This window comes from Sitophilus oryzae, unplaced genomic scaffold, assembly GCF_002938485.1.
Source record: "Sitophilus oryzae breed Bouriz unplaced genomic scaffold, Soryzae_2.0 scaffold_1000_pilon_pilon, whole genome shotgun sequence".
NCBI lineage: Eukaryota > Metazoa > Arthropoda > Insecta > Coleoptera > Curculionidae > Sitophilus > Sitophilus oryzae.
This window is the reverse complement of record NW_022145617.1, coordinates 2,756,206-2,817,153: the sequence shown is the minus strand read 5'-3', so window position 1 is coordinate 2,817,153 and position 60,948 is coordinate 2,756,206. Positions and strand designations below refer to the sequence as shown.

The window sequence follows — 60,948 nt, the reverse complement described above, 5'->3', positions numbered from 1 at the left end:
TCAAATAGGGTTAGAAAGTAATCTTCTTTTCAATTTTCTGACATTCAGTACACCATTACTTCTTTACAATTTGTTTTTAGCTTAATTAATTAAATTGTCCGTAGATTCAAAAGATTAAAAAAGTACTAGCTGCGGGCTGTAAATGCAAGTGGCCAGTGGCCATATTACGGAACAAGAAGAATAATTAGAGGACAATCGTAGGTAGTTAATTCTACCATCCGGCTGGATAGCCATGGCAGCTGTGGCCATTAAACTAATATACTACTACTACTATAACCTTAGAAAAAAATGAAAACATTTTTAGAAAAAAAAAAATTAAAGGTAAATAAAAAGTAGAATGATTTTTTATTAAAAGACAATATAGACATTTTATTCTGACTTACAATGAGCTCCCTGGTTAGTAGTTCAGGTGTGGTACTGTTTAGCGCCGGTACTCTAGTTGGTGCCATGTCAACCTATTTTATATTAAGGCTTCGAAGTAAACCGAAACATAAAACTGAGCCAGTTTGGTCTAACGGCATGGAAGAAAGATATGAGGTGAAGCACTGCTACTATTCATTGTATCTCATCTTATTTTTGATATGTTTTTTATTTTAATAGTTTGAAGAAACGAATGATGAAGTTAGATTAATATTAGGTGTCCGAAACGACTTAAAAATGCAAAAAGGAAAGGTGGCAGCTCAATGTGGGCACGGTGCGATGGCAGCTTACGCTAAAACCTTAAGTACTTCACCAAAACTCTTAAAGGAATGGTTAAAAAATGGTAAATCTAGTATGAAATATATTAATCTCTAGTTAATAGGTTCTTATAACAATATAACATTGAAGGTGGGACAAAAATTGCCCTCAGAGTAGAATCAGAGGAACAATTGTTAGATTTGGATAGAGAAGCAAGTAAATATAATGTTTTAAGTTGTATTATCAGAGATGCTGGACAAACTCAAGTTGCTCCAGGTATATTTTTTATTTAAACATTTCTTTATTATAAATCTGTATATATTTTAGGTACTAGAACTGTGATAGCCATCGGACCTGCACCTAAAAGTATTCTAGATAAAATTACAGGACATTTAAAACTTTATTAATAAATTATTATTTAATAAATTATTTTTAAGAGCAACTGATATCTGTTAATATATGTTAATCAATTATTTCTAGATCCCTTAAGAAACTTTCATAAAAAAAATCTAGGATATATTATTAGTACTGGCACAAAGTGCTATTGTTAACTGTAGAATTTAACGTACAGGATGGTCCATTAGTGCAAAAATACAAACAAATACCGTACAATTGAAAAAAAAACACCTATCAAAGAACTATTACCACAGAGTCTTCGGTTTTTGCACTTTCTAGGTAGTTTTAGGATTTAGATTAGCTCACACTTGATAACGGTCAGTTATACTTCTGACCGAAACGTTGTCTAAGCAAAAACAAATAAATACAATGGTAAATAAATAAATGACAAGTAAATAAAGATCGATAAATAAAAAGTCCGAAATTCTTTTAGTTTCAGTAAAACGTTATGTGTAGATGAGGCTTTAGTTGATATTGTTTCATTTAGTTTAAATATACTGCTGGTTCTTTCTAGGGTTATACGAATTAAAACACTTTATTACAAATAAACTGTAGATAATTTTTATTTGTAACAAAAAAAATACGATTTTTTTAATTTCACTTTTTTCTTCATTTTCCCATATATACTTTTTTCAGCAAAAAGTAAACTGATTTCAAATGAGATATAAACAACAATTTGTTTGGATTTACATAAATTAACAATAATGACGAATTTACAAGGGAAAATGTGTCTGGTTTCTTTGATATTAGCACACGTATTTAAAAAAATATTGTAAAAAGTTTTTTTAAACATTTTTAAAGAATCTGAATTGAAAATATTGTTTGGGTGCCGAAAGTCCATTGAATTAATACAAAAACAATTATTTACCATTTATATTTTAAAAGAAATACAGGGTGTTTTTTTAAATATAATTTCCCTTTTCATTTAATACTTTTTACATTATAATGTAGTAATTTGTGTCCGATAATAAGTCCGTGATTTTAAAAAAAGAAAAATTATACCCATTATTATAAATCACCCTGTATTACTAAGGCACCTGTATCAATCAAATATTTCGCGCCAATTTTTCGATATTAAATATGGCGCACTGTCATTTGATATATTTCTTTCAAATCATATACTGGCGTTAAAAACGGACAGCTCAAAAGTTTCATCTGTTTTAAACTTCAATATATTTTGTTCTAGTGATGCGATTTTGATTATTTTTTAAGCAATTTGTAGCTAAATTATTAACTATTGAAATTGCTTAAGAATCATCAAAATCGGCCCACTAGATCAAAATATATTTAACTTTAAAATCCATGAAAATTTTAAGGTGTCTGTTTTTCGTGTCGCTCAGTATTCTATTCACGTATAAGAAAGAAACAAAATATATACTGGGTGATAGTTTTATGAGCGGTCAAAATATGAGACATAATATTTTTAACATTCAACTGACAACGTATGGAATGAACTGAAATTATCCATATCTTTTTACTGGTATCTTTTTTCTCAAACATTTTTACTATAAAGATACCTATTATTTCAACAAAATAATCATGAAATGAGATGAAAATGAAAATGTATCGAGTGTATATAAAGAAAACGTTTAGAAGTCGAAAAAATTAAGGGTTTAACAAAAAAGTATAACAAAAATAATATAACTATCAAAAAAGTAACATAACAAGGAGAGTTTTGGACGATAAAAAAGATAATATTTATGTTTTGTAAATGTCAATGTGTGAGTGTTTTTTTCCTGAACTTATACCGGGTGATGCATCGGCTCAGGACATTATAGGAAATCCCATGTAAATTTTAAGGGTGTCGTTTATTGGCTCCCCTATCGATTTTAGAAGAAACTTTTAATGGAACTTCTTAAAGTACTGGATTAGATCAGGCAACCTAACAACTTTTTTTAAATTATTTGCAAAATTAGGTCTTAAAGAATTGTACAACGGTAAAACACTCTGATCACCGATTAACAATAAAAAAGTCTATATTATTTCACATTTTAGAAGAAATAATTTTGAGCTTGAATAACGTTACCGTTTTAGTTAGCGTTAATAAGTAACGGAACGCTAAAATTGTTCAGCCAAAATTCTCCAGTATCCAGCATCAACAGGTGGTTCTAAATGGCGGACTTATTTAAGGCATGTTTTAGCGAGATCTCATCTTAAGACTTGTCTTTAAGCGCCTTAAAGAACTACGTCATTAATTTTCCAAACGCAAAAATGTACGTCTTTTAAGCGTGACGTTTTTATAAATCAGTTGTAAAATATTCCCTCAATTTCCAAATTCATTGACAGATGAAGGTTAGTTACCGCTTAAAGACGCTTTAAGTGTGACGTCATTACTTATTCGCTCGAATGTGGAAATGTCACCAGCTTACAGCGTCTTATGCGCAAAAATTCGCCTTAAATTTTATATCAGTGTCCCATATATCTCTAGCACATGACATTATTCTATGACTTCAATGCCTCAAAAATTTATAAATGTCATAAGCTTCATTCAGAACCTAGCAATTAGTGGAATAAATTAGTGGTTTCAATTACACTTTTTTTAGTTTACAATCATTCATAATTTCTAAAAACACAATTAAAATTAATAGAATATCCTAGCAACTATTTGCAGTAGTCAGTTGTATGCATAGAGAAAGCCTAATCTCTCCACAAAAAAATCCTAATATTTAGAAAAAAAAAATAGAAAGAAATAAAAAAAAGAAAAAGAAAAAAAAAACAAAAAAAAAGAAAGAAAGAAAGAAAGCCTAATATTTAGCTTATAAAAAAACAATCAACTTTTGGTTTCTAATCACAATTTTTCTTGGCGGATGATAATCAAAGGCCAAAATGACATTCCTCGCAGATTTTGAAGTATAATTAGTGGAAAAGTTGGTGATGGTACATTTTAGGTACGTCGTCAATCTTGAAGTTATTGATGCAAATTTGATATTAATATATTCTACAATAATGTTTTAACGTTTTAAGTACGGATCGTACGCGGATACTCGGCTAAATGTTTGAGATCACTGCAATAAAATTATTTATTTTTTGAGGTTAGAATATAACTTTCTTTATTAAGTTTAATAAGAGTGACAAAGAAGACGCAGATTTAGGTTTATTTGTCTTTTGCTCGCGTCTGCGCATATCGCTGGCGGTAACAATGAAATATTGAAAATCGGGATTTTGTTTTATTTATACTTTCCTATTAATTTTGAAAAATAGCCGTAGCGATATTAAGCTGATAAGAATAGATATTATATTTTGATCTGAGTTTTTGGTGTTATTTATGGACGATCCGTACTTTTATCATTTATATGTGTCCCTCTTCTCAATTCTGTATAGAAAATTTTAAAAATTCAACGTTCCTAAAATGTACCAGACTCGAAAAATTTTTTAACTTTTTTTAATAATTGAAAATGACTACCACTAATTTTGACGTTTGAATGCCTACATTGAAATTAAAGGAACAAACTTCTACGCTAATTGAAACCACTAATTTATTCCACTAATTGCGAGGTACTGAATGAAGCTATAAAGTTTAATAAATTACTGGTGATCAGAGTGTTTTACAGTTGTACAAATTACTTTTTTTAAGGAACTAATTTTACAAATAATTTTAAAACGGCTTAGAGGAAGATCTTCAAAGTTGACAGGTAACCTGATCTAATCCGGCACTTTAAAAAACTCCATTAAAGTTTTTTTCTAAAATCAACAGGGAAAGCAATAAAATTTACATAGGATATTATGTCCTCACTTGATGCATAACCCTGTATAGACAAAAATATGAATTACATTGCTGTTGATTTAAAACAATTCTTGAACAAATAAGAAATAGGTAAGAAATTTCGAAAAATTCCAAAATATATTTTTTGAAAGAACCACAACAATTGAAATAAACAGTTGGCAATACATTTTTAGGGGATTTTAGTATAACGGATTGGTACTGACGCTAAAACTAAATTATGCCAATCGATTGATGTCAATTTTCTGGCTTAAAAATAAACAAAATATATTTTTATTTAACCTTTCGAGGGGGCTGTAACTTGTTCGAGAAGCATTTTAGGACATACGTTTATAGGAACTTTTTGTTTTATTTTTATCTGTAGAATCACTCACCAAAGTTAGATACACTATTTTTTTGACACCCTGTATATTTTAACATATATTTAAGTATTTCATAAAAATATTAATATACCTACTTGAAAAAAAAAACGATAAACGAAAGTAGCATTGAAATTACTTACATATTTCTTATTTTTCTTTTTGTCGTCAACAACTGTTTTTATTAAATTTTTCCGAAAGTCTCTAGAGCAGAGTAGAAATTACGACAGAAAAACGTTATTTTATTATTTTTACTATCGTTTTTCAAATAAAGTAACATTTTAGTATGGCAGATTCTTACTTTACTCCAGAAATTATACAATGAGAGAGATAGAGAGAGATGATACCTTAAAATCTAGAGAAATTTACTAAAATTTAAACCGAAATACATTTTGTTAAAAAATACCTATCTCAACGTTAAGGATTGGGGCCATGCGGATTACCACCCTGTGTACCTGGGTGTTGGTGTTGGACTAAAACCTGCATAGAAAAAGAAACAAAACTAAAATGTACAGTCTGTTTAACTAAAGGTGACGAATCAAGATCAAGAACATTTACTTTATTTTTTTTTTTTATGTTTTTATTTTTTTTTTCATTTTTTTTATTATTTGTATATTTGTTTTTGTGCTTTTTTGTATTGTATGACATTTTTTTTTATTATTTGTATATTTGTTTTTGTGCTTTTTTGTTTTGTGAATGCTTTGTCGATGAAGCTGTTTTGGCTTTTTGTACAATAAAGCGTTTTTTTTAAAGACATAACATAGGAAATCCCATGGAAGTTTTGAACTACCCAAATATTGGCTCTCCTGGATTTTACAGCGAAGTCGTAAATAGGTTTTTTTAAAGGTCTCCTTATACTGAATAGACATGCCAAGTTTACACAATTTTGAACAAGCCTATTTTAAGTAATTTAAGAAAAACTGCATCTTATTTTTAAATTGACACTGAACAGGTAATAATGCAAAATCAGGCAAATGACAAAATACCTTAAGTTAAAAAAGTAATATTAAATATTAAAAGTAAAGTTGAGACAAATTAAAAACCATTGCACGTCATCGAGCACGTGCGTACATTTTAGGCAGCATTGTTGCCAGATTGTAATAGAAAGAGAAATATTTTTGAAAAATGTACGATATCAAAGATCTATTAAAAATTCTAAAATAGATTTTAAATTGTTAACAGTTTTAAATAGTTTCAGGCAGTGCTGGAAAAAAATATTTTTAAGCAAAACATTTTTTTACTGTTTAAAACAATTTTTAGGTTACTTTTTACCAAACAAAAAAATCTACAGTGAATAAAATTATTTTAAGTATTTTTTTATGTCAAAATTTAAAAATATGAACTTATAACTTACAAACATACAGAACGTGGACAACTTAGGAGGTGGCAACATTGCATTCTCTGCAAGCCCTAGAACAAATTTCCCGAAACTGAACAATCGATACTCAAAAGTTTTTCAATAATATCCGGAAAATGTCAAGAAAAATATAAAATTTTCAAATTTTTTTTTCAAAAAACCCTCATGGATGTGTTTCTGGTTAAAATACTTGCACTTACTTCTGGGACACTCTGTATAGTCGATTTTTTTTGAAGCAGTCTAGTAAATAGTATTAATCTTGATTCGTCAACTTTAATGAAATTAACTGTAGTAATAATAATAATAACAAAAAAAAATAATAAATATAACATAGTAGTAGATATTTTACTAACTTTGACTGACCTGTACGTGCTGGTGGGGTGGTGGAGGGGGAGGAGCTTGTTGAAGATAAGCCGGTACACTTGGCAACATGTGAGCATTTGTAGGAATGCAGAACATCGGCATTTGTGGAGGTCCTTGAGGCGGAGGCGCCGCCTATAAAAAATTAAATAAATTAAAATAATCCTAAAATAAATATCTGTAAATTTAGAGAAAAAAACTCACTTGATAACCTTGCTGTGGACCTTGTTGCTGCTGAACAGCAGCGGGATTATATGGCTGAGCTGGAGACCCGCTCCCACTTTGCTGAGGTGGTAAATACTGTATCTAAAAATAATACGTAATATATAAAATAATACGTAAATAAATAAATAAACTCTCTCTTTACCTGTGGTGGTGCGGCCGCCGCGACAGTGGCGTCGTTATACATGCGCAGGGTGGCGTGCATGGCGGCCATACCTGCCTGCTGGTAAGCCGCCTGGTTCATCCCGTGCGCCGCCGCGGCCGCCGAAGGGTTGTATATGAACTGAGGTAATGGAGCCGGAGCTAACAAGGGCTGTCCAGTGACAGCTGCGGCGTGTTGCATCTGGGACGCCATGTCCGTCCTTATTTGGCCCATTGGAACTAAAAAGAAACACAAATGTATAATTTAAGTGTGAGGACATAATCTAATAAAAATAAAATAAAATATTGAAACAGAAATTTAAACAACTGTTTATGTTACATATTCATCATTAGTTGATAAAATAATCAGAAAACGTAGGAATAAGTTTGTGATTCCTACAAATTCGACTTTTACAAGTAGAGAAAGGTACGTCAAAATATATTTCAATACCGTTTGATAGAGAGTTACCCTGTGGTTTAAAAAGAATTTTTTCAAAAATGTCAATTATAAACTTGTGTATAGTGCTAATAATAAATTACAACTATTAGGTAATCCTAAAGATAAAACTCTTCCACTGGAAAGGTCGGGTATTTATGAAATTTCAAGTAAAAAATGTAATCAGAAATATGTCGGGTAAACTAGAAGATCATAATTAACTAGATTTAAAGAACATATGGTTCAGATACAATAGGGTAGACCAGATAAATCTTGAGTTGCTCAACTTATTGTTGACAAAGATCATTGTATTATTACAAAAATCAACAGTAGGCGGGTAAAACCCACCTAATATAATATAGTATAGATACTAATAATTTAAAATTAATTAAAAAAGTCTCAAATTACAGGCAAGAAGATGCATGAGAGTGTCAAAATTAATAAATGTAAAGATAGTAGGAACAGAGACAAAGATCAAATTCTTTCTAGTTATCTGTTCCTATTGCTCTAGTTTCGGTAATTGTTACGCTCAGTTGGTTTTGACTCGCTTGGCTAGTTTAGTCAAGCCTACTCAGTGCCAGCTGAGTGCCTATAAATAAACGCTCAATTTTCAGATTTTTGTTTAGTTTTAATCATCTGCCGATGATGCAAACATGGTTAGCAAAACGCGCGTCCAGTGCAAAAATAAAGTGTTTTTGTGGTGAATTAGTCTTATTTTGCAGTACGTCATTAATAATGTTTGAATCATAGAACATACTTTTTCTTATCCTATTTGTCTGAGGTGGAGGGGGTTGGTACTGCGCCTGACTGATCCCGATGTAAGGCATGTGCATCATGACTGCAGGCATCTGAGGTGCCCCTGGTCCACTCACCGTTTGAGGCATATATGGGCTATGAGATGGGGTCTGTGGAGTGTGTGGACGGCTAGCTGAAGGAGTGCTAGGAGATCTAACAAAATAATAATACAAAATAAAATAGCAGGAATAAGTAAATCGTCAAAAAATACATCAAAGTAAGTCATCAAAATATTTGACGAATGCACGTCGCAACGTTGCCACTATTACTTTTTTTACTTTGACTTTTGACAAGTAGTGTCAAATAAAATTTGTAATTTTGTCATCGATTTTTCACCTCAATTTTTGACACAATACATATACAAATATATTTTTTTACCTACATTGTTAGTTCGTTTATTACTATTTTTTATACAAAAAAATTCAAAGTTATTAGCAAGTTTTCTGAATGAAAGCTGAAAAATGTAAAGTTCTAATTGGTTAACATTAGTAAAAATTGACAAGTTTCAAGAATGTCGGGTACAAGGTATTTTGTATAATTTACAACAAAAAACGATTTTTTTAACATCCTGTGTATTTAAAACTACACAATCTTCATATTTTTTGATGGGAAATCATGGCATGAAATTTGACGGTACATTTTCAAGCAGCTGTATATCAAAATAAAACACTATCAAAATATAGTAAACAAAAATATGTTGAGAAAACTAGAAGATCATTATTAATTAGATTTAAAGAACAAATGGCTCAGATAACATGCAGTAGACCCTGATAAATCTTACGTAGCTCAGTATATAGAGATCATTGTATAGTTATTAATAATTTAAAATTAATCAAACGAGCCTGAAATAGCAGAAATTAGATGCATATCAGAGGGTCAAAATAAATAAATGTAAAGATAATATGAACAGATAATGTGGTTATATTATAGTTTTGTAGATATTAGTTTAGCTTTAATCAACTGCTGTTGATGCTAACATGGTTAGTGAAACGCGCGTCCAGTATAAAACGTCCGATCCAGTATTTAAAAGTAAAGTGTTTGGTGGATTGTGGTGATTTAGTGTTTTATTTTGCTGTTGTTCACCAAAGGTTTGAACTGTAATCACCCTTTATATATAGTAAATTGACAATAACTAGTAATACAATTGATAAAATAATATTTACCTTGGTTGAAAAGGTTTAGCTGTGGGATTTAGTACAAACTCCTTGGCGTTAGGGTTCAGTTTCGATTTTGCAATGGTGTTTTGTAATTTCTCCGACTCTATACTAGCTGGGCTCTGCGCTGGACTAGGTTGCTTGTTATTTGGTCCACCCGGCTGGTTTTGTTCTATAGGATTTATCATGTTCAGACTACTGTTACTATTGCTCGACGACCCACTGCTGTTTGGTCCAGAAGCGGCCATATTTGGCGATCCTCCGGTGCCTATGTGTTGGGGTGGAGGTATTTGAGGTGATTCAGCGCCCCCTGGAATTTGTAATGTTAACTAGAGTTTCATACAGGGTGGAACACCTCATATGACGCGGAGGCTCCGAGGAAAACGGCACTTTGTATTGAAAAGACATTTTGTTAGTTTGTAGGTTAATTTAGAGCATTTTTTAAAAATATACAGAGTTGTACAGAGTGTCCCCAAAAAAAGTTACACATCAAAATTGTGTTTTTTTTGTAATGGACAATATTAATTAATTTTGGGATTCTAGAGAAAAAATTAAGGTGATTTTTATTAGAGAAGGATATTCTACCTACCAAAAGCTGCCTAAATAATAATTTACCCTGTATTGTCAGATATTTAGTTAAAATAATCATTGTATGTTAAACCAAATTAAAATTTGCACGGAAAAGTTATACAGGGCGAAACAAAATTAGTATTGAATATTGGTCATTTTTAAAAGCAAGTTACTCTTTAATTTTAAATGGAACATATATCCAGTATATTATTCCGATATTCAATGGAGCAGTAATATCTCTTCAAAATTCTATTAAGGTTGCTTACCGCTTAGACAAAGACTTTCCTAGATATTTTCATTTTTATGATGTAGTGTCAGTAGATCTTTATTATATATTTGATAAAATCTAGGTGGCTGTGATATTCCTGACGTTACTTCAACATAACTGTCAAATTAGTTCAACTTAACAGTAACTAGTTAAAAAAGTGACCAAGCGACTAATGATCAAGATTACTTTTGCCTCACCCTGTATAACTTTTCGGGACAAGTTTTAATTTTATTTTAAAGTACAATGATTATTTTAACTACATATTAGGCTATACCGGATAAATTCCAATTTAGGTAGCTATTATTGAAATTTAAAATTTATTGTTCATTTTTAGAAAATGTTAAATATGTCAAAAACCTTACATTTTAGTCATATGCTTCTCTAATAAAACTCACCTTTATTTTTTTCCTAGAATCTGAAAATCTATTAAAATACAGAGTGTTCCATTACAAATACACAACTTTAATGTGTAACTTTTTGGGGGACAACCTGTAGAACTATATATTTAAAAAAAATGCTCTAACGTACCTACATATGCTCACATAATTTAATTTCGCTTCATATGAGAGGCGCCACCATGTATATTGATAGGTATCAATATATCAATGTTTCAATATATCAATAATTTAAATAAAATAATAAAAAATCCATTCCTAATGCTAACTACAAGATATTGCTGAACTATCAATACACTCGTAGGTATCGATATCGATAATTTGTATCATCTGCCCATCCCTACCTGGAATATGCTGAGCTTGTGGCCCCAAATTCGGCGGACCTCCCCCTTGAGGGGGCGCATGCGGTGACGTAATAGGAATAATATTACTATTTTGCTGTGGTATAGGCGCCAACTTGAAATCTTGCGAAAATGTCTGAAAATCTTTAATCGTTTCCTGATTTTGTGGGTGACTCGGCGGAGGTTCGTGCCTGGCGGGGGGTGCCGATTGTCGAGGGGGAGGGGGATGATTCAAGGGTTGCTGTGTCGGGACTTGATGTACTACCGGCGGTGAATCCTATATAAAAAAAGTAATTTAAATATACAAGAATAATAATCAGCAATAATAATCAGCAATAATCTAATATCTGTTAATAAAATTTAGATCTTAGCTTCTCAAAAACTTACATGGTCTTTTGTACATAAGATATCTTATGTACAAAACTTAGCAGTGTGTATGTACTTCTTAATTAGAATACTATGGTAATCGCAAAACATTTTCCGGTGCACTTACTTCTTCAATCATATCGAAATTGGCACTAAAGCCTATAAACCTGATTAAATGAAATTTTGGCAAAAAATGTTAAAATTTGTTGTATAATTAAAGATACCGAGCGCTCTTCATTTTACTTTATAGAGCAAATAAGTAACAGATATTTTATTTAGATTAAAGCTGCAAAAATTAGTTTAAACCGAATTTTATTATCGCAATGTTGGTCACATTGCGCCGTTTCAGCAAGGTTGTCGTTTATTATTTGACAATTATCCTAGTGTCAGTCATTATTTTGTATAATATCGTGTTGTTGAATCTTTGTAATTCACGTTTTTTGCCTATTTCCATAGCATTTTTTTTTAAATTGTACTTTTAAGCACAAACAGTTCTTATAAGAACTAAATTATCGAGTTTTTGTATTGCATTTCTTGAAATTATGTGTTGAAAATATGCCGAAGCATTTAAACATTCGTAACATTTACTTCATAATGGACTAGTTTTTACTAATATGTAATAAGTAAAATAAACTATAAAACAAATAAATCAATTAATTAATAATAATAAAATCTTCAAAAAATGATATAATAAATATACTGTTTCCCAAGTTTATATTAAGATTCATCCCATAAATCTATCACAATCTGGTAGAGCTGTCGCCATCGCTTGTCAATCAAAGTTTATCACGTGCATCGGAAATTGTTTTGCGATTACCGTATGTATAGAATGTTCATCATCGTTCAACGTCACGTCACATATTGTCGAACTCTTTCAATCACTTGCCAACCAGATGAAAGAGATTGGTGACGTCATTACAATACTTCGTAAATTACTGCAAATTCTTTTTTGTAATTGTGATTGTCATTTGATTTGGGCCTTGTGTGTTGTGTGTGTATTTGGGATTATAATAATTTTATTGATGGATATCGGTCAATGTCAAAATTAAAATTTGATTGTTGCTGTAAAACAAAATTTAATTTTTTTATTGCGAAAATAATTCGAAGATTTAACCAAAATGAACCAGAGCTCATTGCTAAGCGTATAAATTATTTTTCTCGAGAAAGAGACGCTGGTAGAACACTCTTGCCCGTGGACGCCGTATATGAAGTAAGTACAATAAGAAGGTGTAATATTTCTATGTAAAATACAAATTGATAGCTTTTTTAAATAATATAGCGAGTTGCTGATGTTTTAGAAATGGGAATTTCAACAGTCGAAAGGATTGGAATTAAAGGGATCGTAACTGACGAAGACTTCAAGAAAAAATGAATAAATGCTGAAAAAACGGAAGTCGCTCAATCAATGATATATAGAAACGCACTTAAAATGTTCTAAACAATATGAACTAATCTCAGACACACCCTAAAACTCATATTTGACAAATAATAATGACGTCACGGTGAACGATGGCTGAACAGTTTTTAGGTAGGGGGGTCTTCCCCAAAAACAGAGAGCGACAGAGGAAAAGACAGCTATATTCCGATTCATGAGGTCTTTTTACATAAGACTCGGCAAGAATGGTGCCAGGACCACTGTAATTCTTTCCTATTTGTTGTGATTTTTTTGTCAAAAACTCTGTACATTACCTGCGGCTTAATATCTTGGTAATTAGACTGTAGAGGGCTCGGACTCTGGATCGGCGGCGCAATTCTCTCATGTTGCTGAGCTTGGTACTGCTGGTGCCTTTGTTGGCGTTGCTGAGGACCAGATTTAGGCTCGTTGTTCAACTGAGGTTTGTTATGGGGCGGACCGTTGTGGGGCATACCGTGCGATCCACCGGGGGGCTGCCTGGGTGGTGGTCCCTGTTGGTACTGGTGGGGAGGCGTGTGTGAATTTGGACGGCCCGGTTGGCTTTGTGGAGGTGGTGGATGTGATTGTATGCTCTAAAGTTAATTAAAAAGAAAAATATCATACAGGGTGTCGCAATATCCCATGGGCATATTTTTTGATCACAGTTTTCCCATAATGGTTAGGTTAGGTTAGGTCATCGTTAAATGAAACCAAACACATCGAAATTAATTAAATTGAATTGTTTAAGTGATATTTTCAACAGTCAATATCTCGAAAAGGGTTGGTTTGAGGTACATTGTGTGTATCTCTATTTTTGCTTAGAATTGAAGAATGAATTGAAATATGCAATAATGTACAGAGGGTTCTATTTAAAAATATTAAGCTTTGATGTGCCACAACTTTAAGACCTACCCTGGATACTTAAATTTATTACTCGAACAGACATTTAAAAACCTTATAACTTTTATATTTAACTTTTTGGGCTACCTCGTATATCTACCGTTTTCATACATATCAGCGACCCTGTATAAACATTTCAATGTGTTTCAGCTGTGGTCAATATCAGTTACAGACTGAGTACAATCTCACAGAAAGTGAAGACTAATGTGTGTAAATAACCAATTAGAACTTTACATTTTTCAACTTTCATTCAGAAAACTAGCTAATAACTTCATTTAATTAGAGTTTTGTGTAATAATCATAGACAAAGTAATAATGTAGGTATAAAAAAAACATTTCTATATGTGTATTGTGTCTAAAATTGAAGTCAAAAATCTGTGACAAAATTATAAAATCTATTTGACAAGCGCCACAATAAAAAAACTCATAATTCAAAAAAAGTCAAAATAAAAAAATAACTGTGTCTTAAAAATTCAGAAACATTTTACAACACTAGGTATATCCCAAACAAAAAAAAACAATCATTAGTGTAGAATAAAATATCTAATAATCTGAATGACTAAAACGAATGAATTAAACCGTCAATGAATATATACAAATTAAAACAAAAATCTAACTGGATATATGTAATTATAGACCGAAAATAAGAATTAATCATCTTTAATTATTACCACAATAGTATCTTTGCTCTGTCCTGTACATCTAAGTCAGTATCAAGTTGTAGTTTGAAAAAAGAAATAAATGACTGAGATACAATGAGTTTTTTAACCTGCAAGTAAAAAATGAGTCAAAGTACGAAAACAGGTACAATACAAACCATATTTTGTTGATGTTGGGGTCCTAAAGATTGTTGTATCTGTGGTGGTACTCCTTGCGGTACTACGTTGTGGATATGTTGAGAGGGAGATACGTGAGGCATTTGATTTTGAGGCTGAGGAGTATGACCTGGAAAGAAATACGATTATAAATATATATTCTTGTTTTTCATAAATAATATAGAAAGTTTAATTCAAGTATTTTTTTTAGGTGAATAAAATTATTTAAGAAAGGGGTATACAAACTTGACAAAACGACAGTGTGTTCTGTTAAAAACCTCGTGATAATCAGAAGATTGTTCTTACTAAAATTAGGGACAATTTAACTCCTTACGCAAAAGAAAAAGTATTCATAAAAAAAAGACAAAAAATTCATAGAAAATTAAATACTGAATACATCAAAGAGATATTTAGAAAAAAAAACACAAGCACACACAATTATACTAAAAGGGACATATATCTAAATAATGCACATATAGTAATTGCAAAACATTTTCCGATGCATGTCATCAATCATATCGATATTGACACTAGTATTGACAAGTCTATAAACCTGACTATGTAAAAACGTTTAAATTTGTTGTATAATTTAAGATACCGAGCAGCTCTTCGTTTTACTTTATAGAGCAAATGACTGTAACAGATATTTTATTTAGATTAATGCTGCAAAAATTAGTTTAAACCGAATTTTATTATCGCTATGTTGGTCACATTGCGCCGCGCCGTTTTCAGCAAGGTTGTAGTTTATTATTTGACAATTATCCTAATGTCAGTCATTATTTTGTATAATATCGTGTTGTTCTTGAATATTTGTGAGTAATTCTTTTTTTATGCGTATTTTCATAGTCTTTTTTAAAAAATTGTACTTTTAAGCACAAACAGTTCTTTTAAGAACTAAATTTTCGAGTTTTTGTATTGCCCTTCTTGAAATTATGCGTTGAAAAGATGCCAAAGCATTTAAACAGTCGAAGCAAAGAGCTTGTAGCTTCCCTGATAAACTATTTTGAACGAGAATGTGACAATAAAGGTCTTTTATTACCCTTGGCTGCAGTCAGAGAAGTAAGTTTGAATAAGCACATTACACCACTTTCAAAGTTATTTCTACGTTGGATTTTATTAAATTCTGTGATTATTAATTTGTGCATTAATAGCACTCTCTTACTTGTTATTACAACTTATGGCGTTGTAAAATGTACATCAATAAATAAATAAATAATCCACAATAACGCTTAGAATAATCTTCATAATAGACTAGTTTTTGCCAATATGTAATAAGTAAAATAAGCTATAAAACAAATAAATCAATTAATTACTAAAATATTAGTTATTAAATTAAAAATAAAACGTAAAAATCTTTAAAAAATAATATAATAAATATATTGTTTGTCACTTTTAAATTAAGATTCATCTCGTAAATCCATCACAATCTGGCAGCGCTGTCGCCATCGTTTATCACTCAAAGTTGATGACGTGCATAGAAAATTGTTTTGCGATTACCATATAAGGTTTATTGAAGTATTTTGAGTAAAATAAAAAAATGAGGTTATATTCTTACTTGGTAAATTGTGAACGCTATTCTGATGAGACGGATGAGGGTTGTTATGAGTGGGGTAACTAACTGGAGGCCTAGTTTCCTTGGGAGATGGAGAATTTTGACTACTAGACCCGCTAGATGGCGGTGGCGTACTTCGAACCAATTTTCCATTGTTCTGTCCCTTTCTTTTGGCGGGAGGAATATATTTACCTTAAAGTAAATAAAAAGAAAATAATTAAAAATAACAATATAACTAAATAAATGATTTATACCATTAGATTCTTGTTGATTTGGTCTGACAACAGCGGCAAAAGCTTCTTCCTCGTCGCCATTTTCTAGGTCTAGCCTTGCCTTATGAGTAGGTTGATTTTCTAAAAATTAAAAATCGTTGCCATAAATCTCGATTGTGTATAATAATAGGCTGTACTTAAACTGCCGTTAAACGGTAGCTTGGCGGCTTTATGAAATATAGGAATTTTATAAGGACTAACCAAAGCTATCCCACCAAATAACCAACTTAACCTACGCAACTAACCTCGACACTGATAAAAAATATAAAAAACAAATATAAATTAGTAAAATCAACCAAAAGCTGAAATAACCAGGGCTAACCAATGAATTAACACCCTCCGAATAACCACGCTAACCAACCCGCCAAATAACTAAACCAATCCAACTAAAAAGAGTGAAACCAATGCAATAAGATCACGCTATAAGCAAAAAAAATATAAAAAAGTCTTGGTCGGCGTGAGAATTGAACCACGGACCATTCGCTTACGAAGCGATAGCCTCAGCCACTGACCCACAGGTGCTCTTGCAGAATGCTTCAGGCTAGGCATTACTTTCCGCCGACATGAACGACGTCACAATATCTATTAACGGCATTTTAGTAGGCTACCGTTTAACGGCTGTTTAAGTACATCGTTTTTTTAATTTATTACTTTTTCAACATTTCAAACTACACTTTTTCAAACATGTCCTTCAAAGGCACACACCATTTTTTTTATTATTATCTTACCAATTTCGTTAGCAATTTGGTCAGCCTTCGCTTGTGCTTCTCTATAATCCTGGGAATCCCCCGTTTGAAGAGGCACAGTATAACCTCTTAAAGAATGATCAAACGTTGATTGCACCTAAAGAAATATAGAACCCCATATTAAGTATAAAGAAATTAAATAAATTTAAGTACGTACTCCATAGTCTTGTTCGTTTTTTCTAAACATATCGTTGACGTCCCATCCATTAGAACCATCTAAATCTAAACTAAGATTATCAGTTCCGTTTATTTGCCCGGCATCCCAAGGTTCTAACTGTTTTTCTTCATTTTTATTACCGTTTAATCTTGCTGCTATTGCTGTATCAGTCTAAAATAATATTTTATATTGATCAATTTCGCGCTACAAACGCAATGAATGGAAGGGTTCGAAAATATCATGAATATACAGGGTGTTTCAAAAAACATGTGCCATCTCACGTGGGGAGATTAATTGCGTAAAAATAAGATATATTTTCTATATCACATAGGTCCGATTCTACTTTGTTTCGTAGATGTCTTATTTTTTTAGATTTATTATAATTTTTTTCATTGTACTTTTAGCGATTTGAACGAATTTTTAGGGTAAAAGTAGAGTTGGGATTTTGACCGTCAAAATCTTTTGTGGTCAATTGTCCAGTCAATTGACAAAGCACCAGTCAAATTCTTTCGTGATTCTAAAAAAATAAAAGTAGGAGGAATTACATTTATACGTATATTAGTGATTAAAAAACAGTAAATAAAAACTAAGGAATACAACAAAACGAAACATTACATTAAATGATAATTAAATTTAAAAGTTTTATATAAAATTTTATATTAATTTAAATGTAAAGCGTGGTCCACACGCGGCAACTTATCGTACGATTTGTTTGCATTTGCATTACATTAAATGATACAAAAAAGACAGGAACCGAACAAGACTAATAATTTTTAAACAAATATAAAGCCATTCTGAGGTAGCGAAAAAAAAAATGCATAATAGCAATAAAAAATACTAATGAGTGGTGGTAGCACAGGCTAATCTAGAACAGAATCTCATCTTCATCACAGTCATCATTGAACTCATTGAGTCAACATTAAAACAGCAACTAACAATTATTCTTTCGCGTCGCGAGTGCTTTAGGCAAGTCAGTACCTGTTATTCGGTTTCCGCCAATTAAAAGATTTTGACCTGACCTGGTCAAAATCTTGCCGGTCAAAATCTGTCAAAATCTCGGTCAATTGACCGCGGTCAATTGACCAAGCACAAATCTAGGTAAAAGTAACTATAAGTATTACATATTTTAGTACTAAATAAAATTGGTCAAGTGCGAATCGGACTCGCGCACGACGGGTTCCGTACCATTCATTATCTATACAACATTAGTCACTATATTATTATAAACTTTTTTCCGATTTAGTTGAAATTTTGAATGCGCGTATAAGTAATTTAAAAAAAAATGAAGAAACACATTACTAAAAATTGTATTAATCAATAATAAATATGTAAAAATTCAAAAAAAAAACGATTAAAAAAAGTCGCCTTGGCTAGGATTCGAACCTGCCTTACTACGGCTCCAACTTCATAGCAGCGTAAAGTCCTAACGATTTAACCACGCGGCCACCGAGGACTTGAAAGATTCTATGTAAAATTCTTACTTAAAAGATAATGTTTAGTGAAAGTACTTTTCTATTTATAAACATTTATTTAATTCTGTTTTTAGTATTTGTTCTTATAGCGGCAACATAGATACATTATCTGTAAAAATTTCAACTGTCTAGCTATAACGGTTCATAAGATAAACATTTGTGACAGACGGACAGCGAAGTCTTAGTAACAGGGTTTCCGTTTTTTACCCTTTGAGTACGGAACCCTAAAAAGTGTCGACAAATTTAACAGGGACGTGCATATGGGTTATCGCTGAAATATTTTTCGACAAAAAAATATGTGCGCCACTGACTTTTATTCCAAACCAAGGACGTCCATATGAGTTATCACTGGAATATTAAAAAAAAACATGTGCGCCACTGACTTTTTTAGCAAACTTGTATAGGCCGTTTAATGCCAATTAAAAGTTGTATCTAAAGATTTTGTCAATTTCTATCCCCTTGATGAGATAAACGCAATTTTATTAATCGCAATTAATAAAATTAAAATAAAAAAATTATTTATGTAATCTATTTTATTATTAAATTTTATTAAAATTGCGTGAGACCAACACTGATATAGTGCTACCTACAGCAAAGTCAAGGAAAAAATAATGGTATTTAAGATAATTACAAAAACCAATTTTTAAGTTTTAACATCCTGTAACTTTAAAACCGCATTTTCGCTCCTTCCTTCATAGGAATTTTTTTTCATATTTTTTGATGAGGAATCAATGTTTTTTAAAGATGGCTAGACTGGGATTAAGGCAAATTAATATAGTCTATTAAGACCTTTAAATAAGAAGACTAAGGAAGGAGCATAATGCTATCCATGTATTCATGCATGGTGGGCGGAAAAGGCACCATAAAAGCTCTCTAGGGTGGGGATCCTTGACAGTTCTGTTTGACGATTCATTTGACACATTTGAATTTGATTTGAAATTTTGTGGATTTGTCAGTCTTTACGGAGTTTATTTTAGTTATTTATTATTTATTCTACTACTGATAGTTGTATAAAGGTAGTAAATCTAGATGGAAATTGTGGTAGCACTTAAATTAACAGTGACACTATCGCGATTTATCGAAAAAGACTCTAAAATAGTTGGTTGTGTAGCGTGCGGTAGATCTCGGCAAAAATTGAGTGAAATAATGGAACAACTTTTCGCTAGTAAGTGACTATATAATATACCTACGTGTAGTAAACCGATCATTTATGAAATTCACTTAAATTAACTAAATTATATATTTTTCTTGCATTTTAGCTTTTATTTATTACTTGTCAAAGATTAGATGTCAAAGAATTTAGATACGTTAATTTGACTTACCAGCTTCAGTAGCGTATCGGATGTTTGTGGTAATAAATACTTATTATAACTTATCTATTTTTATTAGAATTATATATTTTTATACGTCTACCCTACATCATAGTTTTATATTTTTTAAATAAAATTAGAACGACACTGATAAACCGGAATTTAAGTCGGCCATATTTGAGGCCCATCGCGGTGTACCTAAGATTTTTGATATGCTCCTTCCTTAGTCTTCTTATTCAAAGATTAAGACAAATTAATAAAATGTGTTAATGTGTTTACCAAGGAAACCGAAATCAACAAAATATCAAGAGACAACTTTTAATCGGCATTAAACGGCCTATACAATTTTGCTAATAAGGGAAAAAAAGTCAGTGGCGCACATACCTTTTAGAAAAATATTCCAGTGGCAATATGCACTGGTGAATATGTGGACACTTTTTTAGCATTAAAATATGTCGCATTTACTTTTACCCTAAAAATTTCATTCGAATCACTAAAAGCACTTGGTAGATAATTATAATAAATCGAAAAAAGAAAAAGACTTTAACACCATGTAGCTACGAAACAAAGCAGAATCGGGCCTATGTTAATATGAAAAATAAACCTTATTTTTTCTATTCTCTCAGGAATCTCCCCACAAAAGACGGCACATGTTGTGGGGCTAAATAAAGTGATTATTATTATTTCTCCAAAAAATCCTATATGGGTATTTCGCCACTGCAAGAAAATCTACAAAATAAAATAGTTATTTTTTGTAAACACTTCTACGTTAAACCCAAACGGAAACTACTCAGAAGTTATGTTTACAGTTATACAAATTTGTCTAACAAAGAAAAAAATGCTTAACGTTTCGGAAAGTTTATTTCTTTCCGTCGTCGGAAGCAAAAAAAAATACAAAGAATAAAGGAAACAGTTATTTAAAATATATAAATTCAACTATTCGAGAACACTTTAGTTACACTTTAGACGACGGAAAGAGATAAACTTTCCGAAACGTTAAGCATTTTTTTCTTTGTTAGGCAAATATGTATAACTGTAAACATAACTTTTGACAAGTATTTTCCGTTTGGGTTTAACGCAAAAGTGTTTACAAAAAATAACTATTTTATTTTGTAGATTTTCTTGCTGTGCAGTGGCGAAATACCCATATAGGATTTTTTGGAGAGTTGAATCCGCCACATAGGTATAGACATTTTTTATTATTATTATTATTACTTACTTGGAAAGTGTCTTTGACTGGATATTCTAAATCAACATTTCTAAAGCAAATATTCAAAATGTCGCTAGATTTGAACACGAGTTTCTCCACAAACGTTTCAGTGAGTAAATGCGAATCAGGAGAGTCCGGATTTCCCACTCTTACAGCCACTTCCAGTACAACATCAAAATTTGTAGAATATGTTTTATAAATACCTAAAAAATATAAGATAGAAAACAAATTTCTTGCAGTATAGGTATATAATAAAATTATATAAGGATTCCTGCCACTTAACTGCTGATATAGTTGTCATTTTGTGGATCTGCCCAAGCTCACCTTATGATGGAGTAGGGCCACAGATTATACAGATTATAATCTTTGTTTTTTCTTTATTGTTTTTCGTGGTTCCAATTTTCGGAATCGGGCACTAGTTTGCGCACATAGCACGCCCACTTACGGCCTCTAAAATTGTGCACAGCGCCTGACCAGCACAGTTATTAGAGAGATATCGGAAAACCGAATAGCGTCATCCAGTATTTACGCGTACCTTATCATGGTTACGATATGCGCGAGTCAATTTTTAACGCAACACCCGCTAATAACGTTACCGCCTGACGTAATTTGCGGATCAATTGACAACCGGAGCCGGCCGGCGAGATCTTTTATTTTAGGTTATGTTTGAATAGTTTTGAATTATTGCTTTAGTTTTATTAGGTAATTTGATATTTAAGTAGCTGGGATTAGTTTTAATTAAATAAATATGGCCCAAAATATCGATTCCACCTCTTCCAATACTAAAGAACCTATAAAGAGTCTTAGGTTTACAGCAGATGACGACTTAGCCCTTCTAAGAGAATTTGTTGCTTATTGCCCTAAACCCATTGGCAGACGTTGAACAATAAAGCACTGGAAATAAGCACTTTAGCCCTTTAGTTTTAAAATACCTAAAACAAAACAATTTCAAAGTTTTAAATTCAAAGTTAGGTTAAGTTTAAATAGCGGACGCGACGCGATCAGAATTCTTTCCGATCCGATAACTATAAATGAAGAGAGTTAATACCACCTCACGTAAAGGAAATAACACCTGGCCTTATTAACGTCCATGCACGCTATTCGGTTTAGCGATATCTCTCTATTACGCTGTTTATTGTTATTTTACGCGAGTTTATTTTTGCGCACAGGAAATCTGACTCGTTTGCACATCGTCATAAAAAACAATTTTCGTACCACGAATTAGGGACAAGATTTTTATCTGTATACTTATAGGATACCTAATCTGTGGTAGGGCTCCGAAACCGGTAGTGAGAGCAGGTTGATCCACATTATGACAAACACAGCGTAGAATTAAATTTCTATATCAGCAGTTAAGTGGCAAGAATCCTTATATAAAAAATATAAGTATATATTTTCAAAAAAAAATGAAAAAAAATAGATAAAATGTAGAATCCATACACTTCGGTTTTTATTTTCGGTAGGTAGTTATATTCAAAATACATATTTTGAAAGAACTCGCGTGAGATTAGGGGAGGGGCGATACTCGCGATACCCCTATATACCTATATCGAGTCAATACCGGGCAAAATAACCGTAAGAGTATGGGATGCTTTAAATTAGAGCTATACCTTCCCAAACTTGTCCGGAAGCAGTTGTAATTCTTGCGGGATTGCCAACTTGGGAAGCAGCGGCGTGCATAAAAGCCGGATTATTGTACACCCCATCGGTCACAATAGATCTTTGTCTTTGGGCTCTAACAATTATTCAAATAGTAAATTAATTATAATATAATACTAGTTATAAGAATCCAAGTTTATTTAATAATATCTACAGTTACAGAACCTCGAAGAAGTTTGTTTTTCTAATTTCAATGTAAGTATTTAGAACAGGACGATTTTTCAAGTAGTATTTTTAATACAAAATAAACCTGTGTTCTAAAATGCTTCGTTTTCGAGACACAGGGTGTGAAAGTTTTGAGAAAAAAATCGTTTTTTCCTAATATCTCCGAGCCATTCCAGATATTTCTATAAAATTTCGTACAAGTCTTTTCACCATTAAGGGGCATTTTTCGATGAAAAATATTTTCTCAAATTTTCCCCAGTGGCGTTCGTACGAAAAAAGACTATTTATTAAAGAAATTTTACTTATCAGATCTTCGCAATTTCGCCATGCATTAAAATGGTTTTTATTTATTTATGCAAAAACCGTGCGGTCTGATAAAAGCCAAGAGACATAATTTGTTCTAAATTGAATAAGTACTCTAAAGATAATTTCTTTTTAAGAAAAATCATGGCGTACCATTTTTTTTCTTCAAAAATATTCAGTCGATAGCCCCTACGAACGCCACTGGGAAAAATTTTAGAAAATCTTTTTCATCGAAAAATGCTCCTTAATGGTGAAAACACGTGTACCAAATTTCATAAAAATATCGAGTTGGGCTCCAAAGATATAGAAAAAATATTTTTTTCTTAAAACTTTGACATCCTGTATCTCAAAAAGAAAGCAATTTGGAACACATGTTTATATGAACTTTTTGCTTTAAAAATACTTGTAAAATCACCTTATGAGATATCGGACACTTATTCAGAAACACCCTATATACAGGGTGGTCCGAATTGTATTCGGGAAACTTCACCAGCATATTCTGCAGATTAAAATAGATATAAAAGTTGGTATAAATATATGCCCTAAAACTCTTCGTTTCAAAGATACAGGGTGTAGAAGTTTCATTTTTATTTCAATTTTTTCCAAATAATGTATGAAGTAACGTCAATATAAACATTTAGGTGGCGCCTCCTACAAGTAGGAGTCATATTGACGTCGAAATGAAATTTCTCATGTCAAAATACACCCAGACACCCATTTTTATCGAAATATCAAAGGTAGTTAAGAAATTATTTGGAAAAACCCGAAATAAAAATGAAACATTTACACCCTGTATCTCTGAAACAAAGTATTTTAGGACATACATTTATACGAACTTTTTAACTTATTTTTATCTGCAGAATATGCTGCCGAAGTTTTCCGAATACAATTCGGACCACCCTGTATTCTAAAAAGAGTTTCAAGATATTTTCAGTAGAATATTCAATATAAAGTACCACCTATATTCTGTCCAACGAGTCATGAAAGGTTTGGACAGACGACATTAAAAATAACAAGAGAAAATACAATTACCTGCAAATTAAAATGACAGGCACAGCTGTCATTGTTTTAAAACAATTTATATACCTACTTTTAGTACCGTATGATCGAAAAAAAAACGGCGTCCAGTTGGCTTGGAAATGACGATCGATGACATTTCCCATACAATTTTACATATAAAATGACAGCGATCTTCATTTCATAGCCATCGTTGACGCCGTTTTTATTCGATCATACGGTAGAATATTCAATGTAAAATACTGTATGATCAAAAAAAATGGCATCCAGTTGGCTTGGAAATGAATACATTGATGATATTTTCCATATAATTTTACATATACATAAATATAAAATGACAGTAATCTTCATTTCAAAGCCATCGCTGACGCCGTTTTTTTTTCGATCGTACTGTACCTAGAAGGGGGGTTTCTATAAGTCCAGAGTTACCCAGACATGCCCGAGTTAAGGTGTAAAAACAACTTTACTTAGTTGAATATCATACTGTACCTAGAAGTAGGGTTTCCATAAGTCCAGAGTTACTCAGACAAGCCTGGGTTAAGGTGTAAAAACAACTTTACTTTATTACCAGTTGGGTGTTACGTTATTACAACTTTACTTTGTTGAATATTTTATTCATTATGTTGTCACGTATCTCCTAAACTGACATTGTTCAAAAGTACCCATATCTATCTGGTCAATTTTTTGGTTTTCAGTGCACTCATGGATGTGAAACGTGAATTCTTTTGTCTTTATTTTTTTAAAGCCTGTCCATCTGTCCAACGAGTCGAGGAAGATTATCGTCAGACGACATCAAAAACAATGACAGAAAATAGAATTTACCTGTGAATTAAAATGACAGACACCAACTCTCACTGTCAGGTATTTTCTCATCAGACAAACTTTACTTGTAAACAAATTGATAACTTATTTTTTCCGGATTCCAGAGCTCACTTGACCGGAGTTTCCAAATACTTGTATGGAAACCCTACCTGCAATATTATTGTTTCCAGAACAGTAATAAAAACTCTTTGTTTTGTAACCAAAATATTATGTTTACCTATAGTAACAAACTACATATCAATATTCATAAACAAAAAGGTAGAAAATAAAGCAGGAATCAAAATAAATATAAAATGAAATATTGTTTTGATAGGTACCTTACAGAGCCTCCCCTGTTTTTTCTCTTGTGTGCACTCATGTCACCGCTACCGTTCACGGTATCTGTGGTACTCGTGGGCACCGGAATTTTGATAAATTTTCTCTTATCGCCTTTGCACAAAAATCAGATCGACTTCGAGAATTGATCCCGAATTTAATAACACAAACTTAATAACCCCCGAGACGACGGCGAACGGGAATCAAAATGGCTTTGCCTGCGTGACGTAACACGGCGATTTTCGGCTGTCCGGGCGATCGAACAGCGGCAATAACTTTTTAGATAAATACTGAAAACTATTTATTTTCATATATTAGCACAGAGTACACGTAAAAGTGTTAAAAAATGCTTGTAATTGGTTAACAAACTGTTTCTAACCAGTAGCTGGTAGAAATGTCTGTCAGACTAACTGACAGATTGCCAGAATCGCAATGAACATGCGCTGTGGAGTCCACAATGTTGCCAATGTTTAAATAATTTCTTTTATCCAACAATTTCTCATTCTCCTTTTATTAGATATTAATATTTTAATTTATAATTTATTATTAGAACTTTAGAATTTCAATGTAAGAATGTAAAACGTCAAAATTAGTAATAGTAATTTTCAATTAGTAGAAAAAGTTTATAAACTTTTAACTTTTGCCACTAATTATACTTCAGAATTTGCGAATAATGTAATTTTGGCCTTTAATTATCATCCGTCAAGAGAAATTGCGGTATACCAAAATTGCTGTTATAAACAAAGGGTTTATTGTTTTACAAGCTAATTATTTGGCTTTCTTTATGAATACAAATGATGACTACCGCAAGCTGCCGCTAAGATATTCTATTAATTCTAATTGTGTTATTTAAACATTGTGAATGATCGTAAACCTTTAAGTATAAAGTATTTAGTAAGTTTATTCCACTAAATTCAATTTCGAAATTCTGAAAAGGCTTTTTAAAATTTAGGAGCACTAACTGTTGAGGAAATTAATTTCTTTCAAACCGGCAACGTCGAGTAAAGCTGTACGGTCATTGGCCCGGATTGGCGTGTCTTTAATTTTTGTTTTGTGGCGGCAAAACAAAATGCATTTAAAAATCGATTTCCTTCTAGGAGCATGCGTTTTTTACTCAAATTTTGCCAGATACTTCAAGATATATTAAAATTTTCGTTGTTATTTTAGAATAACAACCTGTAGAATTTAATTTAAGTTTCATATCTACATTTGTGCGATATATTCACTTGAGAAGCGCCGTTTAAAAAGGTAAATAATTATGATTTTAGTTAACTATTCTTGAACGATTTTAAGTTCCATATGGAATTATATTTTACTCTTTTATTTTAGAATAATGACTTTGAACAGGAAACCCACCTATACATTTACGGATTTAAATAAAGATCTTAATGACCTGTATGTATATTTAAAAAAAGAAAAATATACGGAAAAAGAAATTAAAAACCTTATGTTACCATTAACTTCCAAACTAACAGAAGAAAACAAAACATTACTAAAGATTCTTCATAGTTGTTTAATATTTTTTCTGGTACTTGCTGTAATTTATTTTTTCACTTATTGGGACAAATTTTATTGGAACTTAACAGCGTTAACAAGAATTTTTTTGATAAAAATACTAAATTTGTATGACTGGAGATATTTAAAAAACGAAATGTGCTTAATAGATAAAAATCTATTTCAAAATAAAGCTATATTTCAACAAGAACTGGCTTTTGAATGTGATCTATGTGAATCAGTACAGAATCTAGATGAAATCGTGTATAATTATGAAGATATAGATAGTGATTTTATTGAAAGATTATTAAAATTAGATCGCCCAATCTTGATACGAGGAGGTATAGAACACTGGACTCAGCACTCCCCCGAAGATTTTGTGAATATTTTGACATCTGACGTAGATTTTTCTACATCAGTCCCTTGCAAATTAAGCAGCAATATATTCAGCTCTAGAGAAGACTCAACAGAAGCCAAAAGTCTGATCTTTAAAACATCGTTTTTTGAATCCTTTTTTCTGCATTTTCAAAACTGTGAAAAACGCGCTGTCAGAGTTTTTCGAAATATCACATCAAGACCTGATATTGTACCGGATGTTATGAGCCCAGTCACATTGAATTGGTTATTGTGGAGCAAAAACTACAATGTTTCCAAGTTTAAACCAATCGATTTAGTAGAGAAGTACACTATGATTGGTCAGATTTTTGGAGGTATAGTACTGAAATTAATACCTCGAAAAAATTGCAAAGAAATTTGTGCGGTACTCGAAGTACCGTTGTATGAGAATGAGTTTATTTTGTTTAGCAGTTTGTGGGATGTTGAGTATAAGCCTTTTGGGAAGGGAGAAAATTTAGGAGCTGTTTTAGAGATTAAAGGATAAATAATTCTTGTTTATAAATGTTTTAAATTGATTTGTGAAGGTTTTGATAAGAAATATAGTATGTTGCGTATACAATAATAAATATATAGTGTTTAAAATATTACACATTTTGTTTTAATTATAATATAGGGAGTCCCCCTGGGGGGAGCTAAGGCGCTAAAGAAATGGGGGAATCAGAAAATTGAAAAAAAAACCATTACCTGGATATTCTCAAGCGTGGTTATTTTGTTTTATGTTAAAGGAAATTATTTAGGACTCATGGGAATAACATAATCTGTCAATTTCCCTAAGCGCCAGTGCTAAAAAAGGAAATGAGTTTTCTTTTTATCTATAAAATGGCGAATGCGCTGGGATAACCTTATGTCCTCATAATTTGTAATTTCGCAGAGCCTGTGTAGAATATATACAAGTTCATTAATAATTAGATATTTAATTAATCATAATATGATGTAAAAAATAGGGTTTAATAGTTAAAAACGCATGAAATGATATACGTTATAAGAAAATATCAATTAATTATTTTAAGAACAAACAAAAATTCCTACGTCAAGATGAAAATAGAAATTATGTTTGTGATGTTTTAGCGATATAATTATTTAATGTTGCAATCAAAAAAAGTGGTAATAGGTAAGAGAGAGGTCTTAAGCTTTTAAAAATGCTATAATAAATTCAGGTCTGTGTTTACAGAAATAAAGTTGACTAAGATAATAAATATAATAATTGATAAAAATTTAAAGGTTAATATATTTTATTTTGGTGGTCCGATTTTGATAACTTTTTAAGCAATTTGTAGCTAATTTATTTGAGTTTTTAGTAATAATTTTCTAAATTAAAATTTATAGTTCCAATCTGTCAATATTTTACGAGGAAACAAAATGTTTTTTTGGAGAAAGTTAGAAACACCCTGTAAAATGGTTTTACAAAGTAAAGAATTTAAAAACTACTTTGTTATCATTAAGATGCATCTTTTCTCGTTAGTTTGTTTTTGATTCATCTCAATACCTTTGTTTTTATTGGCAATATTCGCTTTTGAAGAAGACTGTAAAGATTAATAATAAAAATTGCCTTTGGTTTTGGTCCTCACCAACACACTAATGAAATAGATTTTTTTTAGTTTTGTAATGTTGCCGTCTCAGTGATGAAGTGTTCTGGTATTTCCCCATTTTCCCTACAGAATCTGCATTAGTCGTTGTTTCTTAGCTTCAGTCTACTGAGGTGTTCATTGAAGAGACAGTGTCCTGTTGAAAACCCCGTGACAACCCGAAGATTGTTCTTACTTAAATCAAGGAAAATCTTTTGATTTGATTGATTTTTCCCGGTCGTAAGTCTTGAGAAATTTCTTGATATGTCTTAGACCTGTCGAGGATTCCCATTCCAGGTTATGGATGGAGTCTTCCAGGTTCTTGAGTTCCGGTTTAAGTTGGTTTCCACTTGGGAAGCAGAACGGTTCTGATCCAGTCAGTGGATTTTTTGCTACTTTTCTAGCTTTTTGGTGGGCTCACACTTCTTCTCTAGGCATTCTTTGACTAACTTTAAATGATTGTTACTGAGTTGATTGCTTTTAATGCCGCTTGATAATACGACTATTTCTTGTTTTCGATAGTTCCTATCGAAGATAAATGTACGCATCTTTCGATAGCGTAGATTTCTGTCTGAATGATAATAGAGATGGGAATTCTAGTTACTTGGGAGGAATAGGTCCTGAGGAAAAAGCGGGAACTAGATCCTTTCATTCCGAAGTCGGAATAGTTCATTGTAACTAGTTCGTTCACTAACTACTTACTACTAACTAGTTCGTACACACCTCTATTTGAAGGATCACCTACCTCAGCATCCCATTGGTTCGGAGTATTTAGTTTTCGGCCCAAACTACCGTATGATCGAATAAAAACGGCGTCAGCGATGGCTGTGAAATGACAATCGATGACATTTCCCATATAATTTTACATATTAAATGACGGCGATTTTCATTTCATAGCCATCGCTGACGCCGTTTTTATTCGATCATACGGAACTTCTATCCCTCTTTAGATTCTGGAAGCACCAATATAGGCAGTATACTACGTTATGGTATGGATTTTTACGACCGAGAAAAATCAAAGTTTTTTTTTGATTTAAGCAGAGACAACATCTGTTATCTCTGATTTAAGTAAAAACAATCTTCGGATTGTCACGGGGTTTCTAACACGACATTGTTTCCTCAACGAACACTTCAGTAGGCTGAAGCTGAGATACAACGGCGAATGCAAATTCTATGGGGAAATACAAGAACACCTTATCACTGAGTGCGCCGAGACTTTACTGAGATTCGTGCCATGAGTTTTGGTACGGCTGATTTCGAGGATGGAGAGTTGGCCTTCTTAGATACTGGCTTTTGTTAAAGCCCTGAGACTGTATGATGAGTTATAACTCGTTATAACTCAAGAAAGGGGAACACACAATAGATTTGTAAGGTCGCGGTGGTCCACTCTTAAACATATTCTACATTCTACATGGTTTTTTACCTGCTAAGCAAACGTTTCTTCCTTCCAATCTTTTTTATTGCCCAGTACTACAGTGAGATGATTTTTAAAATTGTACATTCTTGGTATGTCATCCATTGGTAGTTGGAGGAGTGGTATTTTCCTTTTGAGGGTGTTCCAAGCTCCTGTGTTGACAATTTTCCCAGTTCTGTTTCCGTCAATGACTATTCTAATCATTGTCAAATGTATGATACGATACGTTCCAGACGTATATGATAATGTGCACAGACCTTTAAATTCAATTATTTAAAATTTAATCAGATATTCAAGATTAATAATAATAATAATAATAAATAACGCTTTATTGTGCAAAAAGCCAAAATAGCTTCATCGACAAAGCATTTACACAACAAACAAAAGCAGAAAAAACATACAAATAATAAAAAATACACAATACAAATCATACAATTCAAAAAAAAATTAAGTCATCAAAATTACAAATAGAACATATACAGTGGGGGCCAAAAGTATGGAAACTTTTTTAATTTGTCATTTATGCTGAGAAATTAAAATATGAAATAAAACGACTTATATAATCGTGACCTACAAATAATTTCCTACAAAACCTAATACATATCAAAAAATATATAAAAAATTATGAATATTTTCTTGGTCAAAAGTATGGAAACTTAAGAAGAATGTTTATTAAAATTCAAGATAATGTAAAAATTACTAATATTTAGTGGAATATCCCTTTTTTTATATATCCCTTTTGAATTAATTACTTCTCTACATCTTCGTGGCATCGAATCGATCAATCTCGTACAATCTTTACTGGAAATGCCCGCCCATTCAGTTGTTAGCACTTCCCATAATTCATTTTTATTTGAAATAGAATGGCTTCGAATTTTGCTATCCAAATGATCCCATAAATTTTCTATGGGGTTAAGATCCGGAGACTGTGAGGGCCAATCCATTAGTGGAACATTATGTTCATTTAACCAATTTTGAACAAACCGAGATTTGTGCTTGGGATCATTGTCTTGCTCGAACAACCATCTGAGTGGCATTTCTTCATCAGCATGAGGCAGTATATTATTCTCCAATATGTCTTTGTACAAAAAAACGGTCCATTATCCCATCAATTTTAACAAGAGAACCAACACCTGAGCGAGAAAAACACCCCCATACCATTATACTCCCACCCCCATGTTTTACTGTGGGCATCTGGCTGTACCGTGTACCTTTTGGTCTTCGAACATAACGTCTCCCGTCACTACCAAACAGTTGAAACTTGCTTTCGTCGCTAAACAGTACAGTATTCCATTTCTAATAAGACCAGGTGAGATGATCTTGAGCAAATTTAAAGCGGGCCATCCTATTATTCTTTGATATTAGTGGTTTCTTCACCGCAACTCTTCCAAAAAGTCCCATGTCATCCAACCTTCTTCTCACCGTGCGTGCAGATACCGATATTCCCCTTTCACCCATTTCTCGAGAAATGTCTGTGGATGTTTTTCTTGAATCTCCCATTGATATTCTCTTCATTACTTTCATTGTCCTGTTGCACAACTTTCTTGGTCTTCCTGAGTTAAAAGCTGTTGAAACGTTCCCTGTTTTATTAAATTAACGAATTATTTTCGAAACGGTGCTTTTTAAAATGTTTAAATTTTTACTATTTGAATTTGTTTATAACCACTCTTGTATAATTCAACTATTTTATTTTTTAAATCCGTAGAGAAATATTTAGACTTGGGCATGATGTTTATATTTATCTGAAGCAAATCGTACCGTTTATCAGCTTAAACTAAATAATTTTAATGTATTTATTTATGGTTTCCATACTTTTGGCCACAAGAAATCTATTGTTCTCCTACAAAACTGCTAAACAGATTTTTTTCGCTGTGTAATTTTTGGAATACTTTTATTTGTTGATAAGCTGTTCATTTATATTCCTGAGAGTTTAAGCATAGCAATATTTTCTGTGATATTTTAAAAAGTAAAAAGTTTCCATACTTTTGGCCACCACTGTATATACATGGACAATTATTTCAGAACACAAAAACAGGCGTATTAATAAAATTTTACAACAGGAAGATTGTAAATAGATACAATTTTAAGAATTATAAAATATTAAATACTTGACCTTTGACCAGTGTGCGAGATGATCAAAATTTTAAAATTCAAAAGTGTTCATGATTAAACATCAACAAAAAAGTCTCTCACCGCATATAGGGATGAAATCGACTTGATAGTCAAAGGCAGACGATTGTACATTTTTTTGGCATTTTACAGTATTGAACTTTTAACTAGTTCTGTGCTCGGGGTTGGCAGATAAAGATCGTGCTCCGCATTCCTGAGTGGATAGTTATGAGATGGCCTTTCGGGAATAGCAGATATGTGCTTGCGGATTAAGCAAACAGATTCTAAAATGAATAAAGAAAGAAGAGTCAGTATTATGAAATTTTTAAAGAAATCCTGGCAGTGAGTTTGGTTTGGTTTCGTTTGGTACTGTTCAGTCCCAATAAATATCGAACTGCTCTTTTTTGAAGTCTGAAAATACGATCAAATTTTGTTGCGCAGCAAGTACCCCAGAATGGAAGGGCATAACGAAGATGTGATTCAAAAAGGGCGTAATAGGCTATTCTAGAGGTTGATAAGTTAAATTCCTTAGAAACTGATCTTAGCGCAAAACAGGCAGAGCTTTAGATTCCAATACTTTTCCAAGATCCGCTAGTACTACTGACATAATTCGAGCGTAAAGTATATAATAGGTACTCATTCACACAGACTATCTTTTTTCTCTTCAGTGAAGAATCGTGCAACCGCATTGCATGAGCATAGAAAAAGAAATTGTGCCGGCTATGTAACAGGTACCATTCTCATCCGTGACGTCGTCGGCTTAACAATGAGAAGTAGTTGAGTGGTACCAGTACCACCATCTTTCTCCTCATTTCTTTTTCGGCGTTGCTCAACAGCCACTTCGAGTTTATGCAATAGTTTGGGTAATATACCCACTTCCTACATGAGTCAGTATTTGTTTATTTAATAGATGGCTGTTTATATGTCTTCTCCGTGTTTAAATAAAAGTTTCATGTACAGAGTGGGTCAAATTGGACGCTTTTAAGGACTATTTTCTATAGGAGATAGACGGAAACTAATATCGGTATCTGGAGCTCAAATTTTATCAAAAACATGATGGTGAAAACCGCACGTCGATGTCTGTTACCGTTTCGGAGTTACGGGGTGTTTTTCAAAAATGTGCATTTTTAAAAATTCGCTATAACTTTTTTGCTATGGAAAATTTTGTATTTTTGTAAAAACATTTAAAAAGCACCTTTTTACGTATAATTTTTGTTTAAATTAATAATTTAAGAATTATCAACAGGAAATTTGATTTTTTATATGCGACACCCTGTTTATTTTTAATTGGTTGAAAATAATTTAAAATCACCTTTCCAAAAATATAGCATACTTCATATTTTGCTCGATTTCTCTGCGAGATATAGAGTTTTTAAAAATTCGCCTACTTTGAATAAGTAGGCTTTGAATGACGCCGGCTGTAATGCAAAAAAATTGTAGCTGTGAGCAGCAATTAAAACAAAAATAATATTTGCAATGAGAGATGCAGAATTTTATAACAATTTAAACTATATTTAACAACATCAACACATTTAAACTATATCTAATAACAATAAAAATTAATAGGAAACCAAGACATGAGATTTTGCTACAGGTGTTCGACATGTCGATCGTCTTCTGTTATGGACAGACGGGACCATTTTTGAACATTTCTCGCGGAATTCATTAACTCAGTGTAGGGTGAGATATACCCTTGCATAACCGCTAAGTACTTCCAGTTCTTGTTTAGATTATACGGGCAATTTTAATATAAAAACCTTTATTCTTCCGCAAAGATAAAAAATCAACTAAGGATAAAACAACTAAGTCCGGCGGCCTTGACGGCCAACGGCTGGGATCTTGGTTAGCTATTCAATTATTATCGAAATTGGCTGATAACTTCAGAGTTTTGAGGCGGTCGCTCGTCTTGCTGGAAAAATAAAATGTGTTTTCGAGTTTCATTAGGGGCAGATCATCAATATGGGGTTCAAAGCCTACTATAGTTAAAAGTGGCGAACTTATAAAAATTCTGTATTTCAACAAAATATCAAGTGTGCTACATTTTTGGAAAGGTAATTTTAAGTTCTTTTCACTTAATTAAAAATATACATGGTGTCCCAAATAAGAAATCAGTTTTTCTGTTGGTAACTCTTAAATTATTAACTTTAAAAAAAGTATAGTTAAACCATTAAATTCTACGTAAAAAGGTGCTTTGGAAATGTTTTCACAAAAATACAAAATTTTCCATAGCAAAAAAGTTATAGCGATTTTTTTAAAAATACACATTTTTGAAAAACACCCCGTAAGACCCGCCGCAAATTGAACCCAGCCCACGCACAGCACACGCCCAACCCATTCTTGATTCCACGCACACGTTTTCCTTAGCAGCGCATATTGAACACAGCCCAGACTCAAGTTTTTAGTTTCGATCATGACTGAATACGAGCAACTTCTTGATTTAGAATCAGGATCCGAGAACGAAGAAGGAGTTGTTTTACTTCATTTGTTTAATAAATAGAGAAAAAAAAATAAAAAAAACGCATATTTGCGAAAAAAGCAAGAAACGGAGAGTTTAGATTGTTTAGCGAAGTTCCAGACAGTCTATTTAAAGAGTCTTTTCTATTAAACAGGAGACAGTTTTTTTAAGTGTATGAACTAATAAAACAAACATTACCGGTAAGGAGTGCAACGCCCAAAAACCTATTGGAAGTGAAGAAAAACTAGCAGTTTGTCGCAAAAGTCGCAAAAGTAGAAGGGGAAAGAACCCACGAAAACAGTGTCTGAACGCAACTAGATCCACGAAAAGGCTGTGCTAGGCGTGGAGTGTGTTTAATTTGCGGTACTCCCTTCTTTCCTGTGTTTTACAAAATTCCCCACGCATGGGTTGGGCGTGTGCTGTGCGTGTGCTGGGTTCAATTTGCGGCGGGCCTTAGACCCGCCGCAAATTGAACCCACACACTCGACGTCTAGCACAGTCTTTTCGTGGATCTAGTTGCATTCAGACACAGTTTTCGTGGGTCGTGGGTTCCTTTCCCTTCTACTTTTGCGACAAACTGCTAGTTTTTCTTCACTTCCAATAGGTTTTTGGGCGTTGCAATCCTTACGGTATTGTCTGTTTTTATTAGTTCAAACACTTCAAAAAACTGTCTCCTGTTTAATCGAAAAGACTCTTTAAATAGGCTGTCTGGAACTTCGCTAGACAATCTCAACTCTCCATGGCTTGCTCTTTTTCGAAAATATGCGTTTATTTTACTTTTTTTCTCTTTTTATTAAGTAAATAAAGTAAAACAGGTCCTTCTTCGTTCTCGGATTCTGATTCTAAATCAAGAAGTTGCTCGTATTTAGTCATGATGGAAACTAAAAACTTGGGTCTGGGCTGTGTTCAATATGCGGTGCTAAGGAAAACGTGTGCGTGGAATCAAGAATGGGTTGGGCGTGTGCTGTACGTGGGCTGGGTTCAATTTGCGGCGGGCCTAACTCCGAAACGGTAACAGATATCGACGTGCGGTTTTCACCATCATGTTTTTGATAAAAATTGAGCTCCAGACACCGATATTAGTTTTCGTCTATCTCCTATAGAAAAGGGTGTTTCCCTTTAAAAACGTCGAATTTGACCCACTCTGTACGTAGCAAATCATATTTTATTTGTATTGTATTTTAACAGTATGTAATAATATAATGTAAAAATGCTATATTTTTACTTTTCATAACTTTCTAGAGCTATAAATAAATCACTCTCTTTATTTTTTTTTTCAAATTGCTGTCACTTACATATTATATTATGTAATTTGCATTATTTACGCATCTTCCTACACAACAGAAATTATGAATGATGTCCTAGATTGGTTGGTTCACGCTGCTTTCTTATAGCAAGTACCGTTTCACAATATGAATTAAACAAAGAATAATATAATCTTCTTCCGCATCATTTCTTTTGAGTATAGTTAGAAGATTAGTAGTATTAGAATCGGAGAAGAACTGTTGGAATATGTAGCGGAATTTAATTACCTCGGCAGTTTGATTTCGGAAAAGGCCAATATCGATTCTGAAATTCAGCGCAGGATTAGCAGCGCCTCAAGAGCATTCTGGAAATTAAAAGACAGGGTTTTCTACAATCATGACTTGAGTACAAAAACGAAACTTGCAGTGTACCGAGCAATTATAATCCTCACCATGTTATATGGGAGCGAAACCTGGGTGCCGTACCGCCGACACATGAACGCATTAAACAAGTTGCAACAGAGACACCTTAGACAACTCTTAAGAATCCGTTCCATCATGTCTCAAAAGTATCGGTCTTTGAAAAAGCTAATTGCGAGAGTATTGAAGTCATGGTGACAAAATCCCGCTTAAGATGGCCTGGTCACGTATGCAGAATGCAAGAAAACCGCATACCAAAATTTCTGCTTTACTGTGAGCTTGTGGACGGTAAGAGGAGGCCGGGTGGACAACTCAAAAGGTACAAGGACATTTTCCACGAAAACTTAAAGGGGATTAACATGCAGAATCATTGGGATGCAGAATCATTGGGATGAAGCAGTTCACAATAGAACTTAATGGAGAAGAATTGTAAACGCAGTTAACAGCTACAACCAAAAAGTAAAGAGGCAATAAAGCAATGAGATTTTTGAATGTCCGGAATGCGGTAGGCAAATAACAAATAACATCACGTATCGGGCTTGTCAGTCATGAAAGAAAACGCTTTGCGTGACCATCTTTTGATGCATGTCGAATACTCGTCAGCGAGTAATGGCAGTATGTATGTATGTAGTTAGAAGATTATTCTTCTTCTTCCTGTGCCTTGTGCTTAGCCGCACGTTGGCGATTGTCTGTACTCTTCATACAATGTGTAGACTGCCGTTTTCGGCTCTTCGAAATATGGTGGCTGCGTCGCTGATGTTACACCAATCCCGTATGTTTCTTAGCCAGGATTGTTGTTTTCTTCCTGGGCCTCGCCGTCCCTCTATTTTTCCTTGTAGAATCAGCTTAGGAATGTAATATTTGTCACCTCTAAGGATATGGCCGAGATATGAGACTTTCCTTTCTTTAACTATGTTAAGCATTTCTCGTTCATAGCCTGCAGTTCTTAAAACTTCTTCGTTGGTGGCATGTGCGGTCCATGGCACACGTAAGAGTCTCCGGAGAGTCCACATTTCGAAAACCTCGATGCGGTTCAGGGTTCTAGCCTTGAGAGACCAGGTTTCTGCGCCGTATAGTAAGATAGGCCATATGTAGCATTTTACTACCCATAGTCTAAGTGTTAGCGGGAGACGGCGTGCTAATAGGAAGTTTTTAAGTTTAAAAAATGTTGACTTTGCATAATTCGTTCTAAGTTTAACTTCCTCATCGCAGTCCCATCGTTCATTGATCATGGCACCCAGATATTTAAATCGTGGAACTCGCTCTATAATATTTCCATCCACGGTCAATGCGGTGTTGATTGTAGGCTGGCGTCATATTACCATAAGTTTGGTCTTGACAGCGTTGATTTTAAGACCGAAACGATTTCCCATGTCCCCTATCTTATTTATTATTTGCTGGAGATCCTCTAAAGTTGGTGCTAGTATAGAAGATTATTAGAAGATTTAAATATTATTTATACAAATATCTTTATAAAAATATAGCTGATATTTATTCTACATCCTTCAGTACAACAAAGACCTAACCTCCTTTTTTGAGCAGTATTTAGTAAAAAATGTAAAATTAAAATTTATACAGAGTGTTTCAAAAAACATGTGCCATCTCTCGTGGGGAGATTCCTCATGTAGAAATAAGATTTATTTTTTATATCAACATAGGTCCGATTCTGCTTTTTTTCAAGAGGTTAAAGTTTTTATTTTTTTTTTCGATTTATTATAATTTTCCTCCAGTGTTTTTAGGGATTCGAATGAAATTTTGAGGGTAAAAGTTACTATAAGTGTTATATATTTTAATGCTAAAAAAGCGTCGACAGGTTCATCAGGGACGTGCATATGGGTTATCGCTGAAATATTTTTCGAAAAAAAATATGTGCGCCACTGACTTTTTTCTTTTGAGAGCAAAATTGTATAGACCGTTTAATGCCAATTAAAAGTTGTATCGTGATATTTTGTCGATTTCAGTCTCCTTAATGAGTTAAACGTTATTTTATTAATCACAATTAATAAAAATGAAATAAAAATAAAATTATTACATTACTTATTTATCTAATCTATTATTACTATTAGATATTATTACTATAAGCCCAACCTACAGGAAATTATGGTATTTAAGATAATTACAAAAGAACTAATTTTAAAATGTTTTAACATCCTGTTACTTTAAAACTATGCATTTCCATATCCATGTTTTTAGGAACTTTTATTCATAATTTTTGATGAGGAATCAATGAGTACTTTTTTAACATTTTTTCAAGTTAATAATATTAAAATGTTTTAAATGTTGATAATGGAAATTTTTACTCAGCATTACACAGCTTATACTATTTCGCCAAGAAAAAACTTTTCGCTAAAGAGAAAAAAGTCCGTGGCGCACATGTTTTTTAAGAAAAATATTCCAGTGATAAAACTCTAACCTCCTGTAAATACGAAACAAAGCAGAATCGGATCTAGGTACGTTAATATTAAAAATAAATCTTATTTTTACGTTACGGGCACATCATTCTTGAAACACCCTGTATAAAACTATATATAATTAGATCTGGTTGATTTACTTAAAAATAACGGTATATAAAGATGATATAAATGCAAGGAAATGTTAATTTAAATATACATACATAGCTCATGAAATATACATGATTTTCAAAAGTTAACCTTTATATACCGCAGGTACATAATAACAATACCCCCTTTTAATTATTGATAATTCAATTTTGCTGAATATATCATTAAATCCACATAATACCATACTTGCCAGGTAAACTCATTTCATGTTTTTTTATAAAAACGATAGAGTATAGTACAGTTTAAGTGAAAGGTATAAGGTTGTAACTTTATTGAAATTAATTTGGTTTACTGTTTACTTTAAGATCTGACAAGTATATTATTCGCTTCTATCGCGACATTCTAGCTAGAAAAATCCAAATGTTGAAGTTACCTTACAAGTTTACATCAGAACAAATTGTAAAAGAAGGTCGTACATCGTTTGAGAACATCGAGGTGGTAAAAAGATGGCTTGATAGTGTGGATGATCAAAATATACCGGTGATACAAGATGAGTTAATCGTTATATTTCTACTTTCGTGTGATAATGATATTCCTTTGACGAAAAAAACGATAAAAATGTACTACCAATGCAAAAAACAAGCACCGGATATATTCGATGACAAGGATATGAGCAGGAGTGACTTGCAAAAAGGACTTAATACAGTGTAAGTAAGAGTTTATATTTTATTTTTTTGTGTTTGGTGGGGTAGTTTCGAGTTTCATTTGTATTATTTTGTGACCTTATAATAACTAATGACCGGTTGGGATTAGACGGTAAGTGTGTTTGACCGGTGAGCCGAGATAAAGGTCCATTTTCGTGCACCTTAAAATTTTGATGTATTTTAAAGTTTAATATAGCATGTTCTAGTGGGGCGATTTTGATGATTTTTTAAGCAATATGTAGCCAAATTATTTCACTTTCTAGTATCTTGTTCTAAATTAAAAATAAAAGTTGTTATCTGTCAATTATACAAGGGTAAAACAAAATGTTGATATTTTGGTGAACGTTTACAACGCCCTGTGGAATATTTTAAGACAGTAAGGAATTTAAAAATCATATTATCGTTTAGGTACATCCTTTCTCAATATTTTGTTTTTTAGTTCATTTCAATAGCTTTATTTTTATTGGAGATATTCGCTTTTGAAGAAGACATTAATTTTTACATTAAAACCATGCCTTTGTTTTTGGTTCTAGTTTAACTCTATGGTTCTAGTCAACAAACCTAGTAAGTTGTTGTTTGGAAGCCTTTTTGACATCAGATTTGTTTCATTTAATATTCTTCTTACATGTACCTTCCTTATGTGAAATTCATTATATATTTGCAGGGGTGGATGGGCCATATGGAAAAACGGGAAAATTCCCGGTAGGCCGGTCTCGATCAGAGCTCAAAAAAGATTGGATTAGCAAAAATTAAATGGTTAATCTTCTAACTAAAGTGACTTAAGATCCTTAGTGACTCCATGACTAACTAATCAATTTGCATGAAGATAACTATTGTAAAATGTCTTTCTCTGGGACACTTATAATTTTAATAATCATCCGTTGTTTGTTCGGTTTGAAAATTTTTATTCTACAAGGTGAGTCTATAAGTGCAAATATTTTCAAGGCTGGTAGATCTCAATAAAATATACATAATATATTCTCTTTATAGAGTTTCAAATAAGTCCAACCGAGTTATTAAAGTTAGGAAATTAAAAAAAAATATATATTTATTTAAAAAAAATTGAGCCACCTCAATTTTTCGGTATTTGCATCTGTTTTAGTACCGTAATATCAGAGATTGAGAAACTATACCATGGGGGAAAATTTACGGTGAACAGGAAGTTCTAAAAAGTTTTTTAACATATAAAGGAAAATTTAAAAGAAAATGCTCGATTTTTAACATCTTTTTTTGCAAAAAAGTGTTCCTGGGGGCGAAATATACCACCCCTGAAAATATTTGCACTTATTTAAGACTCACCCTGTATAGTTTTACCCACTATTCTTTTATTAATAACTAATAAATATGACTGACTGGCAGCAGAAAAAAGAATGAATAGCATTAGGTAAATTTAAATAGTCTCGTCCTATTTAATTTAGAAAGAGATACTAAAAAGTCAAATCATTTAGCTACAAATTGCTTAAAAGATCGTCAAAATCGGTCCACTAGAACACAATATACCGGGTGCGTCTCAAAAGTGGCTTACCCCAAGCCCACGGCCACACAGAAAGCGTTTTTTGCGTTTTTAGCGTGAAGCGTCTTTAGCGACTAAAACAAAATAACAGGATTATATAGGAGTGGCCACACCAAAAGCGTGTAGCGTTCGGCGTGTCTCGCAAAAGACGCAAATGAAAACAAATCAGTTTGTTTTCTGTAGCGTCTTTAGCGTTTTCTACGATACCCCGTCACAGGCGAACGTTATAGTTAATAATACAATAAAAATAAATTAAATAGTATTGTTGCGAGCCGGTGTGGACTCGACCTAACCTCACAATATGGCCCGCCCTCGGATGACCTTAACATCGCATAGACACCGCAATGATTCATTCGTTCGAGAAGAATCGAGACCCACTAGAATGGACTAGTACATACGAGAACATTCGAAAACCTTCTCTGCGCACCTAACGATCTATGGACTATTCTAGATTTCTTTTGCTGTAGATATAAAAGCCGGCGGCAGTGGCCTAGAGAGGGCAGTTATAAATATACCAGTGCAGTTGACACGCTAAAATTCAAAATAAATTCTTAGTTATAAATCGTTTGTAAATAGTTCTATAAGTCGTTTATCGTTATTAGTTTTGTTAATTAGTGTTAAATAAATAGTGTTTAAATAAATTGTGACTTTCTATGCACACGGAACCGACGAAAAACGTAACAATTGGTGCCAGTTTGAGGCCGCTGCGAGAGCGAACGGATGGACAATCGCTGAAAAGGCTACCTACCTACCTACTGCTTTGACTGTCGCACTGCGAGGAGATGCGACTGATATCCTGCAGACATTGTCACCATCGGAACAGGGAGATTATCAGCAATTGGTACGACATTTAGAAATGAGGTACGGCCAAGCTCATTTGGAACATGTCTATCATTCCCAGCTAAAAAATCGCATTCAAAAGTCAAATGAGTCTCTGCAGGAGTTTGAAGCTGACGTAGCCCGCCTCGTTCGCCTTGCGTACCCTGCTATGCCCGAAAATGTTATGGAGGGCTTAAAAGTACAGGCTTTATTGATGGTTTACGTGACAACGAGACAAGGCAAACACTTCTTTTAGCTCATCAACGCATTTGGGAGATGCCCTAGCACGTGCCCTGGAATTTGAGGCCGCGAAAGAATGCTCTGGGTCTCTAGGATTTGTACGGGCTGTTGAGGAGTGTTCCGACGATTCCAAAGTGGAAAGGATTGTGCGGAAAGTACTGGATCAGTATATGATCAAGAAGGGGGGACCGATTCGCTGTTGGAATTGCGGACAGATGGGAAATCGTTGCAAAGAAGAGAAAGAAGTGAAAGTCTTAAGGACGACCGTGGTTGGTGATACTTGGCAAACCGAGGATCTTGCAAATGACCAAATCAGCGATCCAGAGTTGGGCTTGGTGATTAACTGGAAAAACGCGGACCAGAGACCAACGTGGGGGAAGTTTGCAGATATTCGCCGAACGTGAAGTCGTACTGGGCCCAGTGGAATTCCTTAGTAATAGATAACGGACTACTTCGCCGTGTGATCGAGAGACCGGAGGACAAGAAGAGAGAAGACAGATCGTCATTCCAAAGAAGAGGGTCCCAGAAGTCTTGGAGGAAGTTCACAATGGAACCAGCAGAGACATCTTGGTGTTACCAAGACACTTGGCAAGCTGCGTGAACGGTTCTACTGGGTGAACTGCAAAGAAGATGTGAGGGCCTGGTGTAAGAAATGTGACATTTGCGCAGCCATTAATGGGCCACAAAAGCGTGGTAAAGCCCCTATGCGCCAGTACAATGTTGGTAGTCCCTTCGAACGAATAGCGATCGACGTGGCTGGTCCTTTCCCGGAGACGAACGATGGCAACAAATACATTGTGGTAGTAATGGATTACTTCAGCAAATGGGTCGAGGCCTACGCGTTGCCAAATCAAGAAGCGTCCACGATTGCTGATGCCCTTGTTAAAGAATGGATCTGCAGGTTTGGTGTTCCCATGGAGCTTCATTCAGATCAGGGAAGAAACTTTGAGTCCAATCTGTTCCAAGGCGTCTGTGAAGTCCTGAACATCCGCAAGACCAGGACGACTGCTCTACATCCACAATCCGATGGGATGGTTGAACGCATGAACAGAACTATCAACCGTTATCTGGCCAAAGTAGTCTCTGACCACCAAAGAGACTGGGACAAATTTCTTCACCTGTTCCTGTTGGCCTACCGTTCATCCGTCCAAGAATCTACAGGGCAAACTCCAGCCAGCATCGTTATGGGACGGGAAGTGCGCCTACCCTGTGATCTGAAATTTGGTTGCCGACCGGGAGAAGAAGTCGCCGGAGAAGATTATGTCCACACACTACGTCAAAGGATGGACGACATTCATCAGAGAGTCCGCCTAAATATTCAAAGTGCTAGTGACCGAATGAAGGAACACTACGACATTCAAGCTGAGCATGGAGGATACCAACCAGGGAAGTTGGTGTGGCTATATAACCCGCAGAGACGTCGTGGGTTATCTCCGAAGCTACAATCCTCGTGGGAAGGGCCATACGAAGTCATGGATAGAATTAATGACGTCGTATACCGTATCAGAAAATTGCCAAAAGGAAAACCGAGGGTAGTCCATTTCAACCGTTTGAGCCCCTACCAAGGCGAAATAGAAGATCGTGCTGGGACCGTGAGAACCTGCAGCTTTGATCCCCCTGATTCGGAGATGTCCTTTGACGATTTCATGGCCCGATACAACAGCAGTGAGAAGGCTCGCTATGGTGTAACCAAAGAAGATCAACGAGACCTCTTTTCCGTGCCTCCTGATTATTCGCTCGCTCATTGTGTGGCTCGAGATTTGCGGATGTCCAGAGGAATCGCTGCGACGTTCAATGAGAAGTTTGGGCGTGTCGGAGAACTACGCCGACAGGATCCAGAGGTTGGAAGCGTCTTGAGGCTAACCGACAATGCACATGGTCAAGCAAGGCACATCTTCTACCTGGTCACCAAGGAATGGTCCCCGAGTAAGCCGACTTATCTCAATCTATGGAAGACCCTGATTGAACTGAGAGAAGCCCTGCTAAACAACAACATTGCACGATTAGCCATTCCGAAGCTGGCGTGTGGACTCGATGGTTTGAGTTGGCGTACAATCCGGAACATGATTGAAGTCTTGTTCAGATTTACGGGAATCGAGATCCTCGTTTGCTGCTACAACCCAAAGCTGAGATCGGGAGAGAAAACTGTAGACTGCTATTTCTACCAGACTTCGCAATGTACCAGGGGCCAGCTTTGCAAATACCTTCATTCACCGTATACATCTCGGGACGAGCATGTGCCTAAGAAGGGGGCAGTGTTGCGAGCCGGTGTGGACTCGACCTAACCTCACAATATGGCCCGCCCTCGGATGACCTTAACATCGCATAGACACCGCAATGATTCATTTGTTCGAGAAGAATCGAGACCCACTAGAATGGACTAGTACATACGAGAACATTCGAAAACCTTCTCTATGCGCCTAACGATCTATGGACTATTCTAGATTTCTTTTGCTGTAGGTATAAAAGCCGGCGGCAGTGGCCTAGAGAGGGCAGTTATAAATATACAGTTGACGCGCTAAAATTCAAAATAAATTCTAAGTTATAAATCGTTTGTAAATAGTTCTATAAGTCGTTTATCGTTATTAGTTTTGTTAATTAGTGTTAAATAAATAGTGTTTAAATAAATTGTGACTTTCTACCCACACGGAACCGACGAAAAACGTAACAGTATGCATTTTTTTTCATCATACGGTATTATCTAAAAATATTTTTATAAAGAATATCTACTGTTTAGGAAGATTTTGTTAAATTCAAAAATTTGAAAGAAATATTTGAAAAAATGTAGTTTGTAATGTTGAAAAAGTAATAAATTAAAGGAATATTTTCCTAAGCGTAAAAAATAGTTTTTATGCGTAAAAAGGTTTTTTTAACAGAAACAAATAGTTTTTGACGCGTAAAAATTAGTTTTTTACGTGTAACAAATAGCTTTTTATACGTAAAAAATATATTTTTTTTGCGTAACAAAAGGTTTTTTACCAGAAGCAATAAGTTATTGACGCGTAAAAAAAATATTTTTTACGTGTAACAAATAGTTTTCTACACGTGAAAAATATTTTTTTGGGTAAAAAAGTTTTTTTACCAGAAACAATAAGTTTTTGATGCGTAAAAAAATAGTTTTTTACGCGTAAAAAAATATTTTTTTACGCGTAACAAATCAATTTTTACACGTTATAAATAGTTGTATACGCGTAAAAAATAGTTTTCTATCAGTAACAAATAGTTTTATACGCGTAAAAAATAGTTTTTACGTGTAACAAATGTTTTTTTACACGTAATAATTTGATTCATTTTTACAAAATTTGTATTAAAATATCATTATTTTTGATAAACACGTGGACCGCTCACAAATACACGTCGCGTCACTACGTATTTCTAAGCCGTTAATACGTTTCGTTACAACGAGCTCGTGTGTCAGGGCCGTCTCACTAGCTCGTATGTAACGGCCTTGAATTTTTACCCCCAGCGCGCGTAAAGAAGTTTCACTTCAAAATGTTTCATAAATCATGTCCTAAAATTGCATTAGCAACTAGAAATATTTACTATTCTATTATATAATTATAATTATATAATATAATTATATTATATTATAATTATAACAAGTAAAGTACGAACCAACTAAGAACATGTCACGACCTTGATAGAAAACGATCGCCTTCTCTCTTGGGTTCTAATCATGGACGCGCCAGTGCAAGAGAGACAAACGATGTCTAAGTGATGACGCTCGTAGCATGTTTTTAGTTGGTTCGTACTCTACTAAAACCACAACACTACAACATAAAAAAAACGATACACATATAAACTAAAATTCGTAAAATAAATGGCAAATAATAATAATTATTATTTTTACTCACACCACTGGCACTAGCAGTAAATTGTGTTTGTCTCCGAATATATGTATGCCCCGGCCCGTCCACAATTCAATCCCAGCATATTTTATCTTTGTCTCTTCAACGCTAACGGCGCCAATCTCGCCTATCTCTTTCTCACAGGATTGATTGTTGGACGGGCCGGGAATCCACGAGCTTGCGACGTTGATAGAAACTGCAGGCCTGCCGCGTCTTTTGCGTGTTTTTAATGGACACAAATCGAGAAAAGTGCTTAAAACGGTAAAATCGCTAAAAGAGCTTGAGACGCAAAAAACGCAAAACGCTAAAAACGCTTTCTGTGTGGCCGTGGGCCTAATAATAATAACTTTTTTATTTTTTCAGATAAAAAACGAGATTTGGTATGTTAGTATATGACATAAATTAGGATTGATTAACGCATTCAATTGTTTTGGCCACTTCCTGTTTCTCCGGAAATGACTACAACTTTTGATTTTTAAATGGCACCCTTGGTATATTTTTACTTTATTTCATAGAAAACGACATTCTGAATAGAATGACATATCATATGTCTACTTTTGACATTTTCGCTATAAAAAAATCGTATTTTAAATTGCAATCTAGAGTGCCATGGCTGTGTTAAAAACACTATTTAATTTTTAACCAAGGAGGGTGGCTCATTAGCATATTTGGAAAAAGCATTTCTTTACGAATAATTTGGTACCACGCACTTGGTATTTCGAGTCAAATTATTGTCGTTATGAATCGCATGCTGCAATTTCAAATAAACCATATTCGAAGATGTCAAAAGTTGACGTATGATATGTCATTCTATTCAGAGTATCATTTCCAAAGTAACAAAATACCGACAGTGCTATTTAAAAATCAAAAGTTGTGGTCATTTCCGGTGAAACAGGAAGTGACCAAAATCAATTGAATGCGTCAATCAATCCTAATTTATGTCATATACTAATATACCAAATCTCGTTTTTTTATCTAAAAATATAAAAAAAATTATAGGGGTGAGCCACTTTTGAGACGCACCCGGTATAAAACTTTAAAATACATCTAAATTTTAAGGTGCCCGTTTTTTGTGCCGAGTGTATAAATGATATTCATTATTAATATTGTTAAAGAAATATATTTCTAATAAAAATAGCCGTTAAAATGACATTTTTATATTGACAATCAGGTCGCAAAAATTAATACAGTTTAATAATAATTAAACATAAAATTGTGACGTTTGAAAAACAAAACAAATTGTAGTAAAAATTTTGACAGAAACAACAACATTTTGTGTCTTTTAATATAGCACTTAACAGCACTTAGCAGTAATTAAAGTTGTTAATGATCTAGAGCAATTAGAACATAATATAGAAAATGTTATATTATGATTTTCTTCCGATGTAATGATTTCCTGAGTGTGTTGAAAAACTCGCTTGGAATTTTGCACCTCGCTTTTTCTATGAAGTAAAACAGCGAAAAAAACTTAATTATGATTACTCGGGTGTCTGGTTTATTTTTTAAATAATTAATATTCGACAGAAATATAATGCTGACATTGCTGACGTCTGTATTTGAAAAAATTCCTACGAAAAACAGTAATAAATATTATTAAGTTTCAGCAAACTAAAATTAACAGTTTTGTCAAAGTAAATGTCTGTAATGAACAACTAAATGAGTTTAATGTACCTAGTTATAATTATTTGAAGACTAAATTATTATTTTTTTTGCTACATGTAAGGCTTATTGTGTTTGAGACTTTAACCATCGTCGTTAAAGAAATGAAGAAAGTAGAAGAATAATTATTGTTCTTCAGACATTCTCTTGATTTTTTAGACATCCTGGTCCCCTGAAGTCAGTTTTTTGAGCAGGGTTTGTAAAACACCCAGTTTATTCCTTTCCTGCAGCCAAAAACCGACGTTTTTTTAAGATTCCTGCGAAATTTTGACACAATATCTCTGATTTCTTCGTTAAATAATTTGCAAATAGCGGCTATACCGGGTGTTGCATCGTCGAGCGGGACATAGGAAATCCCACGTAAATTTTAATGGGGTCAATTATTGACTTCCCTGATTATTTTAGAGAATAATTCTATTTAGGTTTATTGAAGAGCACTAAAACCCACATTCAAAAGAATATTTCACATTCAAAAGATATTTTTGATTAGCCCGTTTACGAGTTATCGCCGATTTTTTTTTAAATATTTCTACTTTCTTCTGGCCCTGTATTTACTTATGAGCACCAGTCAAGGTAAAAGATAACTGTCAAATGAAGTTGTCATTTAATAGTACCTAAATTAATAAGTTATTGAATATTGTAATAATACTATAATTAACCTTATAATTGATTACTTTATTTTACTTTAATTCATATTAATTTGTATTTATAAATACATCTTTAAGATTTCCGATGTAGGAATGAGTTTTCAATAATAATAAAGCACTAAATAGGTAAATTTCTGAAATGACAACTTCATTTGACAGTTATCTTTTAGATTACAGTTGAGGGTTGGAACCTTTGGTGTTACACAGCAAAATAAAAACACTAAATCACCACAATACACAAAAACACTTTTACTTTTACACTGGACGCGCGTTTCGCTAACCATGTTAGCATCGTCAGCAGATGATTATAAACATCTGTTTATAATCATTTATAATCATCATCTTTATAACATCAGATTATAATCATCTGCTGATGATGCTAACATGGTTAGCGAAACGCGCGTCCAGTGTAAAAGTAAAAGTGTTTTGGTGTATTGTGGTGATTTAGTGTTTTTATTTTGCAGTTATCTTTTACCTTGACTGGTGCTCATAAGTAAATACAGGGCCATAAGAAAGGAGAAATATTTTAAAAGAAATCGGCGATAACTCGTAAACGAGCTAATCAAAAATATCCAAAGTTATTCTTTTAAATGTGGGTTTTAGTGCTCTTCACTAAACCTAAATAGAATTATTCTCTAAAATAATTAGGGAAGCCAATAATTGACCCCATTAAAATTTACATGGGATATCCTATGTCCCATCCGACGATGCAACACCCGGTATACCTGCTCGAACCACTTTGTTTGCAAGACACTACCAAATCAATCTTTGTTTATGAGTGTGAAAAATATTCGTTTATAAATAATTAATAGATTATTATAATAAATACAATATTATTTGAAGCTTTTTTTATTCTTTTTCAGTCATATGTCTAGCATCCCAGTAAGAACAGAAGAAAACTATGTAGTTCATTTTTTCAAATTAAACGATCCTAGTTATTCCAATTTTGACTTAGTTCCAATAATGAAGCTTTCTTACATGTTATTAGACATTACCCAAGAGGAAAATTTACCTAATGGGTTGATTGCAGTGATAGACATGAGAGGTGTAAGTTAAATTACGAGGATGGTCTGAAAAGTTTCCGACTTCAACGTGAAGATGGCAGCACCCGTAGATAAAAGCTAGTTAATTTTTATTGTTCATCTGTTGACAGTTATTCACAAAAATTTCAGTCATTTTGGATGCGCGGTTGTTATGTAACAGCCGTTTGAGTGAGTTGATGTGAGTGTTTTTGCGAAAATGGACAAAATCGAGTATCGAGCTGTACACTAAATATCTGGTTTTGAAAGGCAATACGCCTATACAAATTAAACATGAGTTGGATTCTGTGTATGGGGTCTCTGCACCATCATTTATCCACAGTGAAATTTTGGGCAGCTGAATTTAAACGTGGCCGTAAGAGCTTGGGAGACGATGAACATTCGGGACGTCCAAAAACTGTAACTACCGACGATAATATCGCCAAAGTTCACCAAATGGTGCTAGACGACCGCCGAATTGAAGTGAGAGATAGCAGAGATTTTGAACATATCAAAAGAACGTGTTTGTCACATATTAAATCAAGATTTAGGCATGAGAAAGCTGTCCGCGCGTTGGGTGCTGCGTTTGCTCACGTTAGACCAAAAGCGTGTTCGAATGAACATTTCCAACGTTATGTTGGCGCAGTTTAGGCGCAATAAATCCGAGTTTTGGCATCGATTTATTACTGTAGATGAAACTTGGATACACCACTACACACCAGAAACAAAAATACAGTCCAAATAGTGGACGGCAAAGGGAGTACCAGCTCCAAAAAAAGCAAAAACTGTTATTTCGGCTGGGAAAGTGATGGCGACTGTTTTTTGAAATAGTCATGGAGTTATTTTAATGGATTATCTTCAAAAAGGAAAAACCATCACAGGAGCATACTACGCATCATAACTTGACAAGCTAAAAGCAGAACTTGCGGAAAACGGCCACATTTACAGAAAAAGAAAATCCTGTTTCATCAAGATAACGCACCGTCTCACACCTCAGCGATTGCCATGGCGAAAATCCACGAATTACGGTTTGAACTCCTTGACCATCCGCCTTACTCACCAGATCTAGCCCCTAGCGATTTCTTTTTGTTCCCTCATTTAAAAATTGCGCTCGGAGGACAGATATTTTCGTCAAATGAAGAGGCAATCACCTTCGTGAACCACTATTTTGCAGAGAAAAACGCCGAATACTATTTGGACGGGATACAGAGATGGGAGCATCGCTGGGGAAAGTGTGTAGAGTTACAAGGGGACTATGTTGAAAAATAAAAACAAATATTCAGAAAAAATGTCTTGTATCTTTGTTAAGTCAGAAACTTTTCAGACCACCCTCGTACTATGATAAAATTGTGTGTGCACTATGTGTTTTTTTTTGTTTCACTTCAAAAATTTGAAGATTTTGTATTTTTTGTATTTTTACTTTTAGTTTAGTCTGATGCACCTAACCCGATTAAAACTAACAGCTATAAAGAATTATCTACAATTTTTACAAGAAGGCATTCCTCTGCAGTTGAAGGTGATTCACGTACTGAATGCTGTCTATTTCTTCGACAAAATTATGAATATCATCAAGGTTTTTATGAAAACCGAACTTATAAACATGGTAAGAAGCATATTTAGTTCTTAATTATTATGTAATATTAGTTTTAGTCAATGACTAAAGAATACAAGGACGAATAACACCTGCGACCAAATCGTTATCATACCACCAAACAGTGCCGTGGCACATATTTTTCTTAACATAGTCGCTTGAAGAGATATTTTATTTTTGATAAATGTTTTGACTACGCCTATGGTGTATGCGGTGGTGTCATACTAATTAATTACGAAAAAAACGTATTAAAATGTTAACAAAAGGTACAAAACTAGTATCGACGTATAGCACATAGCAAGTACATATAATATCAGAAAAATAATTATCAAATTCAATAAAAAAACGCTAAAAAGGTGGAGTGGGCTGTTTATTTACCTATGGAAACGTAACTCCTGGCTCTTTCTTATCGCTGCTGCTTTTACACTTGACAGCTGAACAACTAATCACCATTGTAATAAAGTTTATACAAAGTTTACTACACAGAAACTATTAAAAATCGCTAAAATTGTCGCTGATGACCAGCTGATGAATCATTCGTTACAACAAAAAAAATGGCGTCTAACATCACAAATTCTGGTGCAGCCTGTATATTGGCGTTACATGTTCTTTCATATTCCTTAGTCGTTAGTTTTAGTACACTATTTTTTTCACCCTGTATGTAGATTTTTGTTTTATTATTAATAATATAAAAATAAATTTTCAGATTAAGGTGCATCCTCCAAACATAGAAAGCGAAAAATTATTTTCTTTGATACCTAAACAATGTTTGCCTGAAGAGTATGGTGGAGATTTACCTTCGATAGAAGTTTTACATGAAAAAACTGTTAAACAATATACAGAGAAACAGGATTTTTGGAAACTTGAAGAAAAAATGAGAAAAAACAATAATTGATCGTATCAAATTGTATGTTATTTTGTTTAATATTAGTTTATTGTTGTTACCAAAATTTTTTTAAATAAATATATTGTAAAAGTTTTGAAGGAATTACTTACCTAGAGAATTTATTTTTTTTAAACCAAAATTAGGGGCAATCTACATTAAAGGCTGTTCAGCCATCATTCACCGTTACGTCATCAATATTTGTCAAATATGAGTTTTAGAGTGTATCTGAGATCAGTTCATATTGTTTAGCAGCGGCGTGCGGTCCATGGAAGCGGGGGAAGCACCGCTTCCCTAAACTTTTTAAAGATAAAAAAATAAATAGTTAAACGTTAACAATACTGTTATTTTATAACAAAAAATTAATTTAATTTGTTAAAATTATTTATTTGAAACCTTACATAAACGTAGTAAATTTAATTAGCCGTTTACTGCATGGATGCGCGCCTGGAAATCGCCGCCGGTCGCCTATGCCTCCTTCATGTAGGTGTTATTGACCTCGAACGCAAACGACAAATTTAAGCTGGAAAATCGCGCACAGTTGCTAGCGACGGCAGCGATCTTTCGCCCGCCTTCCGCGACTTTTCATTTATCGGGACGGGTTCGCTTGCGATTTTATAGGTAATATTGTATTTTTTTCGAATTTAACTTACTCTGTTTCGTTTATAATGGAGGGTCAAGAAAGACAATCTTCTGCTTCTGCTAGTGTGGACAATAATTTAGACTGTGTTTGTGTTATATGTGTGATATTAAAAAAGGGATTTTTTAGTCGGAACTTCCAAGAAAAAAATGACATTATTAGGTCTGGTAGGCCTAACTATTAACGGAAAATCCGAAATTTTATGATGTTGTTATAGACAAATTTGCAATGGCTGATAGACGAATAGACCCCAAATACAAATAGGTGCCTATCGCGCGTCAAGTGCTTCGGAAAATTAATTTAAAATATCGTATTTTAACTATTATAACTTTATGTGTTTCTGTTTGTTTAACAATTTTCGATAGAATTTTAATCGAACAATGGAATTGGCCTCGGAATTTTCAAAGGAAAGTTTTTTAAGAAAATGTAAAAGTAAAGTCTCGAAATAGGGTTTTTTACCGATTCACTTTCGTTTAGAAAATTTTAAGTACGTTCCTCCCATCAGTTTGTGTTTTACATAGGAATAGAAATATTACACCTTTGCATTGTACTTACTTGATATACGGCGTTCACGGGCAAGAGTGTTATACCAGCGTCCCTTTCTCGAGATAAATAATTTATAACCTTAGCAATAAGCTCTTGTTCATTTTCGTTAAATATTTGAGACATTTTTGCAATAAAAAAAATTGAATTTTGTTTGACAGCAACACATAGATAAATGAAACAAGTTTAGATTGGAAAGTGCCCATAAGGACAATGTAAACACTATTTGGCGCTATTCTTGCAACGGTCGCGACCTAAAACTTTTGAAAATTTCGGAGCGGTTCGGCTTTTTCCGGAATTATATCGCCAAATATTGTTTATTCAAATTTATTATTATTTTCGTTTAATTTTATAAATAAAATACAGTGTGTTGCATACAAGAAACTTTATTTTATATAAGGACGCATGTATGAAATACCTATGAAACACTGGAAACCGACGTTATGCCATGATCCACGATGGTTTTTGCAGTTCACAGTTCACAGTTCACAGCACAGCTTTTTAAGTTTTTAATGCCACTTTTTCACAATTATCACCGGTTGGAGTAAATAAAACTTGAATTAAACTCACAAGATAGCAATAATTACTTTGAAAATGTACGTTATAAACACTTTTCGGAATTAATTTAATGAGAGCGGTTTTGATTTTGAAAGATTATTATGATTTTTGAAGATTCTGACTTTGACAAGAGAAAATTATTTCTGTTTTTGTTAGCCGTTGTTCTTAGCGACCGCTATAGCAGCGCCAGATCGCGTATAACGGTCGCGACCCAAAATAATTTCGCGACCCAAAATTTTTACGGGATTTCCAATCTAAACTTGTTGCATTTATCTATGCAGCAACAATCGAATTCTAATTTTGACATTGATCGATGTCCGTCAATAAAATTATAACCCCAAATCAAATGACAATGACACTTACTAAAAAGAATATGCAGTGATTTACGAAATGCCCTAATGACGTCACCAATCTCTTTTATCTGGTTGGCAAGTGATTGAGAGAGATCGACAATATTGTATGACGTGACGTTGAACGATAACTGAACATTCTATACCGTCATTCATTAACATATTTTTTGTACAAGTTAAAGAATTACAAACAATAAAAAGACTTTCACTATTAAATATTTTTTGTAGTGTTAAAACAAACATTTACAAAGTGCTATTAATTTTTTGATAGATTTGTACATAATAATAAATCAAAATGTGTTATGTACTTCCTGACAGTTCTATAAAATATGCTATATTGGAAACAAAACGTAACAAAACAAGTGCATAAGTTAAATAATGCTACGAAAATTACATTCATTCTTCACTGGTTACCTACTAATTAAAACACTGTAATATATTGATGAGATTTTGACAGTAACTGTTAACTGTCTATACAGAGTGAGTCTTCAATAAATGCAAATATTGTCAGGGCTGGTAGATCTCCATAAAAGAAACATATTTTCTCTTTACCGTTTTTCCAGTAAGTCCAAAATAACCGAGTTATTTTACTTTGAAAATTTCCAAAAAAAGTTTTGCTTAAATTTTGAGAACCACTGGATCTTCTTGTACATTTAATGTGTAATACTACCATATTAGCAATAAATATGTTTTTTTTAACTAAAAACTAAAAAAAATCCAAAAATAATTTTCAAGAAATGACAAATCTTTCAATTTTTCTTTGTAAAAACCTCATAATCGTGTTTCTGGGGTCAAAATATAGTACCTACCCCTAACAAGATTTGCACTTATTTATGACTCACCCTGTATAATACACGTTACATGTAGTAAAATTAATTATGAAATTGACTTAGAATTAGATGTACATCAGAGATGTACATCAAAAGTAACACCGTGTAGTGTAACTTTAATGTCATGCTGTGGGTATGCTTTGAAACAAAGGCATATCTACTGGCAGGTACAATTTCGATTGGCCACAGATATCGAACGCTGTATTGCTCAAGACACATCGGAAAGTGAAAGTAAAACGTGAATATACGTCTGTTTATGTTACGCAACTGTCGTTTCTTATTTTACATTAGGAATTATGAAAATGGTTTTCGGTAGGTAAAGAGAAAATACAGCCCGGAAAACGATCGACTAGGTCAAGTTCTTGACCTCGTTGTGTCCTTTACTGAAAGTTGCATTAGATATGTACTTATAGTTAATATATACATATAATCCGATTCACGAAAAATGATTATTGCGTCAGATATATCTTCTTCAAATCTAGAATGCCCCTTTATCTAATGAAGAAAACATTCGACCAATGTATACTACCGGTCATGACCAGGATGGGGAAGTGGAAATCGGCCCGGGATAAACAGACAACCGGCCCAAATCCACAAAAACAAAATGACCATAACGAAGAAACATATTTTATTTATTAATACAAGGTGTCCCGGAAATAAGTGCTAGTATTTTAACTGGTAGTATAGTTGAACCCCAGAAACACGCCTATGAGGTTTTTTTTTCGCAAAAAAAAACTTTTCGGAAAAATTCGGAATTTATTGAAAAATGTTTTGGAAATTTTTTTAGTTTTTAGTTAAAAACAAAGGTTAAAAAACATAATTTCTTGATAATATGGCAACATAGGTAGTAGATTAAATTTAAAAGAAAGAAAATCTAGAAAAGATTCAGAAAGGTTCTCAAAATTTGAGCAAAAAATGATTTTTTTTGGAAATTTTCAAAGTAAAATAACTGCGTTATTTTGGACTTATTTGAAAAACCTAAGTGAAAAACGATGAAGAGAAAATATGTTTCTTTTATCGAGATCTACCACTCCTTAAAATACTTGCACTTATTTCTGGGACAAGCTGTATATAAGTAAGGGTGTTTTTCGCTCGTGCGAAAAAGCTCTTTTGCCTCCGGTTTTTTAAAAAAAAAATTAAATTGTCTTGATCAACATTTTCGTAAAGACCAATATTGGGTCGGACATCTGAATTTTTACTACAAAATGGCTCAGTTTTAGAGGGTTCTACTGCTTTATTTCCATTATCGATAACGGTAATTTCATCTTGAATAGGCTACGATTCTGAGTCACGATTTTGAGAAACTTTAAGACTTCCTGATTCATTCAGTTCAGCTGACCCAATCCTCTGTGAAATACATTACTTTTAGCTTTTCGGGTATATACTTCGCACATTGTACAGAAATTCTCTCTTTCTGCTACAGCAGCAGCCTCCTAGTGTACACGTGTTTTTAACTGAATAAACCGCGGTTGCCATTAAAACTGCAGCATTTTTTCCTCAGCACGAAACTTTTCCTCTATACTTTTGTACACCAGCACTTCCAGCACGAAACTTTTCCTCTATACTTTTGTACATTTGGCATCTTGTATGATAATGCCATGACTCAAACGAAAAAACCTAGGCAATACCTAAGCAGTGGGACATAAATGTGTTCTGATGTAATGTTATGTTACAGTCCATAATAAGAATGTTTGGATTTTCAAGACATATTAATATTTTATTATCTAATCTAGTTTAAACCTTATTTAACTCTTCTCTGCTGTCTCAGTAATTTTTAGCCAAATTCATTTTAGCAACATTTTAAACACCAATTTAGACTTGGCTTTTAGTCCTCAGACTTGGCTTTTAGTCCGTCCCAAATTCAAGCCAAGCATAGATATGTTTTCTCCGTCAACCGCAGAGTTTGCCTCTAATTCTTTTCCTTCTTACAAAGGGGAGCTCGAAAAATATTGCACCGAGGCCCCCAGTTGTCAATCTACGCTACCATATTCTTAGTATACATTTAGATCGAGACTATTTAAATTTACCTAATGATAGCATTAGGTAAATCATTCTTTTTTTTTGCTGCCAGTCAGTCATATTTATTAGTTATTAATAAAAGAATATTGGGTAAAACTATACAGGGTGAGTGTTAAATAAGTACAAATATTTTCAGGGGGGTATATTTCTAGCCCAGGAACACGTCTATTTTTTTTGCAAAAAAAGATGTTAAAAATAAAGCATTTTCTTTAAATTTTCCTGTATATTTTAGAAAACTTTTTAGAACTTCCTGTCCACCGTAAATTTCCCCCCACGGTATAGTTTCTTAATCTCTGATATTACGGCACTGAAAGAGATGCAAATACCGAAAAATTGAGGTGGCTCAAATATAAAAAAAATCTATTTTTTAAATTTCCAAACTTTAATAACTCGATTGGACTTATCTGAAACTCGATAAAGAAAATATATTATTTTTATTTTATTGAGATCTACCAGCCCCGAACATATTTGCACTTATATAATAAAAATTTTCAAACCGAACAAACAGCAGATGATTATTAAAATTATAAGTGTCCCAGAGAAAGACATTTTACAATTAGTTATATTACAAATTGGTGTTTATGCTTAGAAGCAACTGACAGTTATTCTGAAAATTGAATAGTTAGTTATGGAGTCACTAAGGATCTTACGTCACTTTAGTTAGAAGACTAACCAATTCATTTTTGCTAATCCAATATTTTTTGAGCTCTGATCGGGACCGGCCCACCGGCTCATTTTTCCACCGGCCCACCGGGAATTTTCCCGTTTTCCCATATGGCCCATCCACCCCTGGTCATGACCTATGCATGCGAAACCTGGACACTTAAAACGGACATAATAAGGAAACTGCATGTCGCACAACGCTCAATGGAACGAAATATGCTGGGAATAACCAAGAGAGACCGCAAAAGAATAGAGTGGATACGACAAAAGATCCAGGTAATAGATGTCATCCACAGAGTCAAATCCCTCAATTGGCACCTGGCACGAAGAACAGACAATACATGGACCACAAAAAATAACAACATGGTACCCACGAGGAATTAAGAGACCTAGAAGAAGACCAAACCTGAGATGGGACCATGATATTAGGAAATTAGCAGGGATAACTTGGGCCCGCTTAGCCAACAATAGACTACAATATGGGTCCAACTCCAAAGGGAGTATGTGAGGCAGTAGTGGACTAAGCCTGGGCGGCGAAGCTAAATGTGGCCCCCGCCCCGGTCTGTTCAGATAATGATATAGTTCTAATTCACATTTTGTAAAGATGGAATTTTACAAAACGTATTGACGTATGTATAATGGTTGACAAAATTCAAGTATTTCTACAGGGTGTCCCAGGCTGAGCGTGCATTAGAAGTTTCTAGAGAACTACAATATCTAGATCGGAGATTTTTTGCACATCATTGTTTCACAACGAGATCTATCGATTAAAAACATTTTCAATATGGCGGCACTTCCGGAAGTACCGGAAGTTGACAGCAACTTTCTTATTTTAAACAGGTACCATCATTTTTTACATACCTAAATTCTCTGTAAAATTTTATGAATTTTGATATTAAACACTCTATACCTAACGTTAACTGTTTTTGAGGAAAAAAAATATTTATAATTTTGGGACAAAAAAACTTCTTGTCAAAAATATGTGTATAGCCTAAATGTCAAATTTAGTGATTACCACAGCCACTATATCATAAAGAGAAGACATGTGGCTATCTATTTCAAAAATTAAATTTTGTCTGAATAAAGCATTGTGGCTGAATGTCATATGATAATGGCCGCAGCTGTCATGGAATTGAGCGATTAATGCAATCACAAAACATCCCCCTTTAGAACTTCGTCTATCATGTTAAGAAATGAAAGTAAATAATAAAGCGCCTCTCGTGTTTGTTCGCACTCAAAATATTTTTAATATATTTTTTAAATTTACATTTTTTTAATTGTAAAGTAATATATTACATTTAAATGGAATATATTACATAACAATTATGTCAATTACAGGATTACAAGCTTGTTTTCTAACATTTTTTAAATAAAACGAATTATAAAATTTCAATATATTTTGTATAATATATTTGTCGTAGGTATGAAAAAAGTAAAATATAAAATGGACAAACAAAAAATTTACTTACATTGCAATAAAATTTCCACTTTTAGTTTTGCAATCCAAACGCAATATTTCTATTGCACAAATAAAAATATCCGACAACACTAAAATCACTGAAACTTCCGCGGCTGACAACGAAAACTGAAAAATATAACGGCACTTTTTGTTTTGGACCTGCATAGGCTGCATATCAACATTACGCTGTACTATTATGTGTTTGTTGTTGAAATAATATAAAATATCTAATTATAACTTGTAAATTTTAATATTTTAACATGATTTTAACTACTTTTGACAATAACAAACTTTTTGTTATCCATTGATCCATTTGTTATCAAGATGACATTAGACGGCAACTGACATATATGTCATAATATTTGAATCTTAAATATGTATGTAATATAATTTAAATTACTATAATGCAACTTTATACTAAGAAAACATTTATACATTCACAAAGTACAACAAAGTCTAATAATATAGTTTGAAAACAATGAATATTAAATCAAAATTGAAAAAGTTAAGCGCGACCCCTTGTGTCAAAATTAGATGATTCAATTTTCGCAATTTTTACACCATTTTATGACCGGTGGCGCCTCTAGTGTTTGTTCGGGCGGTTGGTCTTTTACTCCCGCTTATGGCCATTAAAGAAAAAGTTCTAAAGGGGGATGTTTTGTGAATGCAATTTGATGTAATAAAACAAGTAATAGTCAACTAAATTAGAGGTGGCAAAATTAAATAATAATTCACCACAATACATAAAACTCTAAGATTTAATCATCTGCTGATGATATTAACATGGTTAGCGAAATGCGCGTCTAGAAGTCACCGAGCGAATGTTCGCATGTATTTAATGCCAACTTATGATGACAAAGTGATGGAAATACCGGTTCCACAAAAAATGAGCCGCGTTACTTTCGCGACCGTTCCAGGGAAATACCGCTACAAAATATCGCGATTTTGTAAGTCCTCCAAGATTCGAGGGGCCCCTTCGTTGTCTCAGGCTCGTGGCCCCCGTTATATATCTGCTTCCATTTATACTGTTAATAGTTGACGTATACGAGCCCTAACAACTACCGTATGATCGAGAAAAAACGGCGTCAGCGATGGCTATGGAATGAAGATCGCTGTCATTTTATATGTAAATTTATATGGGAAATGTCATTGATGTTCATTTCCCAGCCAACTGGACGCCGTTTTTTTTCGATCATACTGTATATGTTGGGACAAGGTCTTTTTTGCAACAAAAAATAGTAATTTGTTAAAACGACTCAATTTATTTTGTTTATTGTTCTAAATTCAAACATTACAATATGATCTAGACAATTTTACTATATTTTTATAACTTTGCAAACAAATCACTTTTGATAATAGCTTATTTTGCCAAAATCAAGCCAAATTTGCTGACAACTATATACTGGGACAGCACAACAAGAAATTTGTTTAATACGGAGTTACACCACCTTTCGCCTTAACAACTGCCTGAACTCTTAATGGCATTGTATTTACCAAAGATTGGCACATTTGAGGAGAAAAATTATCCCAAATTTCCTGCAGTTTTGCCCGCAAATCAAAAATTGTTCGTTGAGGGTGGTTTCTTAAATATTGCTTCATTTTATGCCACAAAGTTTCTATAACAGTGAGGTCCGGACTACTTGCAGGATGGGATAGAACTTTTATATTATTATTACCGAACCAATTTTTAGTTGATTT

General features: G+C 33.4%; 4 protein-coding genes across 10 annotated transcripts; 3 read left to right on the top strand and 1 right to left on the bottom strand.

The window, feature by feature from the left end:
* The first annotated feature begins 268 nt into the window (after positions 1 to 268).
* On the top strand, positions 269 to 1,291 carry LOC115883536 (probable peptidyl-tRNA hydrolase 2). Of its 2 annotated transcripts, none has more exons than XM_030901932.1 (4): positions 269 to 537; positions 601 to 772; positions 829 to 954; positions 1,006 to 1,291. In XM_030901932.1, exons 1-4 carry the CDS (start codon positions 385 to 387, stop codon positions 1,083 to 1,085), a joined length of 531 nt encoding a protein of 176 aa, XP_030757792.1. In that variant the 5' UTR covers positions 269 to 384; the 3' UTR covers positions 1,086 to 1,291. The 2 variants fall into 2 exon arrangements, with proteins under 2 accessions (XP_030757792.1, XP_030757852.1); XM_030901992.1 differs by having other exon boundaries at positions 270 to 537; positions 601 to 763.
* A 3,504-nt stretch (positions 1,292 to 4,795) lies between these two features.
* Positions 4,796 to 26,066, bottom strand: LOC115883271 (ataxin-2 homolog). 3 transcript variants are annotated; one of them, XM_030901767.1, is made up of 17 exons: positions 25,353 to 25,459; positions 25,020 to 25,284; positions 22,997 to 23,121; positions 21,396 to 21,589; positions 17,395 to 17,565; positions 17,220 to 17,334; positions 16,474 to 16,572; positions 16,223 to 16,411; positions 14,670 to 14,797; positions 13,249 to 13,545; positions 11,197 to 11,470; positions 9,629 to 9,929; positions 8,428 to 8,618; positions 7,239 to 7,474; positions 7,076 to 7,177; positions 6,875 to 7,006; positions 4,796 to 5,634 (listed from the first exon to the last, which is right to left on the bottom strand). In XM_030901767.1, the coding sequence occupies exons 3-17, from the start codon at positions 23,064 to 23,066 to the stop codon at positions 5,572 to 5,574; spliced, it is 2,562 nt and encodes an 853-aa protein (XP_030757627.1). In that variant the 5' UTR covers positions 23,067 to 23,121; positions 25,020 to 25,284; positions 25,353 to 25,459; the 3' UTR covers positions 4,796 to 5,571. The 3 variants fall into 3 exon arrangements, with proteins under 3 accessions (XP_030757627.1, XP_030757568.1, XP_030757494.1); XM_030901708.1 differs by lacking the exons at positions 25,020 to 25,284; positions 25,353 to 25,459 and adding an exon at positions 25,670 to 26,066 and having other exon boundaries at positions 6,865 to 7,006; XM_030901634.1 differs by lacking the exons at positions 25,020 to 25,284; positions 25,353 to 25,459 and adding an exon at positions 25,670 to 26,066.
* Positions 26,067 to 26,779: 713 nt separating this feature from the next.
* Positions 26,780 to 28,102, top strand: LOC115883463. Its single transcript, XM_030901850.1, has 2 exons — positions 26,780 to 26,915; positions 26,997 to 28,102. The coding sequence occupies exon 2, from the start codon at positions 27,001 to 27,003 to the stop codon at positions 28,039 to 28,041; it is 1,041 nt and encodes a 346-aa protein (XP_030757710.1). The 5' UTR covers positions 26,780 to 26,915; positions 26,997 to 27,000; the 3' UTR covers positions 28,042 to 28,102.
* An 11,359-nt stretch (positions 28,103 to 39,461) lies between these two features.
* LOC115883034 (alpha-tocopherol transfer protein-like) lies at positions 39,462 to 52,285 on the top strand. Of its 4 annotated transcripts, none has more exons than XM_030901473.1 (5): positions 39,462 to 39,518; positions 39,672 to 39,972; positions 49,559 to 49,742; positions 51,141 to 51,317; positions 52,012 to 52,285. In XM_030901473.1, the coding sequence occupies exons 2-5, from the start codon at positions 39,686 to 39,688 to the stop codon at positions 52,198 to 52,200; spliced, it is 837 nt and encodes a 278-aa protein (XP_030757333.1). In that variant the 5' UTR covers positions 39,462 to 39,518; positions 39,672 to 39,685; the 3' UTR covers positions 52,201 to 52,285. The 4 variants fall into 4 exon arrangements, with proteins under 4 accessions (XP_030757333.1, XP_030757202.1, XP_030757272.1 ...); XM_030901342.1 differs by having other exon boundaries at positions 39,468 to 39,518; positions 39,631 to 39,972; XM_030901412.1 differs by having other exon boundaries at positions 39,518 to 39,578; positions 39,631 to 39,972.
* The last annotated feature ends 8,663 nt before the right edge of the window (positions 52,286 to 60,948 follow it).

What these genes read in the sequence shown, in the direction of transcription:
- LOC115883463 (XM_030901850.1), top strand. Translation starts at nt 27,001, where the DNA reads ATGACTTTGAACAGGAAACCCACCTATACATTTACGGATTTAAATAAA.
- LOC115883271 (XM_030901634.1), bottom strand. Translation starts at nt 25,710, where the DNA reads ATGAGTGCACACAAGAGAAAAAACAGGGGAGGCTCTGTAAG. An exon ending in CCAAATTGCTAACGAAATTG is followed by an intron (nt 16,573 to 17,219) that starts GTAAGATAATAA and finishes TTTAATTTTTAG; the next exon opens with AAAATCAACCTACTCATAAG. An exon ending in GTCCACAGCAAGGTTATCAA is followed by an intron (nt 7,007 to 7,075) that starts GTGAGTTTTTTT and finishes AATTTTTTATAG; the next exon opens with GCGGCGCCTCCGCCTCAAGG.
- LOC115883034 (XM_030901473.1), top strand. Translation starts at nt 39,686, where the DNA reads ATGTTGAAGTTACCTTACAAGTTTACATCAGAACAAATTGTAAAAGAA. An exon ending in CAAAAAGGACTTAATACAGT is followed by an intron (nt 39,973 to 49,558) that starts GTAAGTAAGAGT and finishes ATTCTTTTTCAG; the next exon opens with TCATATGTCTAGCATCCCAG. An exon ending in CAGTGATAGACATGAGAGGT is followed by an intron (nt 49,743 to 51,140) that starts GTAAGTTAAATT and finishes TTTTACTTTTAG; the next exon opens with TTTAGTCTGATGCACCTAAC.
- LOC115883536 (XM_030901932.1), top strand. Translation starts at nt 385, where the DNA reads ATGAGCTCCCTGGTTAGTAGTTCAGGTGTGGTACTGTTTAGCGCCGGT. An exon ending in GCATGGAAGAAAGATATGAG is followed by an intron (nt 538 to 600) that starts GTGAAGCACTGC and finishes TTATTTTAATAG; the next exon opens with TTTGAAGAAACGAATGATGA. An exon ending in ACAAACTCAAGTTGCTCCAG is followed by an intron (nt 955 to 1,005) that starts GTATATTTTTTA and finishes TATATATTTTAG; the next exon opens with GTACTAGAACTGTGATAGCC.